Genomic DNA, 72,089 nt, shown 5'->3' on the forward strand with positions numbered 1-72,089 from the left:
ATATCAACGGGAAAAAAGAAACCAAACGCTCAGCCCTAAGTTAGGAGAGAAGCAAATGATTGCTCTTTGTGCACAGGCTGAGTGAGGTGGCCAGGCCCAGTTTGGGCACTATGGAGTAATCCATTAGCTAGAAAAATTTCATTGTTACTTGGATGGATTGTCATGCCCCGGGTGTAGTCTGGGAGCCAGGGGAACTGCTGTGCCCCTCTACTCACCCAGTCGGGCTGGCCCTTTTCTCATACTGCTTGGCTGGTGACACAGAGCCAGCCTCTCCAGGCCCTGTTATCACCCAACATGACAGCAGGTGGCACCACACACCCAACTAAGCTACCTTGAGTGCTTTACCTAAGCCACTCAAAGACAGACTGCCAATTACCAGCCCCCTCAGGCTTGCACCCCTTGCTCAAGTACAAACCCAAAATTATAACATCTTGCACTGCATAGGGATCTGTACAAGGTAAGCTCATTAATAAAGTCCACCTTCCCCTCCACGTTGGAAAGATATGCAACAGCCTTTGCTCACAGAGCTGAGATTTTTCCCCAGCTACTTCACTTAAAGGCACACTGGTTTAGATAAAAAGTTTAACTACAAAGGATAGATTTGACGTGATTGCAAACAGATCAAAGCATCTTACCTAGCAAATAAACAAAAATGCAAACTAATCTAGTTTAAAAATCTTTCATAGTAAAGGGATAGGATTTGAATTAGCAAGTTTGTTACAAGCAGTCCATCAAGTTTCCATACACAGGCTGGAAATCCCTTTAACCTGGGACCCGCCCTTCCCCTAGTTCATTCTTTATTCCTCAGGTGTTTCCAAGAGTTCTCCTGGGTGCGGGGCATGAGGCCAGAAGGTGATGTCACTCCCTTCCTTATATCACTTTTCCATATAGCGGGAATCCTTTGTTCCAAATTCAGTTCCTTGACCAGTTTGTGGAAAAATACATGTACCAGAAATGGAGTTGTCATGTGGTCTGGTCACATGCCCCTTGCTGAGTCATAGCAGCCATTGTCCATAGGCTGTCTGGAGTGTTCTCAGGAAGGCTCACCAGCTGTGGGATAAGCTTCTCTTAAGGCCTATTGTTTTCCCTAATGGCCTATTACCTGGAATAGGCTCTTCACAACCATCTGGCTAGACTGGAAATCTTTTGCCTAGTGGGTGTCACTGAGGTGTAACTACATTACAAATACAGCTAAATGGTCACTATTCTAATTTCAGATACAAAAATGAGAAATGCACACAAATATGATTGATTATCCTAACTTTTCCAGTGACACCTCACAAGCCATATCTTGTACCAGATGCATCACCATTATTTCTAATACAATTAGGAAGAATATGGGATGCAGTGTCACAGTTACCACACCTGGCACATAGCTGGTGCTTATTGTGATGCTGGCACTAGGTAGTGGGTGGGGCTTGGGGGACAGGGTCCCTGGGAGGTGGGTGATCACTGTTCCAATTGCTTCGTGGGGGGTGGGGGGCAGGGATGGGAACTGGGGTGTCCCACAGCCTGGGTGAATAGCCTAACCATAGGGGACAAAAGAGTGACTTGCATTTTAATATTTAATTAAAAGGGAACCTGAGGTGACAGATTCTTGTTCAAAACCCTTCCCCTCTTGGGGTGGGGGAAATCAAACCCAGGTGTTTAACATCAAAGGTGCATACCCTAACCACTGCACTATATAGGATTTCCCATGCTTAAAGCTTGCTTTGGCCCAATCAATAGTTAAAATGGAACAGCTTCAACAGGAAGTATGAGGTATTCTGAGGGATAGCCACCTCAGAATACCTCATAGTCCAGCAATTAGGACATTCACTTGAGCTGTAGGAGGACACTGCTTAAAGCCCATCTCATCAAACATAAGGGTGAGTGAGCCAGACTCTCCCATAGTCTAGGTGAGTACCCCAAATACTGAACTGTAGAGTGATTCTTATACTCTTTGGGGCCCCATTAACATTTAATTACAATGAAACTGCATCGATAATAGATGAACAACAATCCACATGGAAGTATCCCTTAGGTTAGTGGTTAGGGTGCTCACGTGAAAAAGGTTAGACGGCTGTTCACATCCCTTTTTATCAAGCGTAGGGGGAATTGAACCAGGGTACCCCAATGGAAAATCCTAACCACTGAGCTAAGGATTAGACAGAAGCCAATTGGTGCCTTCCCTGTTTTCTGCTGTATGGGGCAGCTACTTGATGTTCTCCCGAGAAATGGTTTAGGCACCTAATTCACCCGACTCTAGCAGTGGGGTTCCTGGTTGTGGATCAAAATCAGAGATGGGTAGCAAACACTTGAAATGCAAGGCTTAGCATGTGCCTCACACCCTTGGCAGCAGCTCCCAGTAGCTAGCTTAAGTGGCTCCCCGCCAAGCATACTGGCTTTTATGTATCCCATTCTTAGGTGCCTATCTCTCCCTATTCATTGAAGAGGGAGCCTAAGCACTGACCTCAGGTTTAGGGGATCCCATCATTCTTCCAGGCAACTACAAGTCAGGGATGGTATCACTAAATATTGCTGAGTCAAAGGGGAGCTGAGATTGGTTCTACTAAGTCTAAATATTACAGAAAAACAGCACTATGTGTGTGTAACCCTTCTGCCAGGCCAAGTTGATAGCATCAAGGGCTGGGTTCAGTACACAGGGGTTCCCTCTCATCAAAGCAAATGCAAAACCAGCTTGAGCCCCCACCCAGTGACCTGGGAAAATCTTACACACATCCCTGGGCACCTCAAAGAGGCAATACTTCCCCTCTCACAAGCACAGATTCTCGGTGTAGCAAAGAATCTTTAATAACATGAGGTAAACGACATCAGCATTAAGTTGGGAAAACACCACAACTAGGGTTCATCAACTAAACCATGAGCAAAGACCCACCCCAGCAAATTGGGCCATGTCCTTTCCCTTGGGTTCTTGAGTCCAACAACCCAAACGTCTCTTGAGTCCAGCAACTCAAAAATCACCCAAAGTCCCAGAAGTCCAACAACCCAAAAGCCCAGCTCCAGAGTTCAAAAGTTCATTTGCAGAGTGTTACTCCCCAGTCTGGGTGAAAATGTGTGTGTGTGGGGGGGAAGAGGTAAGGAGCACCTTACATGATCCAAAGCTGACTGCCCTGCAGCTCCATAGGGCTTCACTCCAATCAGCTCCGCTCCACCAGCCATCCTGCGAGCCACTCCGCTCCACAAGCAGTTCCCACCATCCCACGAACTGCTCCACCAGCCGGTCCACAAGCCACTCCAGCCATCCCGTGAACTGCTCCGCAATAGATCTTCAGGCTCCCCACTACTTAACACAGTGCTCAGTGATTTCAGCTCTTAGTAATTTTAGCTCATTAGTGATTGCAGCTTGTAGTAGTGGGAGCCTCAATGCTGGTGTACCATAAGCCCAAAGTGAATTCAGCTCAGCACCTGTAGCTAGACTCCTAATAGACCCAAAATTAGCTCTGATGTTCCACAGTGGAGAGAGACAGAGGTGCAATTGATGTTTCAGGCCCTCATAAAGAGGGTCTATACCACCAGGTACTAATATCTGTCCCCAGCCTCTCTCAATTCACAGAGTTTTGGAACCCATGTCCCTTGCCAAGCGAGTGCTACTTAGTTGATGGCGAGTCCCTCCATCATAACAAAAGGCCAAGTACAGTTCTACTGTCCTTGATTCCCATAATCAGGATAACAACAATTTATTCTTCCTGCCCCCAATAACAGAGACACTGGGGATCCCACAGCAGCCAAAGTGACCATTTGGGCAGCTATGGGCTCATTCTAGGCGGGGTGGGTGTGCCTATGCAAATGAGATCAGCCCCTGAAGTTCTTTTCCACAACTTGCCACACCTCACCACCAGATGTCAGGGTGGAGCTCATCCTGAGTCTGCTTACATGTATAAGGCAGCTGAGAATGGTCACGACACCGGGGAATAGCCCTGAGACCAAAGAATAGGAGTTGCTGGTGTAAGCCCAGTGATGTCAATGGTGTATACACCAGCTTAAAACTAGAACAACACAGTAGCAAAATCAGTCCATGACATTTAAAACAGCCTGTCATACCCCAATACTTGTCAATATTACTATAATGCTGTATTAAGATTACCATAGTTTCACCCTATATTTGGCACAGGAGATAGCTGTGGTCATAGAAATGCTTAGCAACTGTCTTTTTACTGACTTCCATGTAGTAAAGCTGAGCAAAAGCACAGCTCCTGCAGGAAATGCCATGTTAAGAGATTCCAATATTAATTATCTAAACATTAGAAAAAATTTTTCACAGATCTGAATATCCTCAGTCCAATATTCTTTCACTAGGGGATCAAAATGTTTTCCATAAACTATTTGCTTATGAAATTGGAACAGTGTTTGAGGCCTCTTACCCACGTTCTTTCTTGGAAAAGCTTATTATGGAGCCCATTGTATTTTCCTTAGTCCTTAGAAACAAATTCAGAATTATGATTTCTTTGTAAGCTCAAGGAGGGAGCGAAGCTAGAGTGTAGGGTAGAGTGCTTTTGTTCAAGCAATAGGTACCTTTGCTTGGGAGTGGGGGGTGAAGTTATTTTATCTAATTATTTTTTTCATTAAATTTCTCCTATCTTAAGTCAGAAGCACCCATAACCTTGTGCTATATGAAAGGTTGTGTGCAGTTTGGGCAAAATTGAGTGTAATTAGAAGAAAACGTGTTTTCCTCAGGGTGGATCTGGCATCAAATTATTAAACATAAATTAGTCCAACCTGAGCTGGAACAACATACACTTAAACATCATCAAGATTGTGATTCAACTTAATAGGAAGTCTGCATTGGGCTTTGGATCAAGTTCTGTATATGTCTGTAACGGGGAGGGGGACCTGTAGGCAAAGTCAGAATCAAATGCAAATTCTAAAAATCTGAAATCTCATGTGGATTGTTATTTATCCTTTAGGTGATTTGGGGTCTATGGACAAGGTCATTCAATGCAGAATTGATTGCATTGGAATTAAATTTCCTCAACTCTTTTTTTTTTTTTTTTAAATGGAGCTTTTTTTCTGCAGCCACTGTAGTAATGATCTTCATTCCACTTAAATATTCCTGAACACCCCCTGAAAGAGAGAAAACTAAAGAAAATAACAGTTGGGTGCTACAACAGGAGCTGCTACAGTTAACGTTGCAAAACAATAGAATTCGGAGTTGAGTTTTTGACTATTACAGGACTATTGTGTAACTTTCCAAAAATGCTCTTTCAGGCTGAATTCTTCCATGCCTGATCTCTCTCTAGTGGTGCTGGTACTCTTAATGTGTGTTTGTAAGGTTTCCCCCCTCCCACCCCCGCTGTTGGTGTGCATGGGGTTGGTGTTGGAGTGCTTTTTGGAGCAAAATGGATTAGCTCTATTGCATCTGCCCCATACCTTGTTCTGACTTAGATATCCAGAGCAAGGTATGTGATAGTTATGAATCTGTGCCTAAATGGTTTTGAGGATCTGGGCCTATATGTGTTTTTCACATATTCCGTTGTCAGAATTAAGAAGTCAGCATGGGATTTTCAAGAGCACTTAGTGTTAGTCTAACTTCTCTTATGACTTCAATGGGAGTAGAATTAGGCCATAGCGGAGCAGTTCCAAAAAAAATCCTCCTCACTGTTTACTGCCAGTTAACGCTCAGCAAGCAGACATAAATATTAACCCTGCCTTCTCAGACAGAACTAAAATACAGATGTGAAAAAATAAAGGGAAGAACGTATCATACAGTTTGTTACCCTTGTTATGTGTGGGGAGCAACCTACATTTTCAGTTTAAAGCACTCTTAATAAGTTGCTCTCCTCTTACTACAAACATGCAATTCTTATTGACAGTAGAATAGGTAAAGGATTTAACCAAAAAACATTGTTTTCACCTCAGAAAACTAGATAATGTTGCCACAGGATTTGCTATATTTTCTAGGTATTCTTTATACTAAGTACAAATTGTTTTCATTACCTAAAGCAATAAAACATTTTTAAGGGTGACCAGTAAACATTCAGATAGAGAAGGAAGATTGCACCCAATAAAATTCATTCTTTGAAACACGCATACATGTTTAGACATAACCTTGTACAACCACTATACTGGTCAAGGTTTCATTTGTTCAAAATGTGGGTCCAAACTGTCCTGACTCTTGGGATGTTTGAAATCCAAATCTAAATCTTTGCTTCTTTCTGCAAGACATATTTACTTATAAACAAGACACTTTATTTAAAAATAATCTTTACATTTGTGGCTAACTGTGGCAACTTTCAGCCCTATTGGTAATTTATTTCAATCTTCTGATCTGAAAAAGCTTATTTCCACTGACTATGTACAGTAAATAACAGAGCACAGAATGTATCACTAGAGGACCTACTGTTGATGGAATCACAGCAATTTTTATAGTCTAGCTTACATTTACAAGCGTGAGTATCACGGGGGTCACAGTCCTGTTTCATGTCAGATGGCAACTGAACAAAGTCGAACACACACAGTGAGACATTTAGGTGGCCAGCTGGCATGGTGGTAACTCTGTAATATCATTTTGCCCACCCACATAGAGAGTGGTTTAAGACCAGTAAATAGGGATACAACAGTAGTTTTATAAACAGACTGGACCATATATAATTAACCTATTAGATAATTGTGTTTACATTAGGCAGACAGAAATCACAAGCAAAGCTTTACCCCAGAACAATTTAAACTAGGTATCGATATTCTTCAAATGCAACAGGAAAGATATAAACGTCCTTAAAGTACCACTGCATTCTGCTTCTTTATGTTTTAAGCTCCAGGATTGGACACTGAACACTAAACATAATTATTAGCTTTAGCAACCATACTACATTTTAATATACTTTATTTGGAGGTCTATTTCTTGAATCATGATTGCCTACACTTCAGGAGGCACAGAGTGAGTTGTAATCTTTAAATTGTTAGATCAACAAGGAGCTTGATTTTGTATACCTTTGTACAGTGCTTAGCAAAATAGATTCCCAATCGTCATGGGTGCTGTGATAATAATGATAATCTCATGTCATCAAAATGCAAAGGTTGTCTCTGGCAACCAGGCTACTTCAGTAATTATACATAACTTTTTCTGCTACTTTCATTTCCCCTGTACAAGAAAATTGCAGTGATTATAGTGTTTTCTTATTAATGCAATGGAGTTGCAAGCATAATTCCCACTCATATTAATTTAACTAAAACATATAAATCCTCCTTTAATTAAATAAAGATCCATTTTTAGCTATTGATACATATTTATCACTCCCTTTAACATCAGCGAGAATTGGAATAGATACCATTAAAAATATCAGCTATAAACAAAGATCAATTTATAAAGTCATGCACAAAAATGAATTTTTGCCACTACCTTCCCTGTCATTTTTCAACTAATATTGTAACTTACTATTATCTATGGTATAATGTGCCGAGTATGCCCTTCCTTAAAACAAATGGCTAAATCCATCAATAATCAATCACAAAGGAAAAAATTACAAATATTCTCTTCTATAAGTTGGGCAATATGGATCTTCAGTAGGAGTTAGCTACCTAAATTCCTTTGAGGTTCTGGGCCTATACTGTTATGCCATTTTGTGTGCATAAAATGACTTTTTTTAAACACCTGAAACAACTTCTCTGATACATGGCTATACCTCAGTTGTGGGGAGGGATGAACTGATCCCTGTCTCATAGAGAAGTAGAGGGGAGATCAAAATAGCAGAAATTTAAACTCAAATGTTTCCCAAAACCTGAAAGGAGGGAAGCAAAGCGAATGCAATTTTGTTTTTTTTCCTCTGTACCTATGGAAGTTACTGCACAAACACCGAAGAGGTGGGATCCCATGGGTTTAGGGAGGAAGTGGCCAACTATGGAAAAGGGAATCAGAGGGTCAATTGTCTTATAATGTTCACTGACAAACCCATGGCATTTCTTTGTCCGTGTGGTCTGAAGGCCATCCTCTCTCGAGACAAAAAAAAAAAAGAGCAGTTGATATGTTATAAAACTAAGCTTGTTTCACTGTGTGGAATTTCCTGACTATTCCTCCATCCATTTACAGGTTTTTCCTTTAGAGAGGATGATTTGGCCCATAATTTGAAAAGAACACTGAAAATTTGGGGGATGAGAAAAAAAAGTGTCACAAATAAATAAAAGGAAACACTTTTTATGCAATTCACAACTAACCTGTGGAACTCCTTGCCACAAGATACCATTGAAGCCTAGAGCTTAGCAGGATTCAAAAAAGGGGTTAGACATTTATAAAATAGGGGAAAATAAACCTTCAAATATCAGCGCATAAGCCAATATTCAATCAATGCTGGGAAAGAATAAACTTCCCCAATGAGCAGGTTATTCCATAATTATCAACTGTAGTTTCTTCAGATTTCCTGTAGAATGTTTATTGCTGTTGTTACCAAAAAAAAAAAAAGAAAAAAAATACTGGACTGGATAATGAGCTTGATTTTATTTTGGTCCATCATCACCACCAGAATTTTTAAACAAGTTCAATCTCCAGAATCTTTGTGTCTTGCATATTATACTTAGCAATAAAGAATCCAGCTTGACTCTCTCAATTCCCAGTTTGAGTTTAGGAGGCTGTCAGTTACTTGTGAATTTGATCATAAAATCACCGAGACACAATAAGAATGGGATCACATAGACATTTTGCTCAGTCCCCTTTTTAGAGAATAAACTCATTTTCAGGTTCAGTTTGAATTTTAGATGAGATTTCATATTGGTTCTTATTTCTTTCATCCTTAGTATTCACCTCGTTTTGTTAGAATTCCTAAGGATTTACTTCATACATTCAGTTACCTGCTTTTTATCACTCTTTTAAATCTCAGGTATAGTTTAATTCTTGGTGAGCTATATACAGCTACTGAAGCTTGTTAACAATTAGGGAAAATCACTACTTGGCTGCAACAAATAAAATGTCCAGATCTTCACATCAAATGAAAATGGACAACTATTCTAGCTGACAGTTAGCTCCCCCAAAACATTTTCTCCCATTGGTTATTTTGTCATAGCGTATTGCTAGGGGAGAAAATCTGCAGAAACAGAAGGCAATCACTGATCGCAGTCATCAGTACTTTTTGAAAGATTATTGCCAACTTCAAAGAGGTACTTGAAATAAAAGGACAATGAGAATAATAATAATCAGATCATAGCTTTCACGTTTCATTCCTGATCTGTCTCCTAGGATCCCTCACTCCCCTCCTCCGCCTTTCCTCTTCTCACTTCATTCTTCTTTGAGGCCCAATTTTGTTCACTGTTCCTCTTTGGATTGTAAGTCAAATGTGTAGAAAGCAGGGCTTCACCTGCTTTACAGACCATGTTTATGTTTCTTTTTGTTAACACGCATCAGGTACAATTAGTTTTGTACACCACTGAAAACTCTAATGTGACTGGGATCCATATGTTTTAAATAAAACTAAAGGTCTTGTTTACATTTTTCATGAATTAAACACCTTTTTTTTTGTAGCTGTTGGTAGGCTATCCAGATAATCATCATGAGTGAGGCCTGTTATTTGTCATTATATAAAATTAAATCAATTACCAGATGTGTAATCAAGTCAGTATTTTCTAAAGGAGAGTCTCTTAATAAAACAAAACTGTATATACATTACATAGTGGTATTTGTTGCACAGATAGAATCATACCACCTGTTAATAATTCTATCTATATCTTTAATGTAACCAACCTGACTCGAGTAATAAAAAACGTATATGGTATGTACAAGTGATATCACTTTCAAATCTCATCTCTTCAGAAACCACTCAGGGTGAGTAGCAGGAGCAATCTACTAGCAGAAAATACTTTAGGAACAAAGCATTGAGAGATTTTAACCATTTATATTTGAATGTGAGGAGATCTCATTGAATAGTATCTTAATTGTGTAAGTGGGTAAATATTATCCAGTTTTGATCTTCATATTTATGCGATGCTTGGAACAAATGTCCATATAATCATATTTATTATCATAAACAGGAGAAATTAAGAAAACCCAAAAAGTAAATCATGTAGTTAATTCCCTTGCTCTATCTGTTGGATTATTTCTTATACTGTTTTTGTAGTGCTGTATAGCACCTAAGCAGTGAATGGTGTAATTCAGTGTGAACTATATTTCTAACATCAAATAAAAGCTCTTAGATTATGCATGTACAGTGGAAAAGATATTAATGAAACTGAAGCTATATTTCCAATAATACCATATTGTTCTGTAATTCTAGTAGGGGCCATAGGAACACTTATATCTGGGTAGCCTAACTTTCTATTATACAAGATTCTCGCAACCATTTGTGAGGAGCTCTAACACCCCTATTGTTTGCAACAGTCCTTATAATAGTCATCAGAGAGAAAGCCCAAGGGCCAGAGAAGTGCACTTTCTTTATGCCTTGAAATTCCATTCAGATTTAGGTTAGTTATAAATTGTTGAAAATCACCATGTACTTTCCCTCACTTGTGTTGCCAGTAAAATATTGGCACTGTGCCAATAATAACTGAACATCAACATTTTTAGCTAACTTTAGGCCCGCACCACCACCGTAGCAGCAGCTGCACTCAAAACCCAAGAAGCAGCCAGCCAGAGAAGGGAGGAAGGGATAAGCGCTCATCTCAACAACTCCACATGGAACCAGCAAATAGCCTCAGTGGCCTATTCCTCTTTCCCCAAGGCACCCGTAGCAAATGTTGTTAGTTTTGTAGCTCAAGTAGTAGCAGCCTGCACTGCAATGGTGAAGCTTCATGGCTTAAACCTTGATGATGGTGCACAGTGGGGATGTGACATTTACACATTTTTTCCTTAAAAACCCTGCAAGTTTATTTGTATGCAATTTTCTATGTTAAAAGAACATTATTTAGGCTGTAAGGAAAAACACTTAAACTAGGAAATCCTAGAATTTAGGCTGTGGTGTCTTCATTTGGCTCCTTTGTATGTGTTTTATTATAATAGATTCTTTAATTGCATGATCATATGCTATTTTTTCCCACAGGATCCTGCTCTTTCAATTCATAGGAGCAACAGTGATCTTAGAATGAGTTAAGATTGGGTAGTGAATGAGGCTGTCTGTAGGATCCCTGCCTCTTTTGCTACAGAGTTGGCACACTTGTAAAGAATGAGGACGTGAACCAAAGGAAAAGAAGAATGCTCTTCTGGTGGTTAAGGCTGATGAATGCCACCCACGAAAACTCAGGTCTATCCCTGCCTCCACCACAGTCTTCCTACATGATGCTAAGCAAGTCACTTCAGTCAATTTTGGCAGGTGGCGAACAGCTGCATGTTCCTCATTTTCTGAGTGCCCAACTCGATACACCTGGTCCTGATTTTTACAAGTTTGGTGCATTTTCAACTGCCACTAAAAATCAATGGTAGGGAAATGTGGTCTCAAGGAGTGAACACAGAGCTGGAGTCAGGCTGTCCTGAGTTCTAATCCTGACTTGCTGCTGGTTCACCATCTTTGCTTCAAGCAAATCTGTCTGTTTCCCCCACTTTAAAATGGGACAAATAATAATTTCTTATCACACAGGGACGTACTGAGATAAATACTAATCAGGGTTATTTATTAAAAGCAGGGTTTGAATGATTTGCAGTAAATAAAGCAGGTGCTATGATAATGTGCTTTTTTCACAAGAAAACTGCCTCATTCAGTACAAAGTTTGGATGGTGCTCAAGGAAACAGGTAGCTGTTTAATATTTCTTTGTATTCTCATCATTCAGTGTTAAAATTTGCTATCTATTAGAAAAGCTAGACCAAATTCTGCACTGACTTACATCCTGTGAAATCACATTCTTGTATTACTGCTCCCGCCTCCTTTCATTCAGATCGTTATTCATATTACTTCCTATGCCTAAAACAATCTCCCTTATGATGTGCACTGAGTACCTCATTCTTCTTCAAATTCTTCAACAACTACTCATTCAACCTTGCTTTCCATCACTCATGTTCACACCTGTGCAATCCATTCCTCCTCCATTGCCCCATTTTAGTCTATAATTGTACAGGCTTCATTGGAGCTACTCACTACGACCAGCTGGAGATTTGGTTCTTTATTTCCTACCCCCTCATTTATTTATGTTCATGTTTTATGTTGGCCTACTTTAGGTGTATCATACCTTAGCATGGCACTTTACAGAAAATAAGAGAGGCATGGTCCCTCAGTGACTTTACAAAAGTGTAAACTGAATATTTTTGGCAATTGTACTAAACAGGAATGCAGAGAATGTAAGGAGATCACACACACACACACACACAAATGGGTAATATAGAGTCCAAATACATTATTCTCTGAACAGGTTCCTATTTCATTTACAAGTTCATTTGCTCTGAAAGGTGTTTTGCTTTGGTGCTTATTAAATATGGTTATCTTTTCACAGATCACTCTTTCATTGGATCCCCGTTCTGTTATATTTTACCTTTCCTGAATTAAAAGCTCATTCTTTGGTCAGGTGTCTGTATAAAAAGGCCTCGCTGTGTTTTCTGGGCAAACTTGCTTCAGCTTATTGTAAAGCTGGTTATTTAATAGGTCTGTTTCTTTAATGGGTATTGATTTAAATAGATTCATCTGTACTAAAACTGCTGCCAAGCTATCTGAATAAGATTTAAGTGGGCAACAGGAGACGTGCCTTATTAAAAATATCACTGGAATCTTTGTGGCTTAGCTTTTGCTTTTGGTAAGTGGGCATACACAAAACTTCCACTAATTTGGCAGTTACTTCCAATTCCAGAGACATTTCTCACTTTTCAAACAGTGAATTCAGATAGAACTGACTCCCCCTCCCCCAAACAAATGGATTTTTGGCCAAAAAAAATGTAGATTCAGGTGGACCAAAGAAATTTGGGTCAATTTTGGTGCATTATTTTGGTTAAAAGAAGTGTTTTTCTTGGTATTGTTTTCTTTGGGGGGAAGAAAAGGATAAAAATTTGCAGCATTTCCAGAAAGCTTAATTTTGCTTCAGAAAGACATTTAATTTTAGACTTTCCTTTCTATTATTTAAAAAACATTTTTAAAACCTTGAAATAAAAATGAAACATTACATTTCAGCTCAAATGAATAAATTTCTCTTTTAACCTGCAGATTTATTTATTTATTTTTTACTATTTCATTTGGCCAACGAACAAACAAACAAACAAAAATCCCAAACTAAATTAATTTTGATTTTTAGTTCAGTGGCCAAAGTGAGAAATCAGTTACTTTCACAACCCTAATATTGAGTCCCACAGCTGAAGACTCTCTACCGAGAATACACAAATCCCAGCTCCCAAAAGTTTCACGTTGGGCTCCGTCAAACTCCAGTAAAACCTTAACAGATAAAGAGGAGAGGCTTGTAGCAGATGTGGTGCTGAATGGAGATTTTGTAGTATGTGAGCCGCTGATAATATCCTTCTTGCTTAAAAGGCTCGTTAGGATAGTTAGAAGGAGCTTCCTTATAGTCTTCAGTTATTCACAGGTGAAACCCTTAGGGCTGTGGATTATTTTGGTAATCAGGTGCTTTTTAATCCCTATGTTTGTTTCCCTCAGGCATAGGAACATTTTAGTGATGGCACAACTTGGTATCATAATTGCATCACTGTTGGAGCCAAAGCCATGTCACAACTTCTTTTAGTGCCTTCACGTATATATTTGAGGATCAAGTTTTGCAGGACTTCACATATGTGAGTTCTCAAGGAAGAGAAGCTCTTACCCATCATGAATCCTTGGGATTTGCCTGAGAAGAAAGAAAAAATGTAGCTTAATGTGACCCATCTTTTCCTGCTAGCACTTGTGTATGGATCAGCAGCAATTTGTGATAGTGCCAACGGTTGCAGCCTGTCTACCAACAATCGGCATAATTAATTCATCTGCAACAGCCACTAGAGCCAGCTCTGTGTGTATTCTAATCTGAGCCTGATTTTGAAGGATCTATATTAGCAGCAAAGATGAGGTTTCTCGGTGCTTTTGTCAGGAACAGGACATTGGAGAGAGGGCAGCAGTTGCCAAGATCATTGGCATCGAGTGATGGTTTCTTGAGAACCTCCAAACTATTACAAGCTTCAGTGTGGCCAACAAATCGCCAATAATTTTTCTAAAGAAAACACTGGTCATCTCATTCAGAAGAGGAGTCAGAAGGTCTTTACTAGAACGAGGAACATTGAACCATTTTGTATACATCTCTTAATGCCCCTCCTCCTTAATGGCCCCTGGCACGGAACGGATACAGCATGTGCAGCAAACAGCTCCAGGAGAGATTGTGCCTTGTGATGCAAGACAGAGGGATCTATAACTTGCACGATAACATAACGGAGAGGGATCTTAAAACCATATAAATTGTAATAGACACATTCTGGTATTATCATAATTACTTACAGGAGTATGTATGGTAGTCTGTATTCAGAAAATTGAGCAAGGGTTGGTGGATTATTTCTATCATAATTTTTGTGAAGAACCTAGAAAGACCATTATGATTTAAGACCATGTGAATAATCTTTTTTTAAAGTATATCTATTTGCTGCTGACTGGCCTATGAAAAATAAAACCAGTTATACTAATCAATTTATATACATTGTCTTCTATGAACAGAGGTTCATCTTGATTTCAAAGATGTACATCCTTTACATCCTGTAAATTAGTTTGTTCAATTGACAAAAGAATCCCAAAATATCACATCTGAGAGCTATGCCACTCCCCATAAATACAGTATGCTTTCAATATTGTAAATGTTTGAGTAGAACCAAGTACTTATTGTAAAATGACGTGAAGTGATAAATGTAAAAAGGCACATGCCTTTTCTTTTTGCATGAATACTGTAAAAATCCCTTAAAAGCATATTTCACAGTATGAATGAAGCAGCATTCATGGAAATATTCCACAGCAATATTGTATGATTCAGTGGTTCCTAAACAGTACTCTGTGGATTAACAGTGGTCCACAGAACATTTAGTCATGGTGCTCTATGGACAGTTCACTTGTTCTCCTGTTTCTAGTTGCTAAATTACATTAAAATAAAATATTCATGAAACTTTTCTCAATATTACTTGTCCATATTAACAATTGCTCTAATTGTCATGGAGTTGCTGTTTGATCACCAGTCGGAAGGGAGGAAACCCCAAAAATTATGGATGGGAGGGAAGATGGCCTTTGATATAATCTTTCTATTAAGACTGTGAAAATATTTGAGAACTCCTGTACTAACTGAAATGTGGGAATTGAGTGTCAAGGAGTCAGAAACTGGTATTCCTTTTGAGATACCACATATACCAGAATCACCAGCTTCTTTAAAAGACTGGCAGCAGGAATTACTTGTATTTTTTTTTGTGCAAGAAAACACACAGCCTGAGCAATAATATTTCATATTCAGAGAGTTCTCTCAGTTCCTGGCATTCTAAATGCTTAAGACTGGGATTCAGAGGACATAAAACCTGCAGTCTTATAATGAAAAAATGATTACACTTATATTCTTCCCATGGGGAAGAAAGACTCTTCTAATTTAAAATAAGATTGCAGCAAGCTGGCCAACAAATAGACAGTAATTGTATGATTTCAGCACGGGGCTTGAATCCAATATACACTGTAGCTTCACAGCCATATTAGTGAACATATCCCCCTCCCACCCCCCCATGCCGCCCTCAAAATCCTTTTATTTATTTAGATAAAAACAGATTATGGAGAGTGAATCTTGCTTCTCTTATCCTCATTCTCTGCAGCCAATTTTCAAATTAAAATGTCAGAGATTTACCAGTAATAATATCCTAACATAAAACAAATGAAGATTTTTTTTTATCTTCCTTACAATTTTGTGTCTGCTGTCATACTTGTGACTTCCAACAGGTAAGACAGAAAAAAAGGAAGGTTAGTTATGGGCAAATATGAAGAGATCAGCATCTGGAAATATTATTACTTATGCAAACTTTATCCCTATGTATCTGAACCTCTTGGGCCTGATTCTGTCCTTCAAGTCTGCAAAACTGAACTGGAAATCTCCTGAGAAAATTTCCTTTCAAGTTTTGGGGACTCCAACCTGTGAAGGAACCTAGAGGCATAAAAGACTGAAATAATGGGGAAGACAGTTCTCAAGCATTTTTTGAACCAGTCATTTTGGATCAAGTCTTGAACAAAGATTTAGGTCTACTGTTATTTTATCTGAGTTCATGATGGGGTAAGGAGGATCACCGATGCAGCCAAACTAGTGAAATATCCTCTCATTTGCCATTCTCTTCTAAGGACACGTGTTCTTTTCTACTGGATAAAATAGGCATTGTATTTTTTTCCCCCCTTCTGGTTCCTATTAAGATTATCCCTGTGTGTCTGATCTGAAATTGTAGCAGTTACCGTATCTGCTAAAACTGATTCTTAACTAAATACTCAGCTGTTAATCCATCAGAATCTGAGTGGGACTTCAGTCATGTAGAGTGCCTTGTGTTGGCCCTCTAGATTGGAGTGAATGTCTCACAGCATTCCCACTGTTTTGAATGCAAAATGTTGCAGTGAATGTAACTTGTGTCTGGTGAAAAAAAATTTTAAGAAAACATTCTCCTGTCAGACAATGGAGTTTAGTTGAAAGCAAGTTTTTTTCCACTGGAAAAGATGAATTTCGGTCAAATTTTCCCTCCAGAAAAAAAAATAAATAAAACAACACTGTTTTGGGTCAACATTACCATCTCTAGCTGCCTGAGCCCTTGAGGTGCTCTAAGGTGTTGCTTTCTGGGCCCCTTATGCTCCTATTCTCCTCAGAGCCCAGCTTTCTAGCCAGACTACATGTCTCATTATGCATCATGATTTCTACCTGTGGGTAACCCTAGATAGACACAGAGCATAATACTGACTCAGAACAAAAGGTTTACATTTGGGACTGTCGGAATGATTAGTTTTGAATTAAAATGTCAATCAAAACATTTCTGAATAATTTTGTTTAACTACTTGTTTTGTGAAAAGTTTCAATATTTAGACTTCTTGTCCTGATTCAGGATGAAAACAAATGTTCAAATATCAGAATTATTGTGGGATTGAAAAACGACAACATTCCATCAGCTCTAGTGGTAAATGTCCAGTTTTTAAATGGCACCCACTTTATGTTTATATTTTGTGTTTGTTTGTGAGAGGTGGGGAGTTCAGCCATTGTAGTGGAACTCCAAACCCAAAAGAAAATCGTTCATCTTTATTTGGATTTTATGATAGTTAGAGACCTTTCATGTCCTCCTTGAAATAAAATGGGCACTTGATATTGCTATGGTAGCAGGATCAAGCTCCTGTTTATTCATAGCTTATTAATCACACTGTCATCAATACTCTTCTCATTAAATGATATTTTTACTGTTGCTGAAAAAAATACATTTGTGAAGAAAAAAACCAAACACTTAAATTTGCTTTTGATAATTTGTTATACTTGGTTCATATTGCACATATAAGCATTAATGGACAGTTTGTAATGTCTACTTCATAATTTTTAACGATAATTAGTTTTGTTCTGTCACTTATGAATTAAAGTAAAATATTAACATTCCATAAGAAACATATCCCACTTGACTCAATCTGGCCACATATTAAGCACTCCATTTATAGACTCCCGCGTGTATGGTGACACTCCATTTATAGACTATTACAGTGAAGGGAAATTAGAGTTCCTAATTGTTTGAATGCTTTATAAAGTGAAAATTGCAATTCCAGACAACGTTCCCTCAATTTTTTCCATCCATGTGCAGAATGAATTCTGTTATGTGCACCGAATTATTGAGGTAATGTGTGGATGTGCACCACCACTAGAAACAAAAAACCTAGATATTATATTTAAAAAGTTACCATAGGGATAATTACGTAAGCCAGGACAGGTTACACATTTTAGAACTCACGACTCAAATAATTAAATTTAAGCATAAGAGAAATAAATTATACAATGCATAGACCAGTCAAAAAAATCAAATAATAGCACATTGAAAGAATAAAATTACAGAGAATATTTTTGCATTGCAGGAAATATCAAGAAGTAACAACTACAACAACACAACTATGTGTTGGGAGGTGAGTGTGAAAGGTGTGTGTGTGTGTGTGTGTGAGAGACATTGCCCCTTTAAGTATATTGCCCTTTTAAGTAGATCGGCACTCAAAGGAGATGCCGCAGCGACCAGCAACCTCCCCTGTCATGTCCCCCCTACTGTGCAGAGATGAGGTACAGGGGCAGGGGGAGGGGGAGAGGGACACCCTGACATCAGCACCCCCCGCACCCTCATTCTGCATAGCAAGCAGCAGCTCCAAAGCAGAGGGCAGGAGCAGCAAGGCAGTGGGGGTAGGGGCACCTGAAGTGCGTGGCACTTGATAGTCTGCTGGGTGGCGGCATGGCTTAGAGAGAACTTAGATTCCAGGTATAGTGAAACTTCATTTACAGTGAAGTTTTATGGGGAACACTGAGTATATAACAACTGTACCATATAGTTTTAACTCAAGCCCTTAACAGCTGTTGGAATGTGCATATGCATGTGTATATTTTTCTCAGAAGTTCAGTAGTTTTTACTGGAACATCAAGATGCACCAAAAACATTAGGTTATAAAAAACAAAGGTATTCTTCTGGACATTGAAGAAATATTCATGTGTCAGGGTACACGATTATTTCCTTCTCTTCCGATGGTATAATTGTGTGAGCCTGAGCATTAAAGTACATTCGAACCATGGCAGGATGTTTCTAAGGTGCCCCTGAAGACAACTTTCTTTGTATCAAAGAATCAAATTATAGAATCGGCATTGCCGAAGACTAGATGCACAGATCTATTCCTGTAAGACAATCACTGTATTATTAGGGTATCCGGCATATTGTTTGGCTTGTATATGGTTAAAAGTAAATTTGTCACAAGTAGACTCTTTCATAACCGTATGCATATTCTTTTATTTTTACTTTGATATTGAGTAAAAAATTTAAAAATACTTAAAGTTGCTCCACTCCTGGCCCATCCCCCCCACCCCCAAGATATGGAGACCTTTTCCGGGGCATGTAAGGATTACACAGGCAACCCTGAATGATGATTCAACCAGATGGTATTTAAAAAGGGATGGATGGCCTTTAGTGGCCTGCACCAACCCTCTGCCTTTGGGTAAATTTTACCCAGAGTTCATTATTGCAACAATGTTTAATGGTTGAAATTCACCCATGTGCATGCAGAGGGGCAGCACTAGACTTATGCACCACTGAAGTCCCACTTAAGCTTTTTTCTGAGGAGCATAGACCTTGTGCTGGTCCCCAGGGATGAACTGTCATATGTGAGTTGCAGAGAAGGGAATAAACAACAATATTAGCAGCCTTTGCTCATGGGAGCCTCTAAATGTCTGGAACTTTCAAATCATGGTGCAGGTTGTATTTGGTGAAGTCATTTGGAAACATCTCAAAACTGTATTTTTCCCCCCCTCAAAGGATACGTGAAAAGCCATTCAACAAATTAATGTCTAGAATTTGCACAACAGTTTTGAATTATAAACTGCATTCTCTAATAGTTACAATAAACTATCATATTTGAAAGCATTTATTGGTGGAATTAAGTTCAGTTTTTTATTGGCGTAAGAGCTGTAGTCGTCAAAGTAAAGCCAAAGTCAACCACACGTGGAGGACTGAGAACCCATGATTAATACAGGCTAGAGGCATATATTAATCATGGGTGAGCAGTATGTATAGATGAAGAAATGATCATTAGCCCAAAGCTTAAACTAAGGGATTTTTTTCCCACTCCTGTGGCAAAAAAAAAAAAATACAAAAAAGTTAACTGCTTCTAGTCTTAACATCCCCCTGTTCAGGTTGTAATACTGTACACAAGCATCAGAAAGACTAGAAAAGAAATATATCCTTGAACGCCAAGGTAATCGGATTTAAAGCAATAACATAGATATCTTTCCCTGATAAAGGCCACCTTTCAATTGTACTCACCACTAATTTAAACCCATTGCACTTAGTGCATTCTATGAAGACCTGCTGGAGACAGGAATAATGGTTGACTTTATTGGTGGGGTTTTCAAAAGCATTCATTGTTGGCTTCACTTTGTTCTCCCTGCTGTAGATGGAGTTCACATTATTATTATATAATCATTCACATTAATAGATGTAGAGTTTTGCTAATGCTGAGTACTTGGGGAAAAAATCCACCTCTAATATCAGTATCAAACCATGATATGCAGAGGTTCATTTGCACCTTGGGTACCCATTTACACCTGTGCAAAGTGATCATAAAATGAATTTACAGTGTTCTTACTTGTAGACTTTAATACAAATTGGCACTTATTGGGCCACACTCTGGGAACTTAAAGGGCTACCTGAACATAGATTGTTTGGGAGAGGAATCTTTGGATGTTGAGCTGGCAGAATGGTTCTAGTCTCCCCCTTTGCCCATGTTGGGACTGGTGTTTTCCTGTGTGGAGAGGCATGACCATGGCACCTCTGCACTCCAGCTAACCCCTACTCTTAGAATGGCCCTTTGGGATATAAAGCCACCTGTGCCCTCAATCGCTAGTCCTGTGCTTAGCACAGCTAGGCTATGACTAGGCCCATTTTATACATATTTAAATGACTATATAAGATGTAAGGCAGAGGAAAATCAGGCCCCAAGTCTATAGTAAATAGCACTGGTATTTTACCATCAGTGTACTTTGTTAGTTTTGAAAATGAGGAGAAAAGGGAAGACAAAAGCATAGCAAGACAAGTAAATAAGATCTATTCTTACTTTTTAGTCAGCTTAATAAAGAAGCCAAGGATGGGATGGACATAAAGACTGTAGACCTGAAGAATGAAAACTTCTGTTGATTGAAAAAGCTGGTAGAGCAAGGGTAGCACAAGGCAAGCCTCCTCCTGGTAGCGAGCCTCAACCTTGTACTAGGGACATCATCTTTATTTAGTTCTCCTCCAAAGAATTTTTTTAGCATTCCCCATTTATGGTTTTGTCTTAAAACTGTTGTAAATTGTTTGCCTGCCTCTTCTCAGCTGTAAAGTTTTCAAATATAAAGATTGCATTCATGTGATAAAGTTGTGTACACAACAAGACTGTGGAAACAGGACTAGAAGGGGCCAACATCCTAGTTACTCATGCATATTTTAAATAAAATACAGAATGTAGGGAATCAGTGTCCTATAAACTCTGAATCTGGAAGAGCAATAAAATAATCTGAAGTGAGGGAGAAGGGGACTACTGGACTCAGTGTAATGCTATGTCATCATCTGACAGCAATTAAATTATGTATATTTAATACATCTTTAAGGATGTGGAGATGCATGGCCATCCTTTAATTTGTTAATCTTAAATACAGTCCCTTATCTTTATTTCTCACTTGAATATTCAATAAATCCTAGGTAGGTCAGATTCAAAGAGAAAAGCAAGTTCTTTGCAATCCTGAAAGCTAGACTCTAGATGTGCTACTTTGCAATACTTATAACAAACCCATTTTATTTAAAATTAAACATAAAAACATTATTTCAGTTTCTGCGCTGCCTTTGAAATTGTCCAAATAAAACCCAGGAATGTACTATCCACTTTTTGCAGCATTTCCTGGTCTTTGTTCTTTTTCCCATTAATATTCTAGCTGAATAATTAATTAAATTAGTAACAGGCGTTCACCCCGAAAAAAGTAAACATTTTGCTGTGTCAGTCTTCTGAAATCTGCTGATTATCTACTCTATTTGTATATCATGTGTAGACCCCTATTTCAATATAGGGGTATAGTACTGAACTACTTGCCATTAGCAGTTAGGTAATGAAGATTTTCCCCTTTGGATACCCCTTTAAACAAATTAGTTTTTACAGACAAAACACACAAATCTTGTATGAATCAAAAGAAAATGTTAAACTGTAAAATATTGCTATCCTTCTCCTTTAGGATTAGATGTAATCCTTCTTCCTCAGACAAAAGTTGGATCATGGACTTATAAAAAAAATTATTCCACCACCTTCTCCTATTAAATGCCACCCAAGCAGACTTCTTAGCAGCTTGTGTGAGAGAGAGAGGAGGAGGGGGAAAAAAAAGGAATCCCTCTACTTTTAATTTTCACAGTTTGGAGATGCTACCAAAGGTCACTGAAATTAAAATTCCAGGAGGAAAAGAACAAAAACCTTTTTGCTCTTGAAATTCCTGTTATTACTAGTCAAGGTTGTTGGTTGTCTTCATAGAGTTTAAAATCATCTCAGGCTCATTCCTGTTCCAGTAAGTCAATGGAGGTTTTGCCATTGATTGCAGGAGTGAGTACTGGGCTGTAGAGAAGAATTTCCAAAGTGTTCTGTTCTAGTTCTTGGAGTTTCATATTGTTAAATGCCAATGTTCAGTAATTTGAGCGAAACCCTCTTGCACCTCTCAGGTCACCCAAAAAAAAAGGGGGCAAGGGGAAGTTTAAGAGAATTCAAAATTGATAGAATTTTATTTAGGATTTTACCTTTTTCCATTTGATCCTCACTTCAGGATTTTCTTCTCCTCCAGAAGCCTCTAACATGGCTTTACTGTAAGCTTGGAAAGCGTGTGTGACTTCTTTTGAAGCCAATACAAATGCGATTGCTGTTAGAACTAGCCAACAATAATGTGCTCTGTGTCTGACTAGGCTAGCCACCCACTTACCTTCCCCTACAGTGATCAGATTTCTTTCTTTCTTTCCTTCAACTTTCAAGGTCTTCCAGCCTGATAAGAGTTTGCTAAAAGTGCCTCTAAGCCCAAGTCTCCCACATAGAAAAGCAAAGTTACCTGACTGATGGTGACTTCAAGAGAGTTACACCTGATTAATATAATCTAAATAATACCCATATTATAATTTGAGGGTTAGTTCCTTGAGCCCGATCTTTCAACACTTAGTGCAGTTCAGAAAGGATGAAGCATGAAGGTCCTTTACTCATCATCATCATGCCTCACCAGTCCAGAGATAATCCTGAGAGGGCAACAGTAGCTGGGAACTGGCCAGATTTAGTGGCTCCCCAGCCATGGACCTTTTTTCTGACTAGTCATCTTACACTGGGGGCCTAGAACAGAGAACATGCAGCAGCTTCTATGCCAGCCCTATAGTACTTGACGATTCTGTCATACTGGGCAAATCTGCAGGCAGCCAATTAAATTAACCTAGGCGCTAGTTTTATGGCTCTGAATATTTAGATATTTTCTGGCTACAAATATATGAAAAGAGCACTCTCAAGAACAACAAACTTTCAGCTTTGATGAGGATCCTGTTTCATCACAGAGTTGGATGTCATCTACCCCCAAAGTGCCTCCCCGTTTAATTGAAAGCTGTTGTATTTAAACGCCAACGTTATGGAATTTGTTTTATAGACTGACATGCCAATTTCTGCAGTGACCCTCTGACAGACATCAGAACTAGACTATAGTAGCACCAAGATTACCAGTGAGGATAAAGGAATCTGGCCCTCTGTTTTTAGTGATGATAGATAAGTTAGATTATTCTGACAACAAAAATACTGGTTCACATAGACTTTACTTGAAAGATTAAAATTTGAGTCCAGTTGAAGCCTTTGCAGGCTCACATTATACTGTTGATTTTCATTACCATTGCAGACAAGCTTATACATGACCTGCTATTTAATGTACCATTTCTTGTTGATAGATAGTACACAGTAGCTTTTTGCACCACTGAAGGAAATGCACCTGGAAGCAGAGTCTAATAACTCCCATGTCAATGCAGGAAAGGGTTTGTTTTCTTATGATGCTGGGAAAGAAGATATTTCACAACCTTACCTTGTGATTGGTGGGGAAGGTTCCCCACTGGGTTTTTGAAACCCTTTTACAACTTTCTGAAAAGGATCTCAGTGTTTGGTAAAATATTTAGGACTTTTTGGAAAATCTGTTTTGCTTCCTGGGAAGTTACTCAGAACATAGTTCAAAATGTGTTTTTCCAACTCAGGAGAAATGTGTGGTGCATATGAAAAAATAAAGAAAACCATGAACGATAGCTTTGTTAAATGTAAGTGATATGTGTCTGTTATTCTTCTGTCTTGCAAGCTAATAAACTTAAGACCAGTTGCTTTAGAGAGAGCATAGTTATTAGCTCTCAGTAGAAATTAATGTGCCACAGGGAATTTACAGAACAAGAAAAATGCTCTTAAGTGTTCGGGGCCATCTGAGCCACCCAGTGTAAGTGTTTTCTGGCAGCGGAGATATTATTGTTGCCATAGCCCTGCCACATGATGTTATTTTGCTAAGTAAACTCAGTTTTCTTACTAAAAAGTTCTTCCCGAGCCTGTCAGCAGGAAACCAGGATTTAGTTCTCATGTCTGGGATGGAAGAGATGGTTCTGAGGTTTGTGTGGCAGTAGTAGGGGTTGGGTTTAAATATTTTGAATGATTAAAAGGCTCAAACAGTTTTCCCCCAAAATGTGCATTTAAAATTTTGATAGTAGAGACTTCTGAACATAGAGAAGTTGCTTTAGTTTGCAAAAAGGAACATAACCTACCTGACAGCAAAAATAATTCCCAGCTTGAAACCCTGGTTTTAATAATGTAGATATGATGATACCATATTAAAAGGCAAACAAATATTTCCCTTGCTTATACCTGTGCAAGCACACTGAGTATGAATAGATTAGGCCTGCAGTGTTATTTTTAGTTGTGTACTTGTTCATGAGCAGAAGTCTCTGGCCACAAACAAGGTGCACTGGCACACTCCAATTGTTTTGTGTGCTGGTGATTGTTTCCAAACTGTATTAGAAAACAGGCCGCTTAACTTCAAACAACAACATTTATCATCATTTACTAGTAGTTTGGATTTCACATTTATAATATTTTTCCCCTGAACTAGATATTTGATGAATATTTTTGGTAGTCTCGTTACATAATCTAAGGTTAAGGCACTGTTAACAGACCAGTTTGACCTCTTTGTTCACTAGCTTTCAAATACAGTTCTTGCAGGTAGGGGTACAGCTGTGTAGCAGGGTATCACTATCCGAACAAGCTGTTTATAATAACTCACAGAACAGACTAAACGTAATAGAGAGGTTTTGAGTGACTGTGCTAGGCGATTACACAGACTGTACAATACAGAGAGGGGGGAGGTTCTTTGTGCCATTCCCCCTACTGTGCACCAATATAAAAGCCAGGCACAAATTGCCCTTAAACATATCATAATTGACAGAACCATAAAGCATAGTTGCATAGATTTAAAAACAATAGTCACAAACAAAACCATTTGCTCTTTGAAACAAGAGTACAAAATTAGGCAGATTCAGAGTCCTAATTTAGGCAAAACTCTGACTCTAAACTAATTATACTAATAAATGTCAATATTTCAAGCTGAACATGGAGTTTTTGCAGTTGATCCATTTAGTTAACTTTTGAGTGAACCATAAAAACAAAGGCCCTGATAATGATAAAGATCTCATGGCCCTTTTCTAACAAAAGGGTTGTTTAATCCAGTCCGTCAGCCAAATTCTACTTCTATTTAATTAAAATTCCCCTTGCATAAGAGATTTAGTGCTTCTGTTTTCTGTATTAAGTGTTGTGGAGTGTTGCTGTGCTATTAAACATAGGTTAACTTTCACCCCCCATGTGGCTGTTTTCTATGGCTGATTAATTTAGCCCTATCTGTTATCCCCATATAGGATAGCTTAAAGGGATACCATAAGGCTCAATATTAGATCCAACCTGGTTTCATTAGTGATTTGCAAGTGGAAGTATCTTAATGAAGTTTGGTGGAGATATTGAATTAGAATTTGTTACTAAATTTGTAAGCAAGAAATACAAACAGACCCAGACAATGTCAAAATGAGGGTAGAAAAGAATAAAGTGATAGAACACTGAAAACTTGTGCATCTGGGGAAAAGTAATCCAAAACACATTCACTGAGAGGAAAATATGTTGAAACAAAAAGTGCCATGACACCATGCAGTGACAGTAGAAAACAAATTAGTTAAGTATATGATGTGATGTGGCAACAAGCAAGGATCATATGATTTTGGGCGCTTACAAAGAGGCATTGCACCAGGAAACAGTGAAGTAATATAGTCCCTGCATTATTTCTCCCCATTCAGCTCCAGTGAGATTATACCTGAAATAGTAAATGAAGTTCTGGATACCTCTATGCTATGAAGTTCAGAGAAGAGCAAAACTGTACATTTAATTAATATAATCAGAGGAATACTATGACAGAATTCCCACACTTATGCACTCAATGATCAGTGATACTAGCAACCCTAGCTGGTATCACTATTAGTCAGTTCTCTCAGCCCTTGCCTATGCAAGCAAAAGGCTCCTCCCCCAGCACAAAGCAATGGATCCTACCATCTGAGATAAACTAGAAAGGTTCTTAACTTCAGTAGGAACAGGGTCTAGGATACATTCTTCAGCAGGTCTGTGTAGTAGACGGCATATACGCATCTAATTATTTATAAATACATTCCCATCCTTCAGTTTTTGTGAGGGCCTGCCTGATCACCATAAAACTGGATAAGCAGTGCATACTACCACACTAGAAAGTAATATAAAGGCATTTTTATCATGGCTCTAAACTTTTGGGGCTGGATGCAAAAAGTGTTTTGTTACTACTGAAAGTAGAAGATTGTTCACTGATCTTCCATAGCTGTCACTGCTGTATCTTTGGTGTGTGGATAGTAACCACAATGGGAGCAGGCATGATATTTTGTGCCTCAAATACTTTTTAACTATTTGGCCCTATTGTCTCCCCTCTAGTTGTATGCTGTGCACCTCCAAATTTGCACTGGTATGAGAGAAAAGAATCAGGTGCTTTGATTTATGAAACTGTTCAGGTAATCATTGTCAAAGCTGATGTAAACAATATCCTTTGTTTTGCTGGGCCAAAACAGATTCTGACACAGCGGGTCCAATCCTGCAAGTATTTACACACATGCTTAATTTTAAGCCTGTGAGTAGTCCCACTGAAGTTAATGGCAAGTCTCTGGCAAACCAAGTGACTGTTTGGGAGAATGGAAGACAAAGGTGCACACCAGTGGGTGGAGTAGTTTAGAAGGAAGAATCAGGAAGTGGACATTTTTGTACATCCCAATTGTTGGTAGAACTGAGCCTCATTTAGTCTTAATCTATCCCCAAAAGAGTTCTGGGTAGAAATTAGCTGTTATAGTGTATAGTATTTCAAGCTAGTTGAATAGAGCTGGGCTGAGTACATTCACTGTTCATTCTTTCTTACATTTACTTCAGTTCAACTGTAATAATTCTGCCAGTAAGTCTCTGTCAGGAGTCTAGATGAAAATAAATGAGCATAGAGAGATACTGTATAAAAAGTTTGTGTTCTGGACTATTGTATAATAACTTCCACTTTAAAGACCAGAAACCATATATTAAGTATGTTCCTTATAGCTCAGTCAGATTTAAGAAACAACCCCTTGCCCCCCACAAATGTAGGAAAGGTATCACCGTAACAGCACTGGTTACTGAAGCTCTACATTTTCACAGAACAGATGCAGCTTCCATTCAAGCTTCCCCAACACTTTCCCACCTTTTCTTGAGGAAACACATTTAGGGGTGAATCCATAACTTAGTCTCCATGACCTGTACAGTCCTTGGTGCCTTAGACTGCCAACAAGTACGTGAATTAGTTTAAATAGTGATGTGAACCCTAAACTAGAGCAAGACTATCAATTAATCCTTCAGTTAATATGACAGTCATCTATTATTAATCTGTTTTAATGGGTGATTTAGAGCTGACAGCTTCTGAAGGCCACTGCCAGATTCCAGCCAAGCTATTACTAAGGCAGCTGGGTGTAAAATGCATAAAAAGGTTACCAAAATTTAAGTGAAATTAATGTCATTGGAATTTTGAAATTCAAAAAAGTTGACCAGATCTATTTACTCATTCCAACATCCTCCATGTTCTCAGGTCATTCCATTGCTAGAATCATAAAATATCAGGGTTAAAAGGGACCTCAGGAGGTCATCTAGTCCAACCCCCTGCTCAAAGCAGGACCAATCCCCAATTAAATCAGAATGTTCATCATAAGCACCAAGGGGTCATTCATGGTTTCCATTTACAAATCCTTCAGCTTGCTGTCTGTCCTCTGTTTTGAGCAGCAGCTGGAGAAGTAATTGTTGGTAGAAATTGTATAGACATGGTGAAAATTGGCTTCATTAGGACTGTGTTAGACCATGTGGTTAACTTCAATCTCCTATGTTTTGATTCCTTGTCTAAAATTTTGACCCCACAACATAAGAGGAGAATATTCTTTCCCTCCTCCCCATCATCAATTGTAATCACCATTATCTAAATAAACTGCCTCATTGTTCAAATTACATTTTTTGGGAGTTGAGGAAAAACAATAGATCAGTGAACAACAGATTGGCTGATCATTTAGGAAAGCTAATTTAAAAAAAACCCACTTAAACCATTTCTATTTCTGGCTTGCTAAGGATTTGGACTGAAGAAAATAACAAATCCAAAAGCCATTTATTATTTTTTACTCCACTGCATACTGACACTGAGATATGTAGATACTTAGATTCTCACTTTTGGCAATGGGTCAGTTCAGCCAAGCAGTAAGGCCTCACAACTGGCTTCAGTAACTCTAACATGCCCTTACCTCTGACTGATAACAAAGGCTTACAGAATGTTGTAAATATCCCGAGCACAAGCATATGCATGAGCCATACAAGAGAAAAATTCCACTGGGTTTTAACAATAAAAATGTTGTTACCTTCTGCCTTACACAGATTTCCTGTGTGACAAATGTCAGAATTGAACAGTTGCAACATTCAGCAAATTTTTAGCCAGATAAATATTGAAAACATATCTAATGCAATATTGAAGAGATTATAGAATTCAGAAAAGGGAAAGTCTTACAAATGCTGCAGCTGTGTAGCATTCCAGTGAATTAAAGCTATTGCCAGCATTTATTAGCCACTCAGACCTTTGACAACAAACAAACAAACAAACAAACAATCTACTGCTCGTGATCATATATCCAGATATATAGCTATTGGATATTGTTTGCATAACCACATTAACACTGCCCCATCTACGTATAGTGCATATTGTTAGCTGTTAACTTATTAAAAGAGGCTTTTGCTTAACACGTAGCCCACTTTTGGTTTCAGTTTAACAAATGTCAATATTCACGTTACAAAACAATTTACATTAAAACAGTAACTTGCATTTTGTGAAAATGTTAATGGGAAAAAAAATCAAAAACAAACTACAGCTGTACCATGACTCCAGAAATGGAGGGTCAGTGTTCCTGATGTTGAGATCATCGTAGAAATAGAGGGCTGGAAGAGACCTCAAAATGTCATTTAAACCATTCCCGCTCAACCACCCTCCATGCTGAGGCACCATTAAATATACCTAGACCATCTCTAACAGGTATTTCTCTTACTTGTTCCTGAAAACTACAACTTCCCCAGGTAACCAGCTCTAGTGCTTAACTAACCTACACTTGGAGCTGGGGAATGCGATACCTAGCTCATGTAGATACTAAAAAAAGAGTAATTTAGTTGGTAGTACAGGCATTGAAGTGGGGTAGGGCATGGACTAGCCTTCTGAAATTCTTCTGAACTGGTACTTGGCATGACTAGATTTTGCTGCCCCCACTATACTTCTATTTAGTGCACTAATTCAAATGAGAACTAGCGTGAATATATCTATGTGAACTGGGAATCTCACCCATGAGGTGTAAACTTGGAGCTAAGTTAGCAAATTTGTCCTATTAGCTAACCTTGACCTCCCTTGCCACAAACTAAGCAGATGACTTCTTGTCCTAGCCTCAGTGGACATGGGGAACAACTGCTCACTGTCCGCTTTATAAACTGCCTTTCATATATTTGAAGACTTATGTCTCCCCCCAGCCTTCTCTTCTCTAGATTAAACATGAACAATTCTTTCAACCTTTCCACAGAGGATGTTTTCGTTTTGTTGCTCTTCTCTGGAATCTTTCCAATTTGTTCACATCTTTGTTAAAATGTGGTGACCAAAACTCTGCACAACATTGCAGTAGAGGCTTCACCAGTGATAGCAGAGTGTCTTATATATGACGCTCCTGTTAATACATCCCAGAATGATTTGCCTTTTTTGCAGCAGCATCACTGTTGACTCATTAAATTTGTGATCTACTAGAACCTTTCTGTAAAATGGATAGAACCTTCATAAAAGCTGGATAGGGTAGCAAAAGTGTCAGATCCATAATGACTGGGATACACACAAGAGAGTCACGTGGATAAACCCTTTTCACAGCTACTGCAGCGTAACTCCATTCATTTCCATAGAGAGCAGAATTTGGCATACGCTGTAGAATTTGTTCTTGCTTATGCATAGAAAGACTGCAATGGAAATTCAAGTGTTCTGTTTATCCAGGAAAACAGTACAATGTGAGGGTTGGCAATGAAAGCTCCACCACGCTGCCCTATCAGTTTGTCTCACATCTGACCAAGAGGATCCATCTCTAAGTTTAAGAAAGTAGGAAGTTCAGGCTGCAGTTACCAGCAAAATTGCTGAATAATACCAGTTGTATTGATATTGTGAGGAGGCCAGTTGGAGCAGATTCTGATCTCCGTTACTCCAGATTTATTCCTGTGAATTGAGATTTAAGTCTGGCCCTTTGAACTAAGATATGGACTAAGACAACTAATTTATGTCAAACTATTGAAGAGCACTGATTTGCAGTTTCCAACAACCTAAACAAATTTTCTGGCTATTGACTTTTAGGTGACAGAAAACTCTGTAGATCATTTTCAATTATTCCTTGAAATAGCTAGTGTACCACTTGTGAGAACTCTTCTGCTCAAGTACTCCATACAGAATTCAGATAAGTATTCCCTGGGACACTGAAAAGATGGACTCTTAAAACGGACACTCTTACCTCAGTAATACTGTACACTCCAACTAAAAGCCTCAATTGCCACACTTTTCTGTGGCTAACACGTGCATTATATTATTATATTATATTATATTAGCATTCAGGAGTCAGAGTTTCCAGGAGAGAATGCACAGGAAGCATTTTTATTAACCGCACAAATACCCCACTCAGTATGAATCTGCTTTGGCTTCTGGAAACATATAGTTTGCACAGGGTATGCTCAAAGCCTTATAAAATGCATTAATATAAGCTGCTTCCATTGATATGTATCCTTACAATTAGAATAATACCTCACAACATGAATATCAGGTCATCAGCAATTCTTGGAATGGTCCAAACAACAAAACACAAGAAAAAGACAAGAAAGGGAAATCTTTACAAATCTAGTTCATAAGGCATTAAACCATAAATGACTATTTTAAAGTAAGATTTAGTTTTTTCATTACAGAAGACAAAATTGTTCTTTTAGACCTCCCTTCTGTTCCCTGCAGTGACTGCTGAATGAAATGCCACCAATATTATCAGATTCTATTTTTGTTGCGGTTCAACAGCACAAGGTAAAAAGTGCTTTCTCATAAAAGAAACAGACAAGCAGGAGAGCCCTCATAATATGCATATACAAATAACTGACAGGTTTAAGGCAAGTTTAGCATGTAATTTTACTTTATGCTCAGAATAGTTAAACTGATTACATATAATGACTGAAAAGGTTTTAAAAATCATGTTTTAATGACAAAATAGAAAATCCCATAAAGTACAATGTTTATAGCAAAGTAACATGACTAAAAGTGATTATGGGTACAATTTTCAAAAGGAATTTAGTCACCTAAATCTTTTTGAAAGTTACTAAAGGAGGTACCTAATGGGATTCTCAGAAGGCACCTAATCTTCTTAGGACACTAATTCTTATTAATTTTCAACACACCTGGTGTGGGGGGAGAGGGGAAAGGCCCCAGAGTAGCCAGATCTTTCTTCTGCTGGTCTGATCAAGCATTCCCCCACCCACCACTCCCCTCTGTAAGACCGAGAAGGGGGCAACATTTTGACCAAAACCCACAAGTCTTATATGCTTGGTGAAACTATCTTTAAATGAATACACGGGTCCAGGGATTGCAGATGGGCCTGAATCATATGGCCCTTGATTCTGCAAACACTTACACATGAGTAACTTTACATTAATGGAGCTTATTGAAGCCATGTTTGTAAAATTATTCATGTGTAAGTGCTTACAGGATTTCAAACTTCCATTTGTATCTGTATTCCAGTTGGATAGAATCAGTAATGAAACTTGGATCTTGTTCTGGAGCTAGGTCTGAGCTTCCTCAACATTTGTGGATTCAGCTCTGCTATTGCATTTTAGACCAAAGAATGCTTGTAAGGACTCATTTTTAGCACTGTTCAGGTTGAGTCCCCCAAGAAACTTTATTTTGAACTTCAGCAATGACTAAAAATGATTAAAACTGCCTGCATTTGAATGCAAGATAATTAAGAACGCTTCTGTGATTATATTGCTTCCAGGTAATTCTAGTAGAAGCAGATTTCAGAGTAGCAGCCGTGTTAGTCTGTATTCGCAAAAAGAAAAGGAGTACTTGTGGCACCTTAGAGCTGTAGCTCACGAAAACTTATGCTCAAATAAATTTGTTGGTCTCTAAGGTGCCACAAGTAGAAGCAGAGTCTTTGAACTACAGATCAATGGCAGAGAGATGGTAGGTAGTGCAGCCCAAAACACTCAGTGGTATAGTGCCACAATAAATCAGATTTTAATACGAAAAATGCTTTTTCATTAAGAACTGAAGAGAAGAGAAAAGCGTTAGAAATGGGAACTTAGTCCTTAAAGTCCTAGAATGGTTAATAATTCCAGTTTACTAGAATTTTACTGGTTCAAACAGAATTCATCATGAAAAGCAGGATATCACCTCTGAGTTCACGTTGAGTTCAGGTTAAAAAAAATACAAAGGCACGGTATGTGCAGTTGGATATAGCAAAATAAAGAATAAAGCTAAAGTGAGATTATCAAACTCTGAAGAGCTATTGGAGTCAATGAGCTCCAACTGAAAACCTATCATGGTAGTCTGATCCAAAGGTCCTTTTTACTGTATAAGAAGCATAGACAAGGGAGAAGAACCAAAAACTTAAATACAATCATAATTGAAAAATGTAGTGATACACTGGACATTCAGCTGTGATCTTCTGTCTCCCCCTCCCCCCAGTCTTCTCTTCGCCCTTTTGATTCTTTACAGAAGTTTAGAAAGAGTTATCAGGAAGGGTTCAGGAGCTCAGATTAAGTTGCCTGCAGATGATAACTCAGATAAAAGAGAACTAGACCTAATACTGCATGGCATTCGTAATCAAAATGAACATTGGCGGAGAAATAAGGGAAATGAGAAGAGCAGAGTCTGAGGTATACTATTCATGTCATATACTTTATTAGCATAGTTATAAATTCCACCTGGGTACCATTTTTTTAATCTACTCCCTTTGACTTAGATTAGCAGAACAAGAAGTTAGAGTTGAGATAATGCCTTAAGGCCAGGCACAGTAGCAGTTTCCAGCCTGTCTTATTGAAGAGAAGCTAAAAATAACAAATTAAGGTTTTCAGAAATGGTTGCCTAAAATTGGGTTGCTAAATCCACGCTTATGTACCTAAATAAGTGGCCTCATTTTAAAAAGTGTTCAGCAATGGAAGCTGTTGAGTTCTTTCTACTTAGGATCCTAAAACCATACTACACATCTAAATAAGTGGTTTGGTTTGATTTTCAAACTTTGAGCATCCATTAAAAAAAAAAAATCCAGGCCTTTAGTTCTCTTTTTTTCCATGAAGAGCAGACTGGAAGTTGTTGTGACGTTGTTTCAAATACAGGCCCGCTACTTTTAGTTATTTTGTTTATGACCAGAGTTCATTTTAATTTTTTCAAATCATTACTACTTTAAATGAAGAACTCTGTCAGTTTTTCCTCATAATAATCCTTTCAGTCAGAATGACTGCAACCTAGGAGAGCTAATGGAATAGGGCCATATGAAATTGCTGGAACTTTCTCAGAATTTCTGCCATTTTGTCTGAGCCATTTTTGCATCCCGGAGTTTCTTTTGTGGGGGGGGGAGGGCTAAGGGGGGGAAGTTACATGCAAAATTAGGCAAGTCATTTTTCTGGTTTCAAGATGTACAGTCCTCTTTTTCTATGGGTTGGTCCCCTGTTGGGTACCAAGACAAAACCAGATGTGGCTTTGTCTGGTATCATGGATGGGGGAGGCCATTTTGGAGAGCATGATGCTCCGCCCTGGCTGGCATGACCTTACACACCTGGTGCATGCAAGGTCATGGCTGCAGGGGAGTGGTAGTGTGCTTTTCAAAATGGCATCCTCTGTTTGGCATGACCTCACATGAACAGTGCATGCAAGGTTACAGCAGGGGCACAGTTCCTGGAAGTACCAGCATGACCGGTATTCTAAGGATGCTGCAGTGGCTACCCTGGAAAAAGATAATTTAGTTTCAGAAGAAAGAGAACTAGAAAGCTGCATTCAATTCCTGTGTAATGCTGGATAAGTAAATCACTGAGGGGCCCAATCCTGCAACACTGACATCAAATGGAGTTTTGTTATTTATTTCAAAGAAAGCATGAGCAGGCCCTTAACTTTTCTGTGCCTCACTTCCTCATCTGTGGAATGGGGATTATAATATATCTCCACCTGGCAGAAGTTTTTATGAAGATAAATTCATGGGTGTTTGAAGTCATATTTTAAACTCAATAGACAGTGATATTTTGTATGTTTTGCTGTGAAACTAATGTGATTTGGAAAAAACATTCCTATTTAAGTTTGAAAACGTCACAAAAGAGAACAATTTTCAATTTGAAAATGTAAACATTTCCAAATGATGAGCAAAATATTTTCAATTTAATCCTCATCTACAGTTCAGCATATACCCTAAAACCTTATATCAAGGTAAAGAACAGATGAGTGAAGAGCAAAAGGTTAGATCTGAGATGTAAATTAGAGGAACTTTTGGATGAACTAGTAGAACCACTTAGATCTGAAAAGTAGGGCCTGATCCTGTAGAACTTGCTCCAGCAAAATTCCTCTGGAAATTTCATACTGAAGTCACAGAGAGTTTTGCTAAAATAAAAGATGGCAGGATTGGGTCCTCATCACTACTGCTACCTGGTTTCCATGCCAGAAAGAGTGCAAAAAACTTGTGTCAGAATTTTCTCCTAGCCAGGACCAAGAAATATAGCAGCAAGCCAAATTGAAAAATAAGGTTATGTATAAACGTTGAGTCTGTAAAATGGATGAAGGGTTGGAGGGATTTTTATTCTATCTTAACTTGATTCATTGATCGCTACATCAAAGGAGGTGGATTCTCAAGCACTTCCATCTTAGAAAAATTGCCTCCTGGATCACACTTCCTTCCATTTGCAATGGTGCAGAATGTTGTGGTGTCTGTGCAGGTTCCCTATCTACTCTCACAACACAGACAGCGTCCCCTTCCATTTGCAATTGCATAGTATTCCTACAGCAGGGGGAAGTAAAATTAAGTAATAAAATATTTCATGTATTTTAGCTGTTTTCAATGTGATTTAGCAGCTCGAAAGAAGACAAAGCAACACTCTATGAACAAAGGTTCTTTGTCCATCACCATCAAGTACTCCCACCACCACAAATAGTCACTGCATCACAGTATGAAAAGCTCTACATTAAAGGGTCTCTTGTAAAATCATATATTGGAAAGAAAAGTTGCTTAGTCTGCAAGGGAAGGCCACCAAATTCCCCTAAAAAATTCATTAAAGATTGTGACAAAGATGAGATTTTCAAAGCTATGTGCCAAAGGGATTAGATTTGGCTATTAATGGCAATTGGGCATCTGAATCCACTAGCTGGCTTTGAAAGTCTCAGGACAGTGTCAATTCTAATTTCTACTGTGATACTAGGGTCTACTCCTGCCTCTGTTGATGTCAAAATGAGTTTTGTATTGACTTCAATAGGAGAATTAGGACCTCTCTCTTGAGACTTGATTAAGCAGCTTTCATTTCTTCCCCCTGTTATGTGCACAAGCTTTGTCAGGAAAATGAAAGATCAGAATATTGACACCTGATGTACGATAGGATACACAGTAAAATACTGCATTACTTTGACCTTGTCATATCCTGCAGTAATCTATTGATGTGGACACAGTGGCAAAATGATGGCACACATGCATGGAATTAAGCAGCAGGCATGACTTTTATTAAAGTTCAACACAGGGGAGGCTGCTGGAGGGGCGCTACCCACCATATTCTCCTATACCAGGCATTTAATTGGTTCCAGAGCAGGGATTACAGGGATATCCTTACCAGGTGGTTCTCCCCACAGGACTCAGTTGTCTGAGTCCTAGCAGAGTGGGAACTGCAGCCAGCAAGGGCCTCAGCCTATGAAAGCCACAAAGTCTCACCATATCATGTGACCCCAAGACCCATCACCAAAATCCAAGGTCTCTTACCTCTGGGAACCATACATTTTGTTCTCTTAACTGCACTAGAAACCAGCTGCCAGTTGCAATGAGTAAACACTACCACCCTAGGACCTCAGTTAGGTACTAAACACATTCCTACTTGCCCCACTATGGCTTGAAAGTACTTTAGGAAGGCAAAATCTTTCTGGCCCTCTACCAAATGTCTCATGGGAGAAAAAATTCCTTCCTGACTGCTAAATGGCTGATTGGCTAGTCTAATCTACAGGGTGGGGTGCTATAATGGAGTAAAAAGAGGTTCCACATGGCCCCTTCCCTGGACTAATTCTTGGGATTTGGGAATGCTGGCCACTCAGCACCCTTCTCTCTCCCAGCTAGAGAATGAGTGCCAGAAGCTACCAATTGTTCCTTGGCACATGTCTACCTTCCTTACCCCTTTTACCACCAGACCCATTAGTTTCTCCCACCTGTTGATGTGGGTGGGTGGCATTTGGATGTCCATTCATCCTTTACCCCAGGTAAATGAGATTCTAATGTTGAACAAAATAAGCTACTTTAAAGGGGATGGAAATATATGTCCAGAAGCATTACAGTATTTAGAAATAAAGAAGGTGCTTGTGACATTCCAGCCTTCTGCTTTAGCATCTAATTACTTTTCAAGGGATTTCACTCTTTCATGCTGCTAGCTTGCTTTGTGCTCTAACAACTTGCATCACCCTCTTTCCTTTTTTAAACAGTCCCCACCCCGCATTTTGATACAGTTAAAAAGCTGAGTGAACTGTATATATGTTTTACTCTATATAACCTTTACTTTCAGTTTCCTATCAGCTATATAATTCATTAAAATAGATTATATGTGTGTGTGTGGGGGGGAATTATTAATGAAAGATATAAATTTTTCCCCGAAATTCAGTTTCAGTGAAAGATTTCTGACCAGCTCTAAAAAGGCAAAATCAGACAAAGCAAGGAGCAAAGGCAAACAATATATGAGCATGATTAGGGTGATTATGGGCATGTAGCTTTCCTTCTGATAGGGGAAGATGGGAAATTGGATTAAAAAGGGAGATGAGAAGGGTGGGGAAGGTCAAGAGGGTTTGGTATTGTGTCTGGAACAGGAAGTCCAAAAGACTCCCACTGTGGCTGTCTACTGTAAAGACAGGATGCTGAAGCCACTGCATCCAGTTCTACTGGCTGACTTTGAAGGTCTACACTAGTCCTGGTTATGTAGTTAGCTCAGATGGGAACCCCTGAAGCATGGCGAGTCCCAGAGTATCTGCTGTTGGGTCCAGTCCTGAAGGGCTGGCAGGCCTTGCCCTTACTCCTGCTTGCACATGTGTAGAAATACTTGTATGCCAGTCAGAGTTATGTTTCTTACCGAGGTGACTTAGGGTGTGTAAATCTAAGCCTCAACATATTACATTAAATGTTCAAAAATTAAAAAAAAAATAAGGCTCATACATGCAGTTTTCAACCTCCCATGCGTCATATATGCAAATCCCTAAAGCACAATAGGAATTTCACAAATGCTTCAGTTATTTGACCTTCTCTGTGCTTGCAAACAGTCATTACACACACACACACACACACACTCTACCTCTCCCATTTTTGGTGTAACTGAATCTTTATGGCCATATCCATGGAAGCTATTATTTGAAATCAAGTGGGAAAGCATTTTTTTTTTTAAAAGTGTTTCTTTAGGAACACATATGACAGATGCATCACCTGTGCTGTTGAGAATGCCCATGAAACATATCCGAGTAGTTACAAAAAGAAATGACCCCTCAGCCAAATTGGCTAATTACCACAGATTAAGAATGGCAAATGGCAAATCTCTTCCTTCAAGCAAAGAAAAATAGCATATAATAGGGAAAATAAACATTTTTAAATGGAGAGATATATTTGCTAGATTATTAAAAGGTAATTTGGAAAAAGATAATATAATTTAAATGTACCTTAAATATTTTTTAAACCTGTATCCTATTAGTTCTCCTTTCTACATGCCACAATTAAATTATTGAAATCAGAGTAGTTCCAGGAGATTCCTTGAGCTGCAAAATTAGCAATAGGGGAATTAAAATCAGGAAGAGTGAAAATGGTATGTAGCTTTATTTGTAACCTAATTTATTTTGCCATATTAAGTTTTATGGCTTCAAATGGAAGAACATGAACCAATAAAGCTTGCATGCTAACACCACAATAGAGACTCATATAAAAAGTCCCTTCTCAATCCTAATCTGTCTATTCCTTATAGATTTACCAAGACTGTTGGATTACAGGATCCACCTATACCATGAAATATATAGCCAGAATTAGTGATGGCTTTATTTTTAATTATATTGTAGCTGGGCTATTGTTCAACTTTGATGAACAATCTGGCATGTTTTGTTTAGCATTACACAAAACTTGATCTTGTCACATTTACTACAAAAAACATTCACCCTTCTAGGTATTCCTGATTTGTCCTTTTTCATGCCTGAAAACTCTGGCAAATATGGATTAAGTTTAGGCAAAGCCATGGAAGGATTTATGTTTTCACCCTGAAGTCAGACCAAAGTTAGCCAAATTCAGCTGAAATTGCCTTTTTCCTTTACTAATTTTCTATCTGGGAGGAGTTGTTAAAAATATAAAACATTGTACTAATTAGATTGTGCTAAATGTTGTTACTCCATTCTAGATATCAGGGCACAGTGTATTTAACTTCATCTACCACAGTGTGCTTACATTAAAGCCCAAATTTTCAAAGCACAGTGGTGCATTCACACTCCTAGAAATACCTCACTCTTGCATTACACCCCATTTGTGAATGCAGTTACGGTAAGTGTATGTATAAAAAGTGAGTTTAGCACCTCCGATAAGTGAGTGAGGCATGTAGACCAGTTTACATCTTAATTCATTGTAACCGAGTATGCAAATATGGGGCACTCATTGGTAAACATACCTCAGCTCCATTAAAAATGTAACCCCATATAGTTATAGACATCAGAACCAAAAAAGCAGACGATTCTTGACTTCTTGAAACTGAACACATGCATTTTCTCTGAGAAAACTGCTCTCAGGAAGAAGAGCACAGTTAACTCATCGGAGTAGTAAATTTAAAAAAAAAAAAAAGTTGGAAGAAATCTGTGGATTAGGATTGATCAGAAAGGAACATAAAAGTGGAGGAAAACCCCAAATATTGTGTACAGAGCACTGAGCATAGCAACAAAATAGATCAGTGATAATGTTCACATGTTGAAGGCATTTAAAAATCATTATCTCAATCAACATAGTGGAGGGGTAGAAACGATCCTTTCCTATCTTGTTTTTGAAGATTCTGCCTTGTAGAGGGGGTGGAGTAGAACTGCTTGAATTAAATCAAATATTTTCTGGGGGGGAAAAAAACTGAGAAACAAACGTGGAAATTTTCTGGTTTCTGATTATTGGGAAAAAAATTAAAGTTTTCTAAACTGGAAAATTCAAGTGAAATCAACTGTTTCTGAAAATTTTTGTTTTGAAAAAAGGCCATTTTTCAAAATCAAAAAAGTTTCAATGGAAAATTTGTGAACAGTTTCAGAGTGGTTTGTAGGCTAAGTAAGGAGTAGCAAGGTAACAGAACCTACTAAGGAGGTCCAATCTGGTAAAACCACAGGACCAGAGGGACAGCCAGTTGAAAGTTACAAGGACAATTCTGTTACATGAGCCCCAGTTCTGCCAAAGGTCTTCAATTCCTTCAGGAAAAGCTCCTTAGGCTCCTCTGTCTTTTCTACAATTGTGTTTGCAAGATGCATGATTTTCAAGGTTTGTATGAAGCACTAATTCATCTCATGTGTCCACAAGTGGAGACTGAAAATTTATTCTTATCTGCATCAGCATTAAAAAATAAAAGAAAAAGGAATGTTAACAAATGTTCCCTCTCAATAATGGGAGTTCAAAGAACTAGCATGCCACTTCCTGTTATACTAATTAACCTGTGTAGACTTTCCATTTATTCTAGTGATAGGTAAATATCTGATGGCTCAAAGGCTGAATGCAGATGAGCTTCCAAAAGTTTGGATGTTTAAGCAAACATATCTAAACCAATTTAGTCTAGGAATCAGAGCTGAAGTCTCTCTAGAACCTATACAACTCATGATATTTTCAGTATTTCCTGGTTCCAACTTTGGCCAGATATCTACAAGTGATAAAGCCTATGACAACAGAGGGAGAAAAACAAAAAACAATACTCCAACATCCTTGAGTCAATACAAATATATATGATTTCAGTTTAAGTTTTGGACAAAGGTTTAGGTTGGTTGTACTTGCATTGGAATTGGTTAATGCATCTTAATTTAAATTTGAAAGTTCAGTCCAATTACCTACTGTTCCAAATGAGACAAAAAATCCTCGTCAGAATAAAATCATCCCTGCATGTTTTAATATAGTTCAGTAAAGGGGTGGTTACCACTGCTAGTTAGAATTCTCTGACAATTTGTGGAAAGTGCATAAGCTGTGCAGACCATGTTAGACATGAACTATACAAATTCGCTTTACTAAGTTTTTGCAGGGTTTTTTTTTTTTTTTAAACAATGCTGTGGATTGTTTATTCTTATTGTTCGGAGTTGTCACGTGTAGAACTGGGCAAGAAAGTATTCCCAAATATTTGTTTGAATAAACAAGCATATTCACTTTAGCATCCTTTTTTGTTTTCTGAAAACATGGGCATGTTGCTTTTTGTTGGAAAGAAAGTTCATGGACATTAAATAGTCTCATGAATACTCATATGAAAATGTGTTTGTGTAAAAGTTCAAACTGGAAGTAACCTAGGGCTTGTCCACATGTAAAGATATTCCAGAATAGATACTAACCTTTGCATTCACACCTTACAATAATCCATATTAGCTTTCCATGGTAGACAAGCCCTTATTCAATCCCTTTTTATGTGCACCCTCCACACAGGGCAGGAGGATGTTTGCAGCAGCAAGATTCTCTAGCTCCACCCCTTTTCTGGGCCAATCCCCTGCCACTTCTGTGTTGTCACACAAGGAGCCGAGCTCCACACCATGCAGGTGGTGACTGTCACCCTGGAGTGCAGAATGAATTTCTTTCAGACTTTTTCTCCATCATTTCCTGACAACATAACAGCCTACATATTCTTTAAAAGGTAGGATTTATATTAAAAAGTCATTGTTTGTAAAAAAAAAAAAAAAAAAAAAAACTAAAAAATTATTTTTTGTACTTTTTCTTTGCGAACAGTACTGAACTTCCACTATGTGTACATTAACCTTAGATGTAGTCTGGTGGCTATAAAAATAAATGCAGCATTTATCATTCATAAATGAAATGATAGCATAGTTATTTTGAACCATGTTCTTCAGTGCATTCCAGTTGCTTCTGTGGTAGTCAAATGACAAAACAGCTATGAACCTAGTTCACCAGGCTTATGGTTGCTTTGCATTGCCAGCATGGCACAAAATGGTGAGATTGTACCAAGAAATCTGGCCCTTTATGTTTTCTCATCTTCTTTCTCTTCATTAGTGTTCTACCAAATACTTTGTGCACCAGAAGCAATTATTGAAAAACTGGGATAGAAGTATACAAAATAGTGATTTTGCTTTGTTTCAAAATTATAAAGTTTCACTTAATTTTTAAAAAGCTCCTCCTGATAATCTATAAGTACAAGCTAATTCAGCTGTGAAAACATGCATAGTATTCCCTAATGCAGAACACGTAAGAATATGATATCTTTGCACGGGGCACACTCTTGACAAATGCATAATTTTCATAATCACGTGGGTATTTGAATAAGGAGGGACTAGGAGGAGGCTCTTATTAAAAAAATGTAGCCAAGTAAAGAAAAAGGGGATCCTGTATTGTTCTATACACTGGCCACAAAAGGAAAGAGAAGAAGAATGTATTTCAGCCAAAACCAACAAACATCCAGTTACGGTGCATTCCAAATCCTGTGGCTTAGAGCTTTTCACTGAAAGAACTTTGTAAGCCAAAGATGTGAAAATTGCCAGAGAAACTGCACACTCAACTCCAATCTCAAATCCTGTCCTAGTTATAACCATGTGTAATAGATACGTGTGTGTTTAACTGTGTGTGTAACCTTTCCGAAATTAAAAAAAAAAAATATGCGTGATCTGGTATATGCACTCATCCAGAGGCACAACAAAGAAGGTAAGCTCTGACTCCTAAGAGAACATGGAAGTAACTGTATCCTGAGGATTGTTAAGCCAACACACTATTAAATATACCATCTAACATTGTTCTTTTTTCTTCACTCTTGCAGCTACCACATGTGATGGAAGAAATCCAAGTTAAACACTTTCACCAGAGCATGCTCCAAGACAGATGACTAGGCCTCAGGCTTGGCCAATACAATACATTTCCATTCTCTATTTATTTTTGTAGTTCAAAGATCTGGCAGTAACCGATTTGATGCCTGCCATCAAGACCAGTACACTTCTGATTACTGCCGTGAGATTTTCAAGCCCACAGACAGCATGTACTCCAGCATATGTCAGCTACCAAGATAGACTATGTACAAATAGCAGGAGGATTCTCTGAGAATGGAAGCTGGCTTTTTTCTTTCACTTTGAAACCTCTGATGATAGGTTGCCAACTTGCAGACCTTGCTTAAATCACAGCAACCACATAAAAGGATTTTTTTTTGTTTATCTTAGGTCATTTAGGAAACCAGTGATAAGTTTGCTGTGAAAAATTCCATCTTCTCCCCAAAGTTGGCATGTTCATCCCAAGCTACAGGCTTTGATTTTGTTTTAAGTAGAGTTATGCCATACAGAGCATGGGCTTTCCTTTCCTACTAGCAAATTATCTCTTTCCCCTCAGGAACATAGTATAAGTTAACTAGCATGTCTTGCAAAACAAAGAACAACTACTTCATCCCCATACAAAAGGGATAGTCAAATAGTGCCTGGTTCAAGATTCTAATTGGAAGACTGGACAAATGTATAGGGCACAGAGTGGAAGGAATGGCTGAAGTAGAATTTGTGGCCCCTTGTGTGTGTCCCTGTGGAGGGGAGGAGGACAGTATGGGTTGAGGCAGCAGAAGAAGCTTTAATCCCCACTCTGGCTTCTCATGCCCTGCCACTTCCACATTGTCTACAATACGCTGGACTCAGCTATGCAGGAGGTGATTGACTCCTACCTTTTTGTGTAGTGCAACTGGACTGCTTCTCCTGCCAAAGAGGCCTCTGAAGTGTGGGGCAAATCCAGCCCCAGCCTCCACCAATCTGTTTGCTTCAGTTGCAAAAAAAACACCCATCTGAGGAACGCTTGTGAACCCTTACATTACCTTATGTTCAAACTCATTCACCCTTCTAATAAGAAGGCATCCGACTATTGTACAGAAAGGAATTATTAGAGAATAGACTCTTGATTTTTACAAACACATTCTTAACATTGCTTATTGAATAGTCCCATTGAAACCAATAGGACTGCTCATATGAGTAAAGTTAAGCACCTGCATACGCAACTGCAAGATCAGGACCTACCCGATTAATTCAGGTATTATTTTGCTGATGTTAAAAAAAAAAGTAGTACATGCACAAAAAAACAAACAAACAAACAAACAAACATTCAACTCAATAGATAAACTTCCTGCAAATGTATCTTCTATTCTCTATTTTAGCTAGTTTTTCACTGATTATGTGCATAACTGTAAAATTTACTACTGCCTCATAAATGTGAGTAATTTCTTTCTGACTTACGTCAGCCAAAGACTGTTGGATTCCCATGGTGTAATGATCCCTGTTGTGGTAGTCTGCAAAGATTTCGGTTGGTTTTGTTCTAATTTGTTCACTGATGCTTCATAAAGCTTGAATGCAAGCTACTGCAGTTTCCCACAATTTTTTTTCCTGATAATCTTTCATTGTTAACTTACATGGTGTTATATGAAGGATTGGAAGCCACACAGGGTGAGGGAAAGATGATGAATTGATCTGAGGCTGGTGTATCTAGGGTGATGTCTGTGATACATAATGGAAAATGTGTTGGAGTAGAATGTTGGCCACCGGTCACTACAGGACATTTGGAGAAGGAATTTGTAAGAGTGATATGGGTGAGACACAAACTGTGGACAGGTCTGATGGTGGTGGGTTACACGGAATCAGAATGTAAGGCAAGGGCATGAGTGCAGCCACAGAGGGAAATATTTTTTTTTACTTCTACAGAAAGAAACATAATTTTCAAACTCAAGATTATTATTTTCAACACAACCATTTTTCCTCCTGAGATCTAGTTTACATTACCATGTCCACTTCTGACTGCTCAGTTCTCCCTATAATTCAATGTCCCTGTCTTAAAAATTGCTGAGATCTCATTGCAGAGATCACAGCAAAACATCATTTTTCATCTCTAACTATATCCTGTTTAGTCTGGGCTTGTTCATGTTCATAAGAATACTTGAAATACAGTCTTGCAGAATAATCTAATGAATATGTAAAAGTGACAGGCAATAATTTAAGTTTTCATGGGAGATCACATGATATCTTTCACAAAAACTCACCATGTTGTGTCCTGGTGCCAATTTACCCCTCTAAGTAAGATGGAGTTCTCCTTATTGAGAGAGATAATGATGAGATTCTATTATAAATCTCAATATCTTGCAAATGTGCAATTACTCTTCACAAGTGCCCAGATGGGGTTTATATCTTATTATATCAAGTGCTGTGCAAAAAACGAAAATGTCTGTCTCTAATTTATGAGCTTGGAAGCATCAGAAAGATCACATCCACTGATGAATAAACCACAAAATGATTATGTACCCAAATGATTGCATGCTTATCTTAACCTTGTCCAAAATTTGTAAGCCTCTTGAGTAAGCAAAACTAGGCTAAAGCCACAACAGCTTCCTCATAAGGTTTCCAGTGTATCCTGCTTTCACTTGTGTTGGAAATGTGTCTAAAAGACAGTCCTTCTGGTAGTACATTAGTACTTTCATTTCTGAACCTTTTCCCATCCAGGAAGCACAGACATGTGTGAAAATGGAAAATGTTTTTAAAAATATAATTTCAGAAAAAGTCCATTTCGGATAAGTTTTAAATATTGGGTAAAGGTTTGTAATGTATTTCCTGGTTCACCCAGGAATGCCCAGCCTTCTCTATTCAAGCCTAAACAGAACTCCCTAACTCCTGTTGTCTTTTTCTAACACAAAAAAGCAGACCAATTGCTTCTATTTAGAATTTCAAAACACACGCACTACATAATTGGTTTCCTTCTTTTCCCCACTGCAGCATTTTGTAGATTTACTTTACCATTGGACTGTCTCTCTAGAGAAACCACACTTGTTACCAGTCTGCAAACTTTGCTTATTTCAATTTAATTTGCCTTTGCTATAGAACATTTTGGGAGTTTATCCCAAAGGCAGTGCCCATAGTAGACAATCTCAAATGAAGGCAAAGGAATAAAATACATAGATCTTTGTATTTTACTGCTGTACTCAGAATCATTGTTCAAAGGTTCAGTTTCAATTCTCTCTCTCATCCCCACCCACCCCCCAACCCCCAGTTTTGGGAAAGCCAATATGCTAACATTGGGAAAGAAATACTTTTTTTGTTCCTCAGCTCTTTTCTGATGTGGGACAGACCACAGTTTAGCCTTTTGGGCACTTGGATATAATATTATATGGAGTTAAATCTCTGATAGGAGAGTCACAATATCTGTAAAGAAAAAACGTTTTAGGAAATCTCTCTCTCATTTTACACACACAAGTTTACTTATAACACTTGAAACATTTGAGAGTGTTATCAGTACTAAGTCTTTTAAAGACTACATGTTCAGGATTCCTTCTCCCCCCCCAGTTTTAGTACTTGTTACTATCAAGTTCAAATGCAAAAATAATTATGGGTGCGCACATACATGCACTTCCCTGTCTCTGTAGAATGGTGTCAAAACCTTCTTTCTGGGCACACAAACTCCTTAAAGTTGGGAAGCAAGTGATTCATAGTCCCACAGTATCATTCAAACTCCCTTTGCAGAACTGTTGATTAAGTTCCATTTGATGGATTTTTATCACTCTTAATGATACATAAACCAGAGAGAATGAAGTAAGATATGAATATCAGCTTGAGTTTGTAGGGATGACATTTAGGACACTCCCCCCCCACACACACACACACTCACACCTCTAAATGTGTAAAGTAAGCCCATTTAGGACCCAATCTTGCAATGACATTATGAAGCCAGATGTCATTGCAGCATGGGGGCCTTAATCTGAATGTCAGAGCTCATGACTATGGAACCCCATAATTGCCATTTTTATACTTGTGCCGTGAGGGTAGGAGGACCTGGTTTAAAAATAGACCATTTGGCTGTTCTTTTTTATATGCTATTACATCAGCCAACTTCAACCTCCTCTGCAATGAAAATATGAACCAATGAAGCCCAACATTGTGGCTAAGCTTTCCGTTACGTGGAAAGGAAACATATTGCAGACTGAATAGAGCAGTAGTTGCTGCTTAGCAGAGAAAGGACATTAATTGCTCAGCACTGGGCAATTGCAACTAGCAGAGTGATCCTTTTGAGTTTGCCTTCGCCTTTCATTTATACTTTGTTCCACTCCCTCTGTGGACAGCCACTCTATTTCTGAGCCTATAAAGGGTAATGCTTCTAGAATTCCTGATTACTAAGGACACTCCCTGGAATACAGTATCTATTCTTTGTATGTTACACTATTATACAAGTTGGTAGAGAAATGTGATGGTTGTATTAATTTGACCTAATGATTGCCTTTGGGAGATTACTGCTATTTTAGGTTGGAGAGTATCAACACTGAAAAGAGGTGGCCCCTTATTTTACACTTAGCCATTTTTGTAGGCAATTTGGTCTTGCTCATATTTGCATAATCCAATGAATTTTTTTAAAAGAATGTTATGTGAAACAGAGCTGTGAAATATGCTAAAATACACCTCTATTCCCAAGTGTTTTTCTTTCTCCGTGCATGTGTCAGTCAGAAAGGGCCACCATAGATTATGTTATTTTTGCGTATGCAGTTTGCTCAGGGGCAGGGGGGTGGAAATCTACCATATCTTTTATTTTTGACAGTGCCTGTAGTTGTGGGAACTCAAGAATTGTTCCCCATGAAATATGCAACCCTAAAATACTCATTGGTGCTTTACAGTTAAAGAGTTGACAGTCACTGCTGGTTAGATCATTACTCATAGGTTAGTTCAGAAAGTGCTGCTTGGATCTAATGATATGCTCATTCTTTCAGTGAAACAGTATAATGCAAACCAGAATAAAAATATGACTGGAAGTCCATAAAATATAGGTTTCAGAGTAGCAGCCGTGTTTCTTTCGCAAAAAGAAAAGGAGTACTTGTGGCACCTTAGAGACTAACAAATTTATTTGAGCATAAGCTTTTGTGAGCTACAGCTCACTTCATCGGATGCATTCAGTGGAAAAACTGAAATTCCACTGAATGCATCCGATGAAGTGAGCTGTAGCTCACGAAAGCTTATGTTCAAATAAATTTGTTAGTCTCGAAGGTGCCACAAGTACTCCTTTTCTTTTTATAAAATATAGGGTATTTTTTTGTCCACCAGAAACTGAAGTGTTTTAATTCACTGATTTCTTACATCCTACTTGAATGAAGCAGTGTTCTTTAATAAAATCAGCCTGGAGATTGATGGCTTTTGACCACTACATTTAAAAGAAGTTAGCAGCAAAATTGTAAATCTGACCAGTACTCCCACCCTCTGGGCCAAGAAAAGAAACAAACCAAGAGTATTTTGAATTACTCCTGTAATACTTGAAAAGTTTGCAACATCAAAAAATTAAATATGCGAGAAAACAGTTTTTTTTACTCAGTGTTGAACAAAGGAGGTAAAATGCTTCTAATCCAACAGTCCATTAACTAGAGCCTTTGATCCAGCAAAGCACTTAAGCAGCTGCTTAACTTTAAGTGTGCAAATAGTCCCATGGACTTCAACAGAAATAAAATGTTAAGCACATTGTTTTTCTTGCTTAGGGCCTAACTGAATTTAAAATGCCTAGTATAATAAATTATTGGAATAATTTGTGAGAGTCTTATTTTCCCTAGTTGCTTTGGTGAAATAGCTATTGTTAGAAACAAAAAGTTAACAGCAAATACAGCATGAATTACTATTGCTGATGTTGGAGTGAATGTCAGGGCTTCAGTCAGTCAGGGATCACTGTGCTAAGAACTATACAAATATAATAAAAAGGTTCCCTGTCCCAAAGCGTGAGATGATTATGAACAGCCTGATAAATGGTGGCTAAAGTATACTTGCTGCCTAGCCATTGTCATGTTCTTTATGGGTCATGGCAAAAGAGTTTTCAGAAGAGGTTTGAAAAAGTACAGTGAGGTGGTTTTGCATGTTTACCATGAGCTCTTCCCATGTATATGACATGGGAGAATGCACAAAGATGCTTACTGGAAAAACTGACAAATGGGTGGTCAAGACTGGCATTTTTGGCAGAGAGTCAATAAATGTCAGTTACTATACACTTAGAAATCTGAATATTGGAATCAGTTTAATTGCTCTAAACGATGGAAATAGAAATTATATTTGAATGACTGAATTAAAAATGCTCTAGCTAGAAACAGGTCTGCAATTAAATTACATCACAAAATGTTAGTAGATTTATTAAACAATTATTAGCAGTTAGCTGTGATTTTATCATTAATATGCTGAAAGTAGTTTTATTTCTTAGTTCAGCCTGGTGAATGTATTTTAGGATTGGAGGAAGGATCATCATCATTCCTATGTTTGTGTCCAGAACAAACAGTGGAAAATGGAGATTTCAATTGCAATTTTAAGTTCTGAAGTCAATAAAAGATAAAAACAGAAGGAATGTCAGGGAAAGAGTTTGGCATACTGTAGAGAATTGTGTTCTAATTTTCAGCATAAAAGTCCAATATAAATTAGATGTTTCTACTGGCTTCTCTAGCAGCCTCTCCTCTGGGGCAAAAATTGCCCCGTGTTCTATGGCCAGCTTCACCTTGTAAGATCCCCTTCTCCTGGTACAGCATGCTCTGCAAGGGACATAACTGGCACTGCCTGGGTGCAGGGACATTCATTAGGCTTGCCATCAGTGGGATGGGGCATGTCCCATCATAAACAGAAAATTAAAAACAAGTTTCAGAACCATCAAAATATTTTGTTTTGATAATGTCAATTTTGCTTTGAAAAGGTCAATATATATGTAAAATTTGAAACAATATAAAATGAAACTTTTTGACGTTATTGAAACAAAAAACTGTTTTGACATTATCGTCAGAACCAAATGAGAAAGTCAAAGTTAATTGTTTTTACTTTATTCCATGGAAATTTTGTTGAAAGCAACACATTCATGTGAAACCATTGATTTCAACAAGACTATTTTCCAACAGAAAACAGTTTCTTAAAAAAAAAAAAAAAAAAAGTACCCAGCTCTATTTAGTAATAACATTAGGGAAGGAATTTGAATACTTTGTTGTGGAGTGGAAGCACAAAAGAAAAGTTTAAAATCAGCCTCATAATAAAAATGGGAGTCACAACACATCCACATCAAAAATCACCTACAGGAAGCCCAAAACATCTTACGTATATCAAGTTTCTTTTAATCCAGCTGCCTCTAGAATTACTAAAACTCATATGCTGATATTAGTTTATTGGTTATGTCTGGGAATTTTAGACTGGTAGTTTCAATAGGAAAAGGTGTCTAAGTCCCTTAGGCTCCTGTAAAAATCCAACCCTTTGACTATGTAGACAATATACCTTATATTTGCTTGAACAGATTGGAGAAATTCAGATCTGAGCAAAGAAATTATTACACACTGTAGCACAGAATACATCAAATACATTGAGACTGGGCGACTCTGTGGTTCAGTGAGGTATATTGAATTTTTACCTCTCATCACTGATTCAAATCGGATTTGGAGTGAATAAAGCTGTTACCATCTGAAGGTCATGCTACGCTTACATGAAATTACACAGTTCAGTTCCTAGAAGAAAGATATCTACAGACTCATGCCTTGCAAGAATAAGGTTCTTGATTCACTATTCTTTAATTACTCACAGTGTCTGTTCTGAATGGGTCCCCAATAGAAGTAAGATGACAGTATACTTTCCACTACCATTTAATTCTTAATGGTAGATTTTGTTATTAGGGGAACCTATCCATTTGAAATTAGACTGAGACCATCAACTCATTCATATAAAGCCAACAAGAACAATTAGATGTGAACTACTGACTGGAACTGGGGGGCATTACTTATTCCTAAGGCATCCAGTCCCCTTTGAATTCTGTCTACTCAGGCTGTAGTTGGCTGCTGTGAGATCTCACTGCTTTGGTATGCTGGTTTTAGAAGGAATGAGAATGTCTAGTCTGCCCACAATACAAGCTGCAAAAAGCTCAATGTAAAGAACCATGCATATGCATATGGTTGTTCTCCACATCCTTAGTCATAATGAGTAAATAGCGTCAAAGGATAGTGTAAGTTTCACAGCCCAGGGAAGACCTGTAACCGAGTGCAGCTGCAAAAGCATCTGTAGCGTCATTTGGTTTCCCTGTCCTATATTTCTAGCCAGAAAGATGTGCGTGAGGGCTTCAAGGCTACTGCTTTCCATTCTTCCAGACTTGTAATAATTGAATAAGTGACTTAAGAGGAAAATGTGATGGGTGGGTTTTAAATTTTGTTCTTGTGGTTGTGCCTAAACAACTCCGCATGTCTCGAAAATGACAATCTAGAAGAAAAAAAAAAGATAGGTAAAGAGAGTCCAGAATAGTTGCGATTAGGAAACAAGTTCACTTTGTGTGTGGATGAAAAACTAAGTGAAATTTCAAGATAAAAATTCATTGGAAAGAATCAGTAAAGAAAATAAATAACCAAAAGTCCAAAAAGACAGCTAAAAAGTATGTGGTACTATACTCACAGCTGAGCTTGTCACTGCCCAGCATGAGTTAGAACAGCCTTGGGGAAGCTTGACTTACTATAGTTGGGTATCGTCTCCAAAGGCTGGTGCTGTGTCTCAACTTCTTCCCACCTCCAACATTCCCCCACATGTCAGGCTGGGGTGGTGTGGGGGCAGTTGGCTCAGGAGTCAGTTCTGCCAGTTTTACACCAACTGAGAGATCATTGGAGCTGGCTAGAAAATAAAAATATCTTGCTGTGCAAAATGTTGTGTAACGAGTTTAAAACAAAAAGAGCTATTAAAAAAGTTATAATAAAAAACAGACTGAAAACTCCAGTCTATATATAAAGAAACTATTGTCCTTTGGACTGAAAAACATGACCTCTGGATGGCAATAATATCTTCAGTCTGTGGCTTTGAGAATTAAGTCCCCCTGGTTGTCTACAGGATTGACAAAAGTGACAATATCTTTCCACATAAACTAGAGCGCTAGACTAAATCTGATTTGTTACACCCTTTAAAAATGACATTTTGCTCTATAAATGAGCTAAATTAATTTTCAGTGTGTTCCACCAACAGTAATCAAGAAATGATATTTAGACTTTTAAATTAATTTTATAGTACACCACTTGCATGACATCAGGAAAGAAAAAAGCACCAGAAATTGATAGATGCAAGAGTAGGTGCTCAGCTGGAACTACCTCTGCTTGGTACAACTGAGGAAAGTGAAGGGAAAACATTGCTCAAAGACATCTTTATACCCTTTGTTTCAACAGGCTGACATGGTTTAGAGCCACCTCAGGAGATATTCCACCCATCTTTCGGGTGTCCTGGGGCAGTCACGGGGATAGCTATAAAGGAGCATCATGGCTCTGGATTAGAGGTCTGGTCGAGCCTAATTTTAAAAGCTGACTAGAACCCAGTGTGAGCACAAGTGGAGCCAAACGCTAACCCAATCCCAAGAGGGTCAATTATTTTCAGAATTGACCCAACCTGACCTTTCTGTTTAAATTTGTTTCAGCACCACCACCTCTCCCTTGGGGCTTGACCTGGTGGGGGCTTCCTGCTCCCCCCCCGCCCCGCCTCTTGCCTGCAATCCATCTCTGGCCGCCTCCTGTTCGTGGGGCCAGCTACATGCCCTCTGCTGGTCACTACCTGCTCACTGTGCTGTGTGGAGTGAGGTCCTGCGATTTGTCAACACATTCATTCTACAGCATGCACAGTGTAGCAAGGTGGTGGCTGGCAGGAGTAGGGCACACAGGACTATGGAGATGTTAACTCCCACCTCTGATTGACCCATGATGCCAGCTTCCATCTCCCACTCATTAAACTTTCAAACAAGCACCTTCGTGTTTTCTCCTTTTCTGACCCTCATGCTTTGGAGGAATGTCCTGGTAAGCATCCACAAAGCTACCTCATTATCCACCTGTGATGGGTTTGGTCACAGAGATCCCCTTGGGACCGTCGCCTGATGTGCTGAAATTTCCTCTGAGCCTGTTTTCCCTGCCAGCTTGGGACTCCTGCCTTGATGAGCCAAACATGCTAGCCTACTGCAACACAGACTCAGGGGTCTGGGCCAGGCCCCCAAAGCTGCAGACTTTAACCAAAAACAGCTCAGCAGGTTACCTCTCCAGCACAAAGACACCCAGTTCCCAATGGGATCCAAACCCCAAATAAATCCGTTTTACTTTATATAAAGCTTATACAGGGTAAACTCATAAATTGTCCACCCTTTATAACACCGATAGAGAGATATGCACAGCTGTTTGCTCCCCCAGCTGTTTGCTCCCCCACTTACTCGGGTTTATTAATAAAATCACTTCTGTTTATTAAGTATAACAAGTAGGATTTAAGTGGTTTCAACTAACAACAGACAGAACAAAGTCACCAAGCAAAATAAAGCAAAAACATGCAAGTCTAAGCCTAATACATTAAGAAACTGATTACAGGTAATATCTCACCCTCAGAGATGTTCCAACAAGCTTCTTTCACAAACTAGACTCCTTCCTAGTCTGGGCCGAATCCTTTCCCCTGGTACAGTCCTTATTAGTTCCAGCAGACATCTCAGGTGGTAAGCAGGGGCTCTCTCATGAGTGGCCGCCTCTTTTGTCCTGCTTCACCCCCTTTTATAGCTTTGGCACAAGGCAGGAAACTTATCTCTTTGGGGTCCCCCCCTCCTAAATGGGAAAGTACCAGATCTAAGATGGATTTTATTATCAGGTGACATGGTCACATGTCACTGTAGGACCACCTAGTCTCCATTGTTCCTGGGCTGCCCACATGTACACAGGAAGATCTGCAAGTAGACAGAGCCATTTACAGTTCATTGATTCTGAAGCACCCCTAATGGCTTCCACTTAACATGTTTACATCAGTAATACAAGTTTATACCTTATTCTCCTAACTCCAGATATAGAAATAATACATGCAAACAAATAGGATGAACACACTCTGTAGATTATATTCCAGTTACATCATATTCACATTTATAAGCATATTTTCATAAAACATATAGAGTGCAACATCACACCACCTTTAGTTCCTACCTCATGATTCTGCCATAATGCCTACAAAAAAACCCCGAAAATTTGACAATGGTTAGGCAGTTGGTGTGTTGAAACCACTGCCTATTGTGCTTGCTCTATTTTCTTACACTTCCCCATTAGTCTGGCTACATCTCTCTGTTGTCACCTGTTTTAACACTAGGAGGACTTGTGGCACCTTCGAGACTAACACATTTATTTGAGCATAAGCTTTCGTGAGCTACAGCTCACTTCATCAGATGCAGTCAGTGAAGTGAAGTGAAGTGAAGTGTAGCTCATGAAAGCTTATGCTCAAATAAATTTGTTAGTCTTGAAGGTGCCACAAATACTCCTTTCTTTTTGCGGATACAGACTAACACGGCTGCTACTCTGAAACCTGTCTTAAGACTGTAAGCTTTTGGGGGCTTGGACTGTCTTTTTGCTCTGTGTTTTGAACCTAGCACAATGGGCTCCTGATCTATAACTGGACTTCCTAGGTGCTACTACAATAATAATCAATAAAGTAAAGTGGATAGTTGCTCATACTAATAATACGTTATGTATTGCTTAAGAGAAAAGGGAAACATTTTAGTGTGGCATAGAGATAATAAATTACGGCGTAGTATGGCATTAAGGTGTTATCGGCACAAATTGAACCAGCATAACTGTCTAATGCAGCCATCCCAAATTTACACCAATAAAGCCCATGTCACAGTACACCTTTATGCATAAGATATATTTATGAGCATCCCTTTAATTTTACTGCTTTCCACATGCTATTTTATCACATGACAGCATAAAGAAAACTCTCTTGACTTAAAAGAGTCAATGAAAGTGAAGGTGATAATTCTGTTTAGCAGAAAAATATCAGCACAATAAGCAAAAGGGAATCTCAGCTGACTGATCTTCTCTGGTACCCACTGCCAAGCCTGTTGCTAGTTTAATTTTGGTAAAACATGGGAAACATCTTGTTAGCACGTTTCTTTCCCCTCTCCATTGCAAGAGCTGGCTAACTTGTTTGTTATATTCACTTGATTTCCAGACCTTGTACCCCTTCCCTGTTTTTTTACCACCTTTCCTTTCTCTCTCTCTCTACCCCCACCCATCATAAATGATTTCTATATATCTATAAAACATTGTGGAGTGTTTTTCTTGTTTTGTTTTTTTAAGAAAAAGTAAAACCACATTGTTTTAAAGCAGAACACATGCAGAGTTCTTAAGAAATGTGAAAAACACCCTCTTATTTGGCTACCAGGCAACAGATGAAATTCATAAAGAATATAAGTAATAAACTAGCAGATCATCAACCTCTGTGCAGCTGTACAAGGTAAGAAGGAGCAAACTCTGGAAGAAGTTAGGTAAATAGGATGACATTATAGCATATAAACGGGGGGGGGGGGGGGTCAATTTCCATACTCATGCACACTGGCTACCACCACGGAAGTTACCAGACCAAAATTTCCAGTGACCACTGTTGATTTTGCATGCCTCACTTTTTGGGTGTCCATCTTGAGGCACCTTGGGCCTGCTAATCAGAAGTCCTGAGTACTCCCAACTCCAAATGAAGTTCTAAAGTACTTCTGAAAATCAGCCTCCAGGTTTCTTAAATTGGGCACTAGGAGACATAGGCACCCAAAACTAAAGGAAACTCTTGAAAATTTTTGGCCTAGGCTTGCACAAATGGTAAATGAGAACAAGATTTTGGTATGAAATGTTTACATTTACATCTCTTGGTGTGTATAGATACAACTCTATTAAAAGCTCTTGTTCTCCTACCAGTTAGTTCTTTTAAAAGAATTAGAGATTCTTTTCCTTGAGAAGAAAGTAATGCTTCTTGCTTTCAGTTATATTATTGTTTCAAGATCTGCTAATGCTGCTGTTTGGCAAATGAGGTGATCAACAAATTCAAAGTTAAGATTTATTTTTCATAATGTATAAAATTAGTGCAAATTGACCTGTCAGTGTTCAAGCCAAAAGTGAGTTAAAACGAACCAAAAAAAAAAAAAAAAAAGAGGAAAAACAGCATACTTCTGAAATTTGAGCATGCTGAAAATCCTCATATGCTGGAGGTCTCATGAAGCCAATAGTAAAACATCACTAGAGTTTCTAAAGTTGTAGATGATAATTTTATAACCACACAAAGTATCACCACTCAACACAGAATACATTTCAAGGCCAGAAGGCACCACTATGATTATCTAGTCTTCTATGCTAGCATTTCTGGATCTCTTTATGACTAAGATTAATAAATCAGAAGTTGGTAGTTAGCTAAGGACGAGGGATCATGACCTTACATTCAATATGGGCAAAGAGGACAGTCTCAGCCAGTAATATCTGTACTTGGCAGTTCAAAGGGGCTAATTTTCCAAAGCTGAGGAAAATGAGTGAAATTGATTGGGAGGCAACATTTCAACTGTAAAATGTGAAATAAAATTGAGATATCTTTAAGAAGAGTTTATTAGATGGCCAAAATGCCAGAGTTAAGAAAGAGGACTTGGACAAGGCAAATATCCTATCCTGGTGAAGTGAAGTGACCAATTAGAAATAAAAGCAGCAACATAGAACAAAAATGAGAAAAGCAGGAAATAAATTCCAAAGCAATATAAACCAGAAGTTATAAAAATGTAGAAATTTATAAAGGTAATTAATGATAATGGCTGGCAGGACTAAGGCTAAACATTTTTGAAAGTATATTAGGAATAAAATTAAAATCCTAGCAATGGTATTGCCCCACTGCTAATTGGAGATCATAAAATTGTTAATGCAGAAAAGTTTAGTTATTTTTGTCTGTTCTGTATTTGGAAAGAAGCAAGATGACATAATTGTATAACATAAGGATGATGCAGTACTTTCCAGTCCTTTAATAACTATGGAGGATGTTAAAAAACATCTACCAAAAAATCAATATTTTTAAATCAGCTGACTCATAATGTGTACCAAAGAGCCCTGAAAGGGTTGGCTGAGGAGATCTCTGACCCACTGATGTAAATATTTTTTTAAAATGAAGAAGATGGCATAATAAGCATTCTTCCCAATATTCCAAAAAGGGCAAGCAGGACGACTCAGGTAAATATAACTGCTGATAAAATTTGTGGATGACAAAGATTAGCCAAGTGGTCCATACACATTAATCTGGATTGCTTGGTAAACTGGGACTATTCAAACAAAATGTTTTTGAATATAGCCAAATATAAAGTTATACATCTAGGAACAAGGAATGCAGGCTATACTTACAGAATGGGGGACTGTACCTTGGAAAGCAGAGACTCTGAAAAGGAGTCAGGGATCATAGTCAACAAGCAACAGGAGTGCCCACTGTGACTCTGGGAGAGAAAGGGCTAATACAATCCTTGGATGTATAAAGGGGGATTAGGAAATAGAGCTATGTGAAGGTTCCAAACAATCAGAAAAAGATTCCAAGCAATTCCAAACAATCAGGTTCAAACCAAAAGTGTTCAAAATTTTTGGTGAATCAAGGAGTTGACAAAAATATTCATTTCAGGTCAAATGAAGTGTTTTATTCTGAGACCACTGAAATGTTTTATTTTGATTTGAGGCTTTGTTTTGTTTTGATTTGAGACCCCCTCAGATATTCAGTTTTCTGACCAAGACCATTTGGTGATGCAGACACAAATTTACCAAATGTTTAGGTGTCACCAAATCTGCATTTTTTCTGAAGAAAAGATTGTAAAATAATAATAATAACAACAACAACAACAGTCCAACTCTAATAAAAAAGGCGATTTTACTTCTATATACACAACATTGGTGAAACCAATAGTCCACACAGTTCTGGAGTCCATATTTGAAGAAATATGTTGATAAATTAGAGAAGACAGAAAAGAGCCACAAAAATGACCAAAGGGCTGGAGAAGATTACTTACAATTGAGACACTTAAAGAGCTCAATCTCCATCTTCTTTTAATATGATTGAAAAGTGACTTGATTACAATAAATAAGTACCTTCACAGGGAGAAAATATGAGGTACTGAAGTGCTTTTTAAAAATCTGTCAGAGAATGGCATAACAGGAACCAAAAAGCCAAAACAAATTAGAAGTCAGGCACAGTTTTTGAAACAGTGGAACAAATTCCCAAGGGAAGTGGTTCCCCATCTCTTAATGCATTCAAATCAAGACTAGATGCCTTTCTGGAAGACATATGTTAGCCAAACACACATTAATGTGCTCAAGACAGGTGTAACTGGGTGAAATTTAATGGCCTGTGATATGCAAGAGATAAGACTAAATGATACAATAGTCTCTGACTTCAAACTATATGAATCAGTATTTATGCCATGTATGTAGATCCTTTCATACTTGTGAAAGAAACACTGCATTAGTGATAAGTTTTACTCCTTGCAGAAACTACGTGTTTAAATTGATTTTTTAAAACAAAATTCACTGACAGAGGATTATAGCCAGGATTTAAGGAATTTGTTGGTAAAATAAAATTCATTTCAGTGACGTGCTACTGAATCCTGCAGCCGGAGAATGAAAACTGCACAACTCTGTAAAAAAAAAAAAATAAATAAATAATAATAATAATAAAAAAAAATCCCTGGAGACTAGGATCTTCAAAATAGTCCAGAAGAAGGAGATGCTCAAATCCAAAGGTATTTGGGTGCCTAACTCCCTTAGGGTATTCCATCAGTAATCACTATTTATTACTGTACTGCTTATTATTTCTTTGTTAAGCACCAGTATTGAACATTAGCCAAAACATAGAAGTGTCTTTCCCAGGAAGCTTTAACACCACTCCTTTTTCAACTTCATTCTTTTCCTAAGCCCCAATCCAGCAAAGCACATAAGCACATGCTTAACTTTAAGCACATTCTTTAGTCCATCCCTATTCAGCAAATCACCTATGCCTATAATAAGTATGTCTTATAATAAGTATGCTTTGTTAAATAGTAATGAGATTGCTAGAGACTGTGTTCAGATTAATTGAGACCCTAAGATATACCATATTATTTGTACCCCATTTTTCATCTAAAATTGTACTGCCTGTCTCCAATAACAAAATTCAATGTTTGATCTCTATAGAAAAATACCACAATCACTGAAGGTACATCTACACTATGGAGACTGTGTCCGCATAGCTAGGCCGATTGTAGCTATACTGGAATAATAATAGTGTAGAGGCAACCTATGCTGACGGAAGAGGGTTTTGAATCAGTGTAGGAACACCACATCCTCAAGCAAACTAACACAGCTGCATCTACACTGGGGGTTAGGTCCACATAACTACAGCACTCATCGGTGCATTTTTTTCACAACCCAGACAGATATAATTATGCGACCTAACTTTTAAGCATAGTTAAACTGAGTTCCACTGATTTCCCACCCTGAATATCATTAATCCTGTTGCAGGATCAAGGCCTGAGCCATCACGTACACAGTCATTCTGTGCAGTGGAAGACTATACAAAAGCGTTCAAACATGCAGCATATATCTGACACAAAAGAGCTATTTTTCTGAACAAATTATATATATTAGGAGGGGAAAGAAGTGGTTAACTTACATCGAAGTGTATGCATTGGCTCTGTAGGTATAATGTTGCCCTAGAGAAAGTCATCATGGACAAGTTAAGTTAAATATCCCTGAAAATTGTATAGGTCTACAATGAAAATGCTGACAGTGCTTTAACTGCAGTAGGGCGAAGAGTATTACAATAATGTCTGTGAGATGCAGAGCATCTTCCTAACGGAAACGCAGTAAAATATAATTTGAGATTCCATGTGGACTATTAAGATTTTAATTAGAGCTGTGGGGAGAAAGGCTATTGCATTTCATGGAGGATTTTGATATTTTGAAGTTATCCGTAAAAGGGAAAGGAGCCTGGTCTCTGATTCCAGGACAGACCACTCGTCTGGGGCAGTCCAGCAAGTGCTGACAATCTGGGTGGGCAAGCTGGCAGGAAGCCAGGCAGATTTTGTTGGATCGCTGACTGGGTTCTGTGGGAACTTAAAGTCAAAATGTTTCATAAAGGTGGTTTGATTTTTGACTTTAACAAATTCTGACCCGCTTTAATTTTTATGCAGCACACATTATTTCTGTAGTGTTTTGACAGTCTTATAAAAGAAATGAATGAGTATTCCAACAAATTACTTTTCAGCATGCACAAGTTATGTTTCTACATTTCTCTTCCTATATTCTTACTCCAAAGTAGAACCACCAGCTCTTTGATGCACCTCCTGCCCCTGTGCTGAGCAAAGCAAAGCAAAGGAGGGCATCTGCCCTATTGAAACCAATGGGACATCAGCATGTACATAAAGTAAAGTGCATGCTTAAGTGCTTTCCTGAATATGGATGCTTTCCTGAACTGGGCCCAGTCTTGACACAGGGACAGACCTGCTGTCTTTATTTACACTGAGTACTAGTTTCCTCTGCAGGGTGCCCGCTGATTTCTTCTGGTTTCAATGAATCTGCAGAGAGGGTAAGCTACTACTCAAGTACTCATGGGTGTGACATTTGGGATCATACCATTTTGTACTGGAAAAGATTTTGTATCAGAATTATACTAGTTTATTTCATTAAGAGCCACTGATTGTATTATGAGTCTTGAGCCATATCTTACAACACACTGTGGTGTTTAAATGCTGCTTGTAATTATTAGAACTGGGAGCACTGGCTGTTGGGAGTCTGAAAGGACAGGAAACAGGAAGGGGCAGGGGAGTTGAGGAGGCGGAGTGAGAGCTACTGAGGGTGCAGCAGCAGCTTGGTAAAGAGGTTTCCACTTTTAAAATAAAGTCCTGTTGAAGTTTGTTAGTACCTTGCCTGGTTGCTACAACATTTTGGTGACAAGAAGGGATCTTCTGCCTCTGAACCCACCTGCAACCTTTCTGCAAAGCCAAGGTGAGCCTCCATTTGCTTTTACTGCCTGGATCCATATTTTGAGACTTATCTGCTTGCAATCACTGTTACAGAGATTTCTGAAGTAAGAAAGTGTGCTCTGCTAATCCACTGCCTTGGAGCAGAAGGGCAAGGGCAGCATATATTTTACACTTTTCCCCTTGCAGATGATAAATATGAGACTACACTCACTGCATTAAAGAACTTTTTTGTGCCAAAAGTGAATGTAGTAGCTAATTGCTACAGATTTCGCCAGCGTGAGCAGAAAACGGGGGAGTCTATAATGCAGTATATTGCTTCCCTGCGGAGTCTGATTGTAACTTGTGACTTTGGGAATATGGCAGATGAGATGATGAGAGACCAGCTCATTGAGAAAACAACCATGCTTCATGTAAGAGATTGCTTACTTCTAGAACCACAACTTACACTAGAAAAAGCAATAACCATTGCTACTCAGACTGAGTCAGCTACAGCCGAAGCCAAAATAATGACCATGGATACAGGAGGCACAGTCCAGGCTGTGACTCCTTTGAAGAAATGTTCACTATCGCTGCAGACAAAATGATTACAAGAAGAAAACTAATGGAAAACCACCAAATCAGCAAATTCAAAATACAGTAAAAGCATGCTTTTGCTGTGGATCCCCACAACACCTTGCAAGCTACACAGGATATCCAGCAAAGTAGTTCAGTGCAATCATTGCAAAAAGATTGGGCATTTTGCTAAAGTATGTCACAGCAGCCAGTTCAATCAACAGGTGCATGCAGTTACAATACCAGATGTTACTGTGCTGAGCGTGGACAAATCACTACTGCACATATTCCAGAACAAATCAAGTGCACTGTAAACGTTCCCGCCATACCCTCAGGCAAATCACACTCTATTCAGCTAATGTTGGACACTGGCTCAGCAGTATCTATACTACCTGATTCCACCTATTTACATTACTTTAAGGATGTGCCTCTTACTGAACCCAAACTTCACTTGGTATGCTATTTGACAAACCATATTCTAGTACATGGCTGCCTGCCAGCAATAGTTACTTTTGGTGATTACTGTGTAACTGCAGAGTTCTACATTGTCCACAAAGGCACTCCTATCCTTGTCAGAGATTTATTGGCTGCTTCAAATCTCAGCGTAGTTAATGGATGAATTGATCTTCCTTAGCAAAGCACTCTTGCAGTACACACACCAGTTTCAGCTGGGACCGAACACCAGATAGCACTGAACTCCATGTTGGTTCTTCAGAATCAATGACATTTTTTGGAAAGCACTTGGGGCAGATGCGAGACTGTATGGAACACGTTTAAAATGAAGTAGTCCCTCGTGTAATAAATGTTGTGAGGTCTCTGCTATCTTCATGCAACATAACCTGATAGTATGCGGTCTGCAAATCAAGAGTAGAAAACATCTTTGCAGAATTCTGCAAATACTTCTTCTATATGAGGAAGAGGATGGCTGTCAATCACAATAGCTTTATTTGCCTCCCTTAAATCCACAAGGTAAATGCCTCCACCCTTCTTCAGCGTCACTACTATAGGTGAAACCCATTCCGAGGAGTTAATCTCTTCAATAATGTTTATGGTGTAGATATATATGTATGTTATCCTTCAAAAAGGAAAATACACTGTTTGAATAGAAAAGTCTTATGTGTGCATATCTATAAAACATTCTTTGGAAGGGCACATTATATAAAGCAGGCAGTTAGGAGACAATATTAACTTAAGTCTTACAGTTGGGCACTGATACCAAGAGTTAAAACCCGAGATAAAATAGATTAATGTGCATGGCCACCGAAGATTAACTTAACTGTCGTTAGACAGTGTTATCTGGCTAAACCTTGACATACAAAGTAATTAGTGTTGGTTTGTTGTTAATAATACTCTTATGAGCATCAAAAAAAAAAAAAACAACAGACTTAGGGTTATAGTCCTGAGAAGCTGACCTAGCATTAATATAATAAGATCCATACATATTCCTCACCTTTGGCTGTGATTCTGTCTTAATTATCTCATAAGCTAAGCACCATCAGGATGGGTTAGTATTTGGGTGACATTTAAGGAACACTCAGAGAAAGTGACAATGTTTACTTGATAAGGCCATCTTTTCCCTTCTCACTCTGTATTGAGCCCCTGCTGCAGAATAGTGCAAGGGGGAAGGGTGCTGTTTGAGATGACATCTTTGGATGAGAAAAGGGGTCTGGACTAGAGCTGGGGAAAGCTTTTTTGGAATATAGCAAAGTCATTGAAAAATTCATTTTCCAATGCACTGAAACTATTTTCAAATTCAGGTTGAATTAGGCAAATTTTTTCTGCAGAAAAAAATTCCATAAAAGTCAAAGGCTCCTTTTGGCCATTTTGAAACATTTTCTTTGATTTTTCATTTCAAAATATTGTTTCAACTATTTTGAAATGAAACTTCTTGATTTTTCTTTTCAAAATACTGTCCCATTTCAAAGTTTGGCTAAATTAAAAAAAAAAAAAAAAACACAAAACAAAAAAGACCTGAAACAAAAAAGAAAAAAAGAGTCAATTTGGGTTGAACAAAACATTGTCATTTCAGTGAGAAAAACAAAATTCAGTTTCAGTTAGAACTAAGCTAGATTTTTTGGGGGATGTGGAGGCATTCATTAGCCCTGGTCTACACTATGAGTTTAGGTCAAATTTAGCAGCGTTAGGTCAATTTAACCCTGCACCCGTCCAAGCCTCTTTTGTTGATTTAAAGGGCTCTTAAAATCAATTTCTGTACTCCTCCCCAGCGAGGGGTTTAGTGCTAAAATCGACCTCGCTGAGTCGAATTTGGGGTAGCGTGGATGCAATTTCAACGGTATTGGCCTCCGGGAGCTATCCCAGAGTGCTCCATTGTGACCGCTCTGAACAGCACTCTCAACTCAGATGCACTGGCCAGGTAGACAGGAAAAGCCCTGGGAACTTTTGAATTTCATTTCCTGTTTGGCCAGCTTGGCAAGGCGACCATGCAGAGCTCATCAGCACAGGTGAGTCGAGGAATCGAAAAAGAGCTCCAGCATGGACAGAACGGGAGATACTGGATCAGATCGCTGTATGGGGAGAAGAATCCATGCAGGCAGATCTCCTTTCCAAAGGATGAAATGCCAATATATTTGCTAAAATCTCCAAGGGCATGATGGACAGAGGCTACAACAGGGACACACAGCAGTGCCGCATGAAAGTTAAGGAGCTGAGGCAAGCCTACAGAAAAACAAAGGATGCAAACGGTTGCTCTGGGTCAGAGCCCCATACATGCTGCTTCTTTGATGAGCTGCATGCAATTTGGGGGTGGGGGGGTACCACTACCCCACCACAGTCCGTGGACACCTGCAAGGGGGGAGTCTCATGCAACAGGGATGAGGAAGATGAGGAGGAGGAGGTGGTTGAGGATCGTGCACAGCGGGCAAGTGGAGAATCCCTTCTCCCTGGCAGCCAGGAACTGTTCATTACCCTGAAGCTAATAGCCTCCCAACCCTCCCAAGGTGGGCTCCTGGACCATGAAGCTGGACAAGGCACCTCTGGTGAGTGTACCTTTGTAAATATAATACAGGGTTTAAAAGCAAGCGTGTTTAATGATTAATTTTCCCTGAAGGCTTGGGATGCATTTGCGGCCAGCTACTGAAAAAGTCTGTTAACGTGTCTGGTAATGGAGTGGAAATCCTCCAGGGACATCTCCATAAAACTCTCCTGGAGGTACTCTAAAAGCCTTTGCCACGTGGTGTGGGGGAGGCCCGTCCATGCTGAACTGTTCGTGTTTGGCTGAGAGGGATCTTCCCTGATACTAGCCATGCGGTGCAGGGGGTGGTGAAGCACATGTGCTATGTAATGTGAATCGTTTGATTCAATGTGAAATAGTCTTCCCTTTGTTCTCTAAAATGCATCTTTTCAAATACTACTCTCCCTTTTTTCCTCCCGCAGCTGCAAATGTTTCTACGCTCCCCCATCATCTCCGTCCCAGAGGCTAGAGCAGATTAGAAGGCAAAAAAAAAAAAAAAAAAAAAACCACACTCGCAATGACATTTTATCAGAGCTCATGCAGTCCTCCCGCACTGAAAGAGCTCAGCAGAATGCGTGGAGGCAAACAATGGCAGAGTCCAGGAAAACGTTAAATGAACATGATGAGAGGAGGGAGGAGCACGCTGAGAGGAGGCAGGATACAATGCTGAGCCTAATGGGGGAGCAAACTGACATGCTCAGGTGTCTGGTGGAGCTGCAGGAAAGGCAGCAGGAGCACAGACCACCGCTGCAGCCCCTGTATAATTGCCTGCCCTCCTCCCCAAGTTCCATATCCTCCTCACCCAGACGCCCAAGAACATGGGGTGGGGAAGGCTAATGGACACACAGCCACTCCACCCCAAAGGATTGCCCAAGCAAAAGAAGGCTGGCATTCAATAAGTTTTGAACTGTAGTTTGGCTTTGTCCTTCCCTCATCCACCACCTCACCTGGTGCTTCCCTCCTCGCCCACCCTTCCTGGGCTAACTTGTGAGTTTTCCCTCTATTTGTATGATGAGTTAATAAAGAATGCATGATTCTGAAACAATAAATGACTTTATTGCCTCTGAAAGTGGTGATCGAAGCAGAGAGGTCAGTTGGCTTGCAGGGAAGTAGAGTCAACCAAGGGGGTGGGTTTTCATCAAGGAGAAACAAACAGAACTGTCACACCACAGCCTGGCCAGTCATGAAACTGGTTTTCAAAGCTTCTCTGTTGTGCAGGGTGCCCAGCTGTGCTCTTCTAATCGCCCTGGTGTCTGGCTGCACGTAATCGACGGCCAGGCGATTTGCCACAAGTTTCCACCCCACCATAAACATCTCCCCCTTACTCTCAGATATTGTGGAGCACACAGCAGGCAGCAATAACAATGGGAATATTGGTTTTGCTGAGGTCTAACCTAGTCATTAAACTATGCCAGTGAGCACATTCTACTACCATTCTGCACTTACTCAGCCTATAGTTGTACTGTCCAGGGTCCTGTGTATGGCTTCATGAGCTATGGCATTTAGGGGTAGGCTGGGTCCCTAAGGGTAACTACAGGCATTTCAACATACACAATGGTAATTTTCTGGTCTGGGAAGTTCCCTCCTGCAGCTGTTCAAACAGACCAGAGTTCCTGAAGATGCAAGTGTCATGCACCTTTCCCAGCCATCACACGCTGATGTCTGTGAAATGTCCCTTCTATCCACCAGTGCTTGCAGCACCATTGAAAAGTACCCCTTGCAGTTTATGTACTGGCTGCCAAGGTGGTCCGGTCCCAAGATAGGGATATGCGTTCTGTCTATCGCCCCACCACAGTTAGGGAACACCATTGCGTCAAAGCCATCCACTATGACCTGCACATTTCCCAGAGTCACTACCCTTGATAGCAGCAGCTCAGTGATTTCATTGGCTACTTGGATCACAGCAGCCCCCACAGTAGATTTACCCACTCCAAATTGATTTCCGACTGACCGGTAGCTGTCTGGCGTTGCAAGCTTCCAGAGGGCTATCGCCACTTGTTTCTCAACTGTGAGGGCTGCTCTCATCTTGGTATTCTTGCGCTTCAGGGCAGGGGAAAGCCAGTTACAAAGTTCCATGAAAGTACCCTTAAGCATGCGAAAGTTTCACAGCACTGGGAATCATCTCAGACCTGCAACACTATGCAGTCCCACCAGTCTGTGCTTGTTTCCCGGGCCCAGAATCTGTGTTCCATGGCAGGAACCTGCCCCATTACCACCATGATGTCCAAATTGCCATGGCCTGTGCTTTGAGAGAAGTCTGTGTCCACGTCATAATCACTATCATGATTGTGCTGTTGTCACCTCCTCGCCTGTTTTTGCAGGTTCTGCACATATTGCAGGATAATGCGCCAGGTGTTTACGATGCTCACAACAGCAGCAGTGAGCTGAGCGGGCTCCATGCTTGCTCTGATGTGTCGTCTGCAGGAGAGCAGAGTTGCAGCAGAACCGGCGGATGACGACGACGTCTGCTGACTGCAGTATGGCGTCTGCATGTAAAAAAAGGCGCGAAACGATTGTCTGCCGTTGCTTTCATGGAGGGAGGAGTGACTGATGACATGTACTGAAAACCAACGGCGAAAATGTTTTTGCCCCATCAGGCTTTGGGAGCTCAACCCAGAATTCCAATGGGCAGCGGAGACTGCGGGAACTGTGGGACAGCTACCCACAGTGCAACGCTCCAAAAGTCGATGCTAGCCATGGTACCGTGGACGCACTCCAACAACTTAGTGGGGACACACACAATCGGCTGTATAAAATCACTTCCTAAAAATCAACTTCTGTAAATTCGACAATTTCGTAGTGTAGACATACCCTTAGATTCTCGTCCTCTCCATTTGTGGTCACTAAAATTATCAACATCCCCTTATCTGACAAAGAGTATGTTAAGCCAAAAGGACTGCAACTACATTCTACCACCTGCACATGCATTCTTCACTTCCAGTTCCATATTACTATATATAGTTACAGCATAAAGTTAAATGGCAGCTCTAGATTATTTTGTTTAAACAGGTAAACGTCCTGTTATCAAAACTGTATGTTTCAAGGGGAAATTTTATTTTTCTCCAATTTGAGGGTTTTTCTCTACATATTTTATTTTGCTGGGGTGGGGGGTTGCCTTCATTTTCCCTTTTCTAGTATGAAAAAAAGAATGAAAAGTTGTGAAAAAAGTAAAAGGAAAAATGAAAATATTGCAAGATTATTCAAAATCAGTTATTTTCAAAAACTTCAAAATGAAAACAATGGATTTATTTTAGTATTTCCACCAGTTCTGTTAAACAGTTTCCTGGTTTCACCTCTATTTCAATGGTTAATGAACTGATACCTAGTGCTGGTTTGTAGTGTTGTGGAAAATTAAGACAGTATTTTTATACCAGTTAATTATGTAGGACTAATTCAAGCATTAGACATAGCCTACAGTAAGGCGTGTCACAGTTGCTCCCCGCTTGCATGGGGTGGGGAGGGGAGAGATGGAGACCCCCTTTGCAGAGTGTTCTCAGTCAGTTATTTTGTCTGGCAAAGTAAGGTAAGTAGAGACAGCAATCTCCTCTCACTCCCAGCCTCTGTTTTCTCAGTCACTAATTCTATAATTCAATGCAAAAAAGAAATCAAAGTTGTCTAGCAAGATCCAGGCTGTTTTTATAAAGTGTTACTTATAGTTCAGAACATGTTTAAAAAAATCATTAATGGAAAATAATGAATTGTTTGCATTTCCTCCCCACACATACACTTTCTGATTTTCTCTGCTGTTTATTATTCATCGTTCCAAAGCCCACTAGTGCAACATGCTTGCAGATACTTGTGTCCATGAATAAGGCCTGGTGTACACTAAAAAGTTAGGTTGACTCAGCTATGTCACTCAGGGGTGCATCAAACCCACAGCCCAAGTTACACAGTTCCACTGACCTAAGCCCCTGTGTAGACAGTGCTAGGCCGATGGAGGAATTCTTCTATTGACCTAGCTAACACCTCTCAGGGAGGTTGATTGGCACCATTGGCATAAGTCATGTCTACACTGAAGAGCCGCCTCGGCACAGCTGGGTTGGTATAGCATTTCAAGGGCAGGCAACCCCTATGTTGATTTACACAAGGAGATCTATTTATTTCAATGGTGCCTACTTCTGCAGGATTGGGCCCTAGAGGTTGAGTGCTTTCCCCCTTCCCCCCTTTAGTTTTTGTTCTATTATTTTACCAGTGATAGGTACTAGATCTATGAAGCAGTAGAAAGGAGCTGATCCGGATACCTTTTTTGTAGATCAGGGCTACGCTGGCTTTTCTCTACGCTTATCAAAGCTCCTTAGTTTTTAGAACTTTCAGAAATAAATTAAAGAGAAAGTAAGCCACTGTTTTCTGGTAACTTTCCATAAATGGTCATCTTTTCACAACCCCAGATGAAATAAGAGTATAAAATATTGGGTATTTTATTTTCAGTGCTGTTTTTCCATAACTCTGATTTCTGGATGGAATTTGTATACCCCTCTAGTCTACAAATTACAGTACAGTAAATGTTCTAGCAACAAAGTATTGAAATTGGCCAGGTCTGTAGCCAATTCGATACTTCATTATCAAAGCAAATATTCTTGTTCAAATAGTTACTATTCAGGAAATTGGTGAACTAAATCCATATCAGCTTTTAATACCAAATCCTATTTATTTTTCATTAACACTTGCCTAACCTAAATATGATTTGTACTTTGATGAAACAAAACATACAGAAATGTGCCAAACATGTTGGAGTTAGTCATCAAAAGCTATGAAATGGTCAAAGACAGTTCATGGGAGGTTTTCTTTTAGGTAATTTAGCTGTGGTTTTAATGTGAATACTGAGATAAATCAAACTTCTAGTAGAAAGCATCATATTGCACAGGAAAAATTCCAGAATGTATAATAGAATGCACGGCAATTAAAATCTACTAAAAAAAAGTTATTTCCTTTTGATCTTTTCTCTACTTTTTAAAGCACAAATTTGTCTTGTCTCCACACATCTATGGTATTAATAGCAAAATGGACATTGTAGTAGGCATTATGTTATTTGCAGAGAATGGAAAGGTTGACATTATTAGTAATTCTGTAACACAGGCTCCTTATAATCATGCTAGTTATAATTTATTCTTAATTTCAGTTGTTTGATTTTTTTTCTAACAGTAAATGTAATACTAGAGCAGTGTGACCCCTGAAGAAGTTTTGAAATAAACCTGAAGTTCAATTAACTCCAGCCTGTGAGGGAATGCCTCACCCTCACAAGAGCTTCCTGGTTAACCCTTTTCCAGGGAGTTGAGTAACTCTGTACTTACCATTTCTGACATCACCACACGTTTTTCCTGCAGCTCATTGGTCAGGACACAAAACCTTTATTACACACTATTGGAGGTCCTCAGATTTGCATGGGTACCATCTGCAAGCTATGTATTTTAGACAGGGAAAAAGAAAAAAAAGGGGAGGGGGGAGAAAAAAAAGAAAACAAAAAACCCAACCAATGCACACTATTACCCAATTAGAAGTACATTGCCTCTTAAAGAGCAATTAGGCCCCAATCCTGCAACTTGTTTGATGAGGATAGACCGCTGTGCCCATGTGGGCCCCTGCTGGCTTCACTGAAGCTCTATATGGGCACCGCCCTTCACCCCTGTTAAGACCCCAATTTCTGTATTCTGTTTAGTTTAAGGCAGTGGTTTTCAGACTTTTTTCATTTGCAGACCCCTAAATTTCAAATGGAAGAAGCGCAGACTCCGACATAGTCTGCGGCCCCTCAGCGGTCCATGGACCACAGGTTGAAAACCACACTCACACTCAATTCCTTTCAAAGAAATATATGTAAGTTTGTGGGCAATTATGAGTTCCCATTCCCACCACTGAGCATACATACCTAATCAACTTAGTTTTGAATTGACAAGCAGGAGAGATGAACTCTCCCTTATAGGAGAAAGGAAGACCTCTACAGACCCATCTTACTGCATTGCATCTAAGTGGTTATTTTCCCGACACACACACATGCCCTTTGCTATTTCCAACAGTGATTTATTTCATTCCTGTATATACTATGAACATCATTGGTGTTCTTGGTTATTAAGATTGGCTTTTAGGCTGCCACTAGTTTGAAAGACCCATTGACATTTACTTTAGAATACTCAAAATGTGTTGCAGTTACCTGACTCTGATATTACTTAAATTCAGGAAACAATTGATTTTAGTACAGTTATCCCTAATTTTCATTGATACAAGTAAGATCACAGTCAAGCCATTTATCTTTCTAAAGATGAAATAGTTACTCTAATAAAAAGACTTTACTCTTTTTATTGTGATGAAAAGCAGAAAGAAACCAATAGTGACGAGAATTCCACTTCCCAGCAGATGGGCACTATTTGCATAACTCCATAAAATTAGAGTCTATTATAGACAACATTTATATCTGATTCTTAATCATTTACACTGGTGTAAATAGATTTATGCCAGTGTAAATAAGATGAGAATCTGACCCTGTGCATGTATGTGGCTGTGTCCCAATTTGGGACAGCCAAAGAGTTTTTTTTTTTTTAATCTCAAAATACTTTACAAGCCAATTTTCTGTCTAAGATTATTGAAGAACAGAAAGAAAGTTTTAAAAAGTTCTCAAGGCCAGATTCTCAGTTAGTATAAATTGATGTGGTTCCATTGAGTTCAATAGAGCTATGAGAATTTAGGTCAGCTGAAGACCTGGCTTTCTGTATTGCTCCACTTCTTTCCTCCAGCGCCATGGTGGAAGCATTTCTGGGCTCATAAAAAGATAACACACTTTCACTTTACATAGTCAACGTTGTATTCAAGCTTTGTGACTCATTTACTGTTTTTCCTTTAGAAAGTCCTGCCAGAAGGACACTTTGGCAGATGGTTAAAAAAAGGATTATATACCAGAAGCCCATGGGTATTTTTTTTTATTTCCTAAATTGGATATTTATTATCTATGAACAGACTGCATCACTAATTTATGCTCTGTTGCTTTCTAGCATTTGTTACTAAAATCTCTTCATTATTCTTCCAGTCTCATTTTTTCATTTGGAGAGATTACTTAATAGTGTAATCTAGATTTATTTTACTTTAATTCTAGATGTAGTTACTCTATATCTGATGACTTCTTAAGACAAAAGGGTTTTGCCACCCTTATGATGCCTGACCTATAGGGCTTATGTTGGTTGGTGATCAGTTCTTCAAACAATAACTCTACCACCAGCCCCCGCACACATCCCACCACAAGTATTAGAAACAAGTTTATCACTTCATAAACTCAGCTAAAGCAGATTTAAAACAAAACTTGTTTCCAAAGTGAATGAAGATTTATATTATGTAGCCTTACATAATGAATTTAAGTTACATCAAATGTGTGGATTTAAAACATCAATAAAGAGAACTCATTTGACTCACCAGGAATCTTGAGAATACATAATGTTCTTATTTTTAAAGCATTCTCAAATAGAAATAATATTCTGTTTCCAAAACTAACTCCTAAAATTTACAGGAAACTATGTCCTGTATGTTCAAAGAACATAAGCTTTAGACTATAGTTACAAGTATTTAGTTTAGCTTCTTCCAGCTAAAATGTCTGCAGTGATGCAAATATTTAGAAATTTCTTAGTCCACAGTGTCAGTTATAAAATAAGAAACAAAATTATTCCACTGCAGATAACAGAACAATTGGTGCCAGTATTTTCAGCTACTGTGCCACAGAAGTGTAATTCTCTTATGCTACATCCTTAGATTGTAGTATTAACTGGCAACTACAGTTCATTATTTTTCTTGACTATATCACTTCAGCAAATTTGACATGCCCATTAAATACACAGGATCTGATTCTGATCTCACTTCACTGATGTTAATGGAGTTAAACTCCAGTGAGATTTACTCCTGGTTTATGACAGTTTTAAATAAGTAGTAGGGCTACCCCTTCACAGCTTCTGGCACTTGTGGGAGAACAGAGGCTGAATCTCAGATGTGTCTCTAAAGAAACAAGTAGTTAAAGAGGCGTAAGAAGTGAGCAGAGCTGTGGCTCTGGATTGTCCCCCCATATGCCAGCCAGCAGAGCTGGGTGGATACTCAGCAGGGAATATGTTGCACCCTATAAAATAAATGTAGCAAATTATGCCCAGAGCAAAGAGAAGCCTTTTGGAGAATTAGTACCTCACAGAGGTAACTATGTGGCACAGTGCTTACAGGGGATGTGCCAAAGGGTATTAACTAGCCCTAAACCT

Source organism: Chelonia mydas, chromosome 4 (genome assembly GCF_015237465.2).
Source record: "Chelonia mydas isolate rCheMyd1 chromosome 4, rCheMyd1.pri.v2, whole genome shotgun sequence".
Lineage (NCBI taxonomy): Eukaryota > Metazoa > Chordata > Testudines > Cheloniidae > Chelonia > Chelonia mydas.